Source organism: Pongo pygmaeus, chromosome 2 (assembly GCF_028885625.2).
Source record: "Pongo pygmaeus isolate AG05252 chromosome 2, NHGRI_mPonPyg2-v2.0_pri, whole genome shotgun sequence".
Lineage (NCBI taxonomy): Eukaryota > Metazoa > Chordata > Mammalia > Primates > Hominidae > Pongo > Pongo pygmaeus.
Window position 1 is genome coordinate 181633815 of NC_085930.1, and position 72089 is coordinate 181705903.

The window sequence follows — 72089 nt, forward strand, 5'->3', positions numbered from 1 at the left end:
TAAATTTCCCTATACGCAATGTTTTAAACGTGTCCCAGAGATTATGGTATGTTGTATCTTTGTTCTCGTTGGTTTCAAAGAGCATCTTTATTTCTGCCTTCATTTCGTTATGTACCCAGTATCATTCAGGAGCAGGTTGTTCATTTTCATGTAGTTGAGTGGTTTTGAGTGAGTTTCTTAATCCTGAGTTCTAGTTTGATTGCACTGTTGTCTGAGAGATAATTTCTGTTCTTTTACATTTGCTGAGGAGTGCTTTACTTCCAATTATGTGGTCAATTTTGGAATAAGTGTGGTGTGGTTCTGAGAAGAATGTATATTCTGTTGATTTGGGGTGGAGAATTCTGTAGATGTCTATTAGGTCCATTTGGTGCAGAGCTGAGTTGAATTCCTGGATATCCTTGTTAACTTTCTGTCTCGTTGATCTGTCTAATGTTGACAGTAGGGTGTTAAAGTCTCCATTTTTATTGTGTGGGAGTCTAAGTCTCTTTGTAGGTCTCTAAGGACTTGCTTTATGAATCTGGGTGCTCCTGTATTGGGTGCATATATATTTAGGATAGTTAGCTCTTCTTGTTGAATTGATCCCTTTACCATTATGTAATGGCCTTCTTTGTCTCTTTTGATCTTTGTTGGTTTAAAGTCTGTTTAATCAGAGACTAGGATTGCAACCCCTGCCTTTTTTTGTTTTGCATTTTCTTGGTAGATCTTCCTCCATCCCTTTGTTTTGAGCCTATGTGTGTCACTGCATGTGAGATGGGTTTCCTGAATACAGCACACTGTTGGGTCTTGACTCTTTATTCAATTTGCCAGCCTGTGTCTTTTAATTGGAGCATTTAGCCCATTTACATTTAAGATTAATATTGTTATGTGTGAATTTGATCCTGTCATTATGATGTTAGCTGGTTATTTTGCTGGTTAGTTGATGCAGTTTCTTCCTAGCCTCGATGGTCTTTACAATTTGGCATGTTTTTGCAGTGGCTGGTACCGGTTGCTCCTTTCCATGTTTAGTGCTTCCTTCAGGACCTCTTGTAGGGCAGGCCTGGTGATGACAAAATCTCTTAGCATTTGCTTGTCTGTAAAGGATTTTATTTCTCCTTCACTTATGAACCTTAGTTTGGCTGGATATGAAATTCTGGGTTGAAAATTCTTTTCTTTAAGAATGTTGAATATTGGCCCCCACTCTCTTCTGGCTTGTAGAGTTTCTGCTGAGAGATCAGCTGTTAGTCTGATGAGCTTCCCTTTGTGGGTACCCGGATCTTTCTCTCTGGCTGCCCTTAACATTTTTTCCTTCATTTCAACTTCGGTGAATCTGACAATTATGTGTCTTGGAGTTGCTCTTCTCGAGCAGTATCTTTGTGGCGTTCTCTGTATTTCCTGAATTTGAATGTTGGCCTGGCTTGCTAGATTGGGGAAGTTCTCCTGGATAATATCCTGCAGAGTGTTTTCCAACTTGGTTCCTTTCTCCACGTCACTTTCAGGTACACCAATCAGACGTAGATTTGGTCTTTTCACATAGTCCCATATTTTTTGAAGGCTTTGTTTGTTTCTTTTTATTCTTTTTTCTCTAAACTGCTCTTCTTGCTTCATTTCATTCGTTTGCTCTTCCATCATTGATACCCTTTCTTCCAGTTGATCGAATTGGCTACTGAAGCTTGTGCATGTGTCACGCAGTTCTTGTGCCATGGTTTTCAGCTCCATCAGGTCATTTAAGGACTTCTCTACATTGGTTATTCTAGTTAGCCATTCATCTAATCTTTTTTCAAGGTTTTTAACTTCTTTGCGATGGGTTCAAACTTCCTCCTTTAGCTCAGAGAAGTTTGATCATCTGAAGCCTTCTTCTCTCAACTCGTCAGTCATTCTCCATCCAGCTTTGTTCCTTTCCTGGTGAGGAGCTGCATTCCTTTGGAGGAGTAGAGGCACTCTGATTTTTATAATTTTCAGTTTTTCTGCTCTGTTTTTTCCCCATGTTTGTGGTTTTATCTACCTTTGGTCTTTGATGATGGTGACGTACAGATGGGGTTTTGGTGTGGATGTCCTTTCTGTTTGTTAGTTTTCCTTCTAACAGTCAGGACCCTCAGCTGCAAGTCTGTTGGAGTTTGCCGGAGGTCCATTCCAGACCGTTTTTGCCTGGGTATCAGCAGCGGAGACTGCAGAACAGCGAATATTGGTGAACAGCAAATGTTGCTGCCTGATCATTCCTCTGGAAGTTTCGTCTCAGAGGGGTACCCGGCCTTGTGAGGTGTCAGTCTGCCCCTACTGGGGAGTGCCTCCCAGTTAGGCTACTCAGAGGTCAGGGACCCACTTGAGGAGGCAGTCTGTCTGTTCTCAAATCTCAAACACCATGCTGGGAGAACCACTACTCTCTTCAAAGCTGTCAGACAGGGACATTTAAGTCTGCAGAAGTTTCTGCTGCCTTTTGTTTGGCTATGCCCTGCCCCCAGAGGTGGAGTCTACAGAAGCAGGCAGGCCTCCTTGATTGAGCAGCTGTGGGCTCCACCCAGTTCAAGCTTCCCGACCACTTTGTTTACCAACTCAAGCCTCAGCAGTGGCAGGCACCCCTCCCCCAGCCTCTCTGCCACCTTGCAGTTGGATCTCAGACTGCTGTGCTAGCAATGAGCAAGACTCCCTGGGCATGGGACCCTCTGAGCCAGGTGCGTGATATAATCTCCTGGTGTGCCATTTGCTAAGACTATTGGAAAAGCGCAGTATTAGGGTGGGAGTGATCCGATTTTCCAGGTGCTGTCTGTCACAGATTTGCTTGGCTAGGAAAGGGAATTCCCTGACCCCTTGCACTTACTGGGTGAGGTGATTCTTCGCCCTGCTTCAGCTCACACTCGGTGTGCTGCACCCACTGTCTGACAAGCCCCAGTGAGATGAACCTTGCACCTCAGTTGGAAATGCAGAAATCACCCATCTTCTGCATTGCTCATGCTGGGAGCTGTAGACTGCAGCTTTTCCTATTTGGCCATCTTGGAACCACCCAAAATCATTCTTTTTTTATGGCTGCATAGTATTCCATGGTGTATATGTGCCACATTTTCTTTACACAGTCTATCATTGATGGGTATTTGGATTTGTTCCAAGTGTTTGCTGTTGTAAATAGTACTGCAATAAACATATGTGTGCATGTGTCTTTATAGCAGATAATTTGTAATCCTTTGGATATATACCCAGTAATGTGATTGCTGGTTCAAATGGTATTTCTAGTTCTAGATCCTTGAGGAATCACCACACTGTTTTCCACAATGGTTGTACTAATTTACACTCCCACCAACAGTGTAAAAGCATTCCTATTTCTCCACAGCCTCATCAGCATCTGTTGTTTCCTGACTTTTTAATGATCACCATTCTAACTGGTGTGGGATGGTATCTCATTGTGGTTTTGATTTGCATTTCTCTAATGACCAGTGATGATGAGCTTTTTGCATATGTTTGTTGGCTGCATAAATGTCTTCTTTTGAGAAGTGTCTGTTCATTTCCTTTGCCCACTTTTTAATGGGATTGTTTGGTTGTTTCTTATAAATTTGTTTAGGTTCCTTGTAGATTCTGAATATTAGACCTTTGTCAGATGGATAGATTGCAAAAATTTTCTCCCATTCTGTAGGTTGCCTGTTCACTCTGATGATAGTTTCTTTTGCAGTGAAGAAGCTCTTTAATGAGACCCCATTTGTCAATTTTGGCTTTTGTTGCAGTTGCTTTGGTGTCATGGAGTCTCTACCCATGCCTATGTTCTGAACGGTATTGCCTAGGTTTTCTTCTAGGGTTTTTATGGTTTTGGGTTTTACATTTAAGTCTTTAATCCATCTTGAGTTAATTTTTATATAAGGAGTAAGGAAGAGGTCTAGTTTCTGTTTTCTGCATATGGCTAGCCAGTTTTCTCAGCACCATTTATTAAATAGGGAATTTTTCCCCATTTCTTGTTTTTGTCAGGTTTGTTGAAGATCAAATTGTTGTAGATGTGTGATGTTATTTTTGAGGCCTCTGTTCTGTTCCATTGGTCTATATATCTGTTTTGGTACCAGCACCATGCTGTTTTGGTTACCGTAGCCTTGTAGTATAGTTTGAAGTCAGGTAGTGTGATGCTTCCAGCTTTGTTCTTTTTGCTTAGGATTGTCTTGGCTATACGGGCTTTTTTTTAAATATGAAATTTAAAGTAGTTTTTTCTAATTTTGCATAGAAAGCCAAAGGTATCTTGATGAGAATAGCATTGAATCTATAAATTACTCTGGGCAGTATGGCCATTTTCACAATATTGATTCTTCCTATCCATTAGCATGGATTTTTTTTCCATTTATTTGTGTCCTGTCTTATTTCCTTGAGCAGAAGTTTGTAGTTCTCCTTGAAGAGGTCCTTCACATCCCTTGTAAGTAATATTGTAGGTATTTTATTCTCTTTGTAGCAATTGTAAATGTGAGTTCACTCATGATTTGGCTCTCTGCTTGTCTATTATTGGTGTATACGAATGCTTGTGATTTTTGCATATTGATTTTGTATCCTGAGACTTTGCTGAAGTTGCTTATCAGCTTAAGGAGTTTTGGGGCTGAGAGGATGGGGTTTTCTAAATATACAATCATGCCATCTGCAAACAGAGACAATTTGACTTCCTCTCTTCCTATTTGAATACCCTTTATTTATTTCTCTTGCCTGATTTCCCTGGCCAGAACTTCCAATACTATGTTGAATAGGAGTGGTGAGAGAGGGCATCCTTGTATTGTGCTGGTTTTCAAAGGAATGCTTCCAGATTTTGTCCATTCAGTATGACATTGGCTATGGGTTTTTCACGAATAGATCTTATTATTTTGAGATGTGTTTCATCAATACCTGGTTTATTGAGAGTTTTTAACATGAAGGGATGTTGAATTGTATCAAAGGCCTTTTCTGCATCTATTGAGATAATCATGTGGTTTTTGTCATTGGTTCTGTTTATGTGATGGATTACGTTTATTGATTTGTGTATGTTGAACCAGCCTTGCATCCCAGGGAAGAAGCTGACTTGATCATAGTGGATAAGCTTTTTTGTATGCTTCTGGATTCAGTTTGCCAGTATTTTATTGAGGATTTTCACATCAATGTTCATCAGGGATATTGGCCTGAAATTTTTTTTGTGTATCTCTGCCAGGTTTTGATAGCAGGATGATGCTGACCTCATAAAATGAGTTAGAGAGGAGTCCCTCTTTTTCTATTGTTTGGAAGAGTTTCAGAAGGAATGGTATCAGCTCCTATTTCTACCTCTGGTAGAATAAGGCAGGCCTGGTGGTAACAAAATCCCTCAGCATTTGCTTGTCTGTAAAGGATTTTATTTCTCCTTCACTTATGAAGCTTAGTTTAGCTGGATATGAAATTCTGGGTTGAAAATTGTTTTCTTTAGTAATGTTGAATATTGGCCCCCACTCTCTTCTGGCTTGTAGGGTTTCTGCAGAGAGATCTGCTGTTAGTCTGAGAGTCTTCCCTTTGTAAGTAACCTGACCTTTCTTTCAGGGTGCCTTTAACATGTTTTCCTTCGTTTCAACCTTGGAGAATCTGATGATTATGTGTCTTGGGTTGCTCTTCTCAAGGACTATCTTAGTGGTGTTCTCTGTATTTCCTGAATTTGAATGTTGGCCTGTTTGCTAGGTTGGGGAACTTCACCTGGATAATATCCTGAAGTGTGTTTTCCAACTTGGTTCCATTATCTCTGTCACTTTCAGGTAAACCAATCAATCATACGTTTGGTCTTTTCACATAGTCCCATATTTCTTGGAGGCTTTGTTTGTTCCTTTTCATTCTTTTTTTCTCTAACCTTGCCTTCATAGCTTATTTCAGTAAGGCAGTCTTCAGTCTCTGATATCCTCTCTTCTGCTTGATCCATTCAGCTAATGATACTTGTGTATGCTTCACGAAGTTCTCATGCTGTGTTTTTCAGCTCCATCAGGTCATTTATGTTCTTCTCTAAACTGCTTATTCTAGTTAGCAGTTCCTGTAACCTTTTATTAAGGTTCTTAGCTTCCTTGCATTGGGTTAGAACAGGCTTCTTTAGCTCAGAGGAGTTTGTTTTTACCTACCTTCTGAAGCCTATTTCTGTCAATTCATCAATCTCTTTCTCCTTCCAGTCTTGTGCCCTTGCTGGAGAGCAGTTGTGATCATTTGGAGAAGAGGCATTCTGGTTTTTGGAATTTTCAGCATTTTTGCACTGGTTTTTCCTCATCTTCATGGATTTATCTACCTTTGATTTTTGAGGATGATAACCTTTGGGTGGGTTTTTTGTGTGGGGGTCTTTTTTGTAGATGTTGATGTTGTTGCTTTCTGTTTGTTAATTTTTCTTCTAACAGCCAGGACCCTTTTCTTCAGGTCTGCTGCAGTTTGCTGGGGGTCTACTCCAGACCCTGTTACACCTGATATCACTAGTGGAGGCTACAGAACAGCAAAGATTGCTGCCTGCTCCTTCCTCTGGAATCTTCATCCCAGTGGGGCACTGGCCTGATGCCAGCCAGAGCTGTCCTGTATGAGGTATGTGTCAACCCCTGTTGGGAGGTCTCTCCCAGTCAGGGGGCATGGGGGTCAGAGACCCACTTGAGGAGGCAGTTTATCCCTTAGCAGAGCTGGTGCACTGTGCTTGGAGAATCCTCCTTGTCAGGATCAGCTGCTCTCTTCAGAGCCGGCAGGCAGGAAAGATTAAATCTGCTGAAGCTGTGCCCACAGCAGTCCTTTCCTGCAGGTGCTGTGTCCCAAGGAGATGGGCATTTTTTCTGTAAGCTCCTGACTGGGGCTGCTGCCTTTCCTTCAGAGATGCCCTCCCCAGTTAAGAGGAATCTAGAGAAGCAGTCTGGCCACAGTCACTTTGCTGCCCTGTGGTGAATTCTGCTCAGTCCCAACCTCCCAGCCTCCTTAGCACTGTCAGGGGAAAACCACCTACTAAAGCCTCAGTAATGGCAGACGTCCCTTCCCCCACTCCAAGCTTGATGGTCCCAGGTCAACTTCAGATTGCTGTGCTGGCAGTGAGAATTTCAAGCCAGTGGTTCTTAGCTTGCTGGCCTCTGTGGGAGTGGGACCCACTGAGCAAGACCACTTGGCTCCCTGCCTTCAGCCCCCTTTCCAGGGGAGTGAACAGTTCTGTCTCACTGGGGTTCCAGGTGCCACTGGGGTACAAAAAGAAGAAACTCCTGCAGCTAGCTCAGTGTCTGCCCAAATAGCCACCCAGTTTTGTGCTTGAAACCTAGGGCCCTTGTGGTGTTGGCACAAGAGGGAATCTCCTGATCTGTGGATTGCAAAAACCGTGGGAAAAGTGTAGTAACCTGGCTGGGTAGCAGAGTCCCTCACGCTTCTCTTGGCTCAAGGAGGGCGGTCCCCTGGCTCCATGCACTTCCTAGGTGAAGCAACGCCACACCCTGCTTCTACTCACTCTCCATAGGTTGCACCCACTGCCTAACCAGTCCTAGTGAGATAAACTGGGTACCTCAGTTAGAAATGCAGAAATAACCTGCCTTCTGCATTGGTCTTGCTGGTAGGTGCAGACCAGAGCATTTCCTATTCAGCCATCTTGGCCCCTCACCAATGGATAAGATTTTCTTTTTAAAAGTTAAAATGTAATTTAAAACCCAAATAACAAAACAACTAATATAGTTGTTAACAGTGACTTTCTATGTAATAGCATGTACATCTAGTACACTGGACCAAAAATTGCATTTCTAATATAGCTAAACAAATAAGATGCAAAATAAATCGATTGAAAAACTGTAGACAAAACATACAAGCAAAACAAGGTGGCTTATATTTACTAAATGAAGTAGAAATTTAAGGTAGAAGAAAGTTGAGAAGATACATAAGGAAGGGGGTTAAACCTGTAATGGTTTGTCATTGGTTGTGGCAGGTGATGGCACAGAGGAGTTAGGTGGTGGAGGGTCAATTTCAGGATCTGATAAGATATTCTCCATCATGTTGATGTTGCTATATCCATTTCTCAGGGAATGGGGTTTGATGCTTTTGGATGAAGAAAGTTGCTAAATAGAGCTTTGTTCTTTGCTGATGCTCCTCTTGTTTACTTTCATACACGTCTTTCTCTGGTTCCAAAAAGACATTGGGCCATTTTTGAAAGAAAGGCTTTTATCATATTGCCACCATGGTCAAGGACATTATTTTGCACTGCCATAAATTCTTTGACGTCAGCTGCATTTAGTGGTTTGGTTAGCTACTCTTCGGGTTTTTTTTAATCAATAATCTCTTCGGCAAATTGACATTGCACATCCAGCTGCACGAATTCAGTAGTTCATTATTTATTTATTTATTTATTTATTTATTTATTTATTTATTTATTTTGAGAGGGAATCTCGTTCTGTCTCCCAGGCTGGAGTGCAGTGGTGCGATCTCGGCTCACTGCAACCTCTGCCTCCCGGGTTTAAGCAATTCTCCTGCCTCAGCCTCCCCAGTAGCTGGGACTACAAGAGCATGCCACCACACCTGGCTAATTTTTTGTATTTTTAGTAGAGATGGGGTTTCACCGTATTAGCCAGGATGGTCTCGATCTCCTGACCTCATGATCTGCCTGCCTCAGCCTCCCAAAGTGCTGGGATTACAGGCGTGAGCCACTGCACACAGACAAAATTTGGTAGTTCTTTAGTCTGAGATTTCAAAACCTTCCAAGATATTTTTATGTGTTTCTGCAAAGAGAGCTTCCTTTGGAAGGGTGGATATATTTACTGTGGTGTCGAACATCTATTTATAAAAACTTTTGAGGTTAGTGGCCAGGTGCAGTGGCTCACTCCTGTAATCCCAGCACTTTGGGAGGCCAAGGTGGGTGGATCACCTGAGGTCGAGAGTTCAAGACCAGCCTGACCAACATGGAGAAACCCCATCTCTACTAAAAATACAAAATTAGCTGGACGTGGTGGCACATGCCTATAATCCCAGCTACTTGGGAGGCTGAGGCAGAAGAATCGCTGGAACCCAGTAGGCGGAGGTTGCGGTGAGCCAAGATCGTACCATTGCTCTCCAGCCTGGGCAACAAGATTGAAACTCTGTCCCCCAAAAACAAACAAACAAACAAAAAAACACCTTTTGAAATTAGTTTTGTTTGTGGGCTTGGTTTCTTTCCGTTTGTGACCCTTTGCTGCCTCACATAGTACTACTAACATCCAAGAAGCATATTCCCTAAATTGTCTCCGTTCATACTGTTTGAAATGTCTACATGTAATTCTAACATGAATATCAATGGTATGTGGGATGTAATTTGAGAATTTTCTCAGAATATGTTTTGTTTAAACTACTGAACTGAGGTTTGTAGAGGCAAATTAACTTTTTCACTTCTAAACTTTGCTTGAAAAATATTTTTTCTTTTTTTTCTTTTACTTTTTATTTATTTATTTTTTGAGACAAGGTCTCACTCTGTCACCCAGGCTGGAGTGCAGTGGCGAGATCTTGGTTCACTGCAACCTTCACTTCCTGGGCTCAAGTGATCCTCCCATTTTGGTCTCCCAAGTAGCTGGGACTGCAGGTGTGTGCCACCATGCCTAGCTAATTTTTGTATTTTCTGTAGAGATGGTGTTTTGCTGCCTCTGTCTCCCAAAGTGCTGCGATTACAGGTGTAAGCCACTGGGCCCATTCTATTTTTTTATTTTTTTGTGGATACATGGTAGGTGTATACATTTGTGTATACATTTATGGGGTACATAAGAAATTTTGGTACAGGCGTGCAATAGTCTAATAACTATATCAAGGAAAATTGGGCATTCATCCCCTCAAGCATTCATCCTTTTTGTTACAAATAATCCAACTATCATCTTTTAGTTAGTTTAAAATATACAATTAAATTATTATTGACTATAGTCACCCTGCTGTGCTATCAAATATTAGGTCTTATTCATTCTTTCTAACTATTTTTTTTTTACCCATTAAGCATCCCCACCTCATTCCCAACCCCCGACCCCTGCTGACCCCCACAGCCACTACACTCTTTCCAGCCTCTGGTTAACTGCCACTCTATCCTGTATCCTTGACATTGGTCTGAGCAAAAATTTCTTGGGTAATGCCCTAGTAGCATAGGCAACAAAAGCAAAAATGGTCAAATGTGATCATATTAAGTTAAAAAGCTTCTGCATAACAAATGAAAAACCAACAAAGTGAAGAGACAACCCATATAATGGCAGAAAATATTTGCAAACTACCCATCTGAAATATGTTGTAGTAAGAGATACCTATGTTCCACAAAGTGTTTGAGTTAAAAACCAAAATGCTTTATATCAAGATAGGCTAACTGGAGAATGATTTTGTGGAATATGCATCAGTTATTCACAAATCAATGCTAATAAATGTTCAAACATTTGAATATTTTTTAGATAAATGTGAAATAAACAAAAAGAAATTAATCATATGAATATATGTGTAATCATTAAATAAACTGAACCAGTTATCAAAATTCTACTCTTCTGTAAAAGGAAAAACTCCCTGCCTTATTTTAGGAAGTTAGTGTAATCTTGACACCAAAATGGCATATGAATACAATGAGGAAGAAAAATTTTAAAACAATCTTATTAACAAACATAAATTAAACATAAGTAAAATTCCTAAGTAAAATATTGGCAAACTAAATTCACTACTGTACATAATAAATAACACGATCAATTAGAGTTTGTCTCAAGATTATAAGAATAATTTACCATTAGAAAAAAATCTATTAATGCAGGCACCTATTAACAGGTAAATGGATCAAAAAATCATATAATTATTTCAATATATCTAGACAAAGCATTCAATAACCTATTCATATTGACACTCTTAGGAAGCTAGGGATAGAAAGTAATTTCTTTAACCTGATAAAGTGTTATCTACAGAAAACCTGCTTGCTCCTCAAAATTGTAAAGGCTTCAAAAACAATGATCATCTGAGAAACTGCCATTGTCTAGAGGAGTCTTAAAAAGAAAGGAAGACTAAATGTAACATGGTATCCTGGATAGGATTCCAGAACAGAAAAAAAATTAGGTAAAAATTAAGGAAATCTAAATAAAGTATGGACTTTCCTTAATAATTATGTATTAGTATTGCTTCATTAATTGTGACCAATGTATCATACTAACATAAAAATTAACAATTGGGGAAACTGCATGTAGGATATACAGCAACTCTCTAGACTATCTCTTCACAACTTCTTTGTAAATCCAATCTAGATGAACCCTTGTCTCTTGTAAGTGTTTTACACTTAAACTCTATTTTTGTCTGAGATTAGTATGACCACTCTAGTTCCTTTTTGATTACTATTTGCAATAATATCTTCTTCCATCTTTTCAATTCCAACCTATGTTTGTTCCTAGGTCTAATATGAGTCCCTGAGAGACAGCATGTGGTGGGATCATGGTTTTTTTAATTAATATTTTTAGCCTTTTTACCTATCTATAGCATTTTATTGGGGAATTTGATCCATTTATATTTAAAGTAATTATGGACAGGGAAGGACCGACTTTTGCCGTTTGTTATTTGTTTTCTGTGTCTTATAGCTTCCTTTGTCCCTCATTTCCTCCATTACTACCTTCCCTTGTGTTTAGTTGGCTTTTTATGGTGACACTTTTTTATTACCGTCTCATTTCCTTTCATGTAGATTCTATAAATATTTTCTTTGTGATTACCATAAAGATTATATATAATATCCTAAAGTTATAAAATCTATTTTGAATTAATACCAACTTAACTTCAATTTCATAAAAAACCTTTACTTCTTTAGAGCTCTATCCCTTCCTCCTAACTCCATATTATTGTCCCAAATTAGATGTTTATATATGCACCCACTAACATAGACTTATAATTGTTTTATGCAGTTATGTTTTCAATATTGTAGAAAATACAGAGTTTACAAATAAAATTACAATAATTCTGATTTTTATATTTTATTATGTGTTTCCTTTTACTGAAGATCTTTCTATCTTCATAAAGCTTTGAATAAGAGAATTTGGTAAGGTTTATGGGTACAGATCAATATAATAATAATGGTTAACAATTTTTTTTTTGAGATAGGGTCTCTCTCTGTAGCCCAGGCTGGAGTGCAGTGGTGTGATCACAGCTCACTGTAGCCTTGGTCTCCTGGGTTCAAGTAATTCTCCCACCTCAGCCTCCTGAGTCATGGGAACACAGGCCCATGCCACAAGGCCTGGCTAATTTTTGTATTCTTTGTAGAGATGAGGTTTTGCCATGTTGCCCAGGCTAATATCAAACTCCTGGGCTCAAGTGATCTGCCTGCATTGGCCTCCCAAAGTGCTGGGATGACAAGCATGAGCCACCATGCCTGGCCAATAGTTAAAAATTTTGTTTGCGTGTATTATGTACCAGATATTGTGCTAAGTATGTTAAGTGTAAACTCTATTAATATTCACATCAATCATATGAGAGGACTACTGTAACCACCCCGTTTTACAGAGTTGGAAACTGGACCCAGAATTTACTAATCTGTTCAAGTAAGTGGTGGAACTAGGATTTGAATTCCATCAATCTGGATCCAGAGAGAATGCTCTCAATCACTATGTCGCACTGTTTCTCAAAGTTAATACCTACTCCCTGCATCAGCTACTTTAAAATGTCATTAAAAGACATAGATCCCATTCACGATGTCAAAAATAAGTAAATAAATGCAACCTTATTGGAGGTCATTTTAGATGGTCTAAATAAATGGGAGGATACAGTCGCTCATGTTTGGGAAGTATCAAACTAAGTATCTAAAACATGGAAGCTATCCCCAGATTAATCCAGCAATTCAATGCAATTCTATCAAAATCTCTAAAAGGTTGTGTGTGTGTGTGTGTGTGTGTGTGTGTGTGTGTGTGTGTCTGCATGTACACAACTTCTAGGTGGTTCCTAAATTAACAGGGAAAAGAGCTAAGAATAGCTCAGATTATTTTGAACCACAGGACTAAAGAAAGGGAACATACATCCCTGATATCAAGATTTATAGTAAAGCAACTATACTTTGGTTAAAACCAGATGGTATGATGGACCAATGAGTGGATAAATAAAACGTGTTATACACATAAAATAGAATATTATTCAACCTTAAAAAGGAAGGAAATTCTGGCACATGCTGAAGACATTATACTAAGTGAAATAAGCCAGTCACAAAAGGGCAAATATTGCATAACATATGAGATACTTAAATGAGTTAAATTTATAGACAAATTAAGGAGAATGGTAGTTACTGGGGGGTAATGGGTTATACACATAAAATAGAATATTATTCAACCTTAAAAAGGAAGGAAATTCTGGCACATTCTACAACATGGAAGAACCTTGAAGACATTATAGTAAGTGAAATAAGCCAGTCACAAAAGGGCAAATATTGCATAATACATGACATACTTAAGCGAGTTAAGTTTATAGACAAATTAAGGAGAATGGTAGTTACCAGGGAGTAATGGGATGTTACTGTTTAATATGTGCAGCATTTCATTTTGGGATCATGAAAACTTTCTGGTTATGAATAGTAGTGATGGTTGCACAACAACATCAGTGTACTTAATGCCACTGAATTGTACACTCAAAAAGGATTAAAATGATAAATTCTATGTATCTTTTACCATAATTTTTAAATAAAAACATGGCATAGAGCAGGAATGGACAACTAGATCAATAGTAAAAAATACCCACAGAAACAGAACCATGAGAGCTTGGTGTATGATAGAAGAGACATTAAAATCAGCAGGGAAAATGAGGGACTAATCAATAAACAGTGTTGGACAACTGGCTATTTATATGGTAAAACATAAAATTAGGCTGGGCACGGTGGCTCACGCCTGTAATCCCCGCACTTTGGAAGGTCGAGGTGGGTGGATCACAAGGTCAGGAGTTCAAGACCAGCCTGGCCAAGACGGTGAAACCTCGTCTCTACTAAAAATACAAAAAAAATTAGCTGGGTGTGGTGGCATGCGACTGTAATCCCAGCTACTGGGGAGCTGAGGCAGAGAATTTCTTTAACCTGGGAGGTGGAGGTTGCAGTGAGCCAAGATTGTGCCACTGCACTCCAGCCTGGGCAACAGAGCAAGACCCCATCTCAAAAAAAAAAAAATTAGATTCCTATCTCACCTCATACACAAATTAAATTACAGTTGAATGACATTATCAAACCATGAAGGCTAAACTTTAATTTTTTTAGAAAAAATATATGGTGATATCTGTATGATAGTGCAAAAGATTTCTTGAACAAGGTATGGAAGGTAAGGTAGTTTCCTACAGCTGCTGGAACAAAATGTCACAACATTTTGTGCTTTTCTGTTGCTTTCAACAACAGAAATGTACTCTCTTATAGTTCTGGGGCCCAGAAGTCTGAAATCAAGGTGTCAGCAAGGTCGTGCTTCCTCTGAGATTGTGTAGAATCAATCCTTCCTTGTTTCTTCTGAGCTTCTGATGATGGCTGTCAATCCTTGGTCATGCTTTGGCTCCCAGAGGCATCACTCCATTCTGTGTCTGTAATCACCAGTGTTCTCCCCGTGTGTCTTTGAAACCAAATAACCAAATTCCCTTCTTTTTTTTTTGAGACAGAGTCTCTCTGTCACCCAGGCTGGAGTTGCAGTGGCGCGATCTTGGCTCGCTGCAAGTTCCGCCTCCCGGGTTCACGCTATTCTCCTGCCTCAGCCTCCCAAGTAGCTGGGACTACAGGCACCCATCACCTCGCCTGGCTAATTTTTTTGTATTTTTAGTAGAGATGGGGTTTCACCATGTTAGCCAGGATGGTCTCAATCTCCTGACCTCGTGATCCACCCACCTCGGCCTCCCAAAGTGCTGGGATTAAAGGCGTGAGCCACCGCGCCCGGCCCCAAATTTCTCTCTTCTTACAAAAATGCCAGTGGGCCAGGTGCAGTGGCTCATGCCTGTAATCCCAGCACTTTGGGAGGCCAAGGGGGGTGGATCACCTGGGTCAGGAGTTCAAGACCAGCCTGGCCAACATGGCAAAAACCCATCTCTACTAAAAATACAAAAATTAGCCGGGAATGGTGGTGCACACCTGTAATTCCCAGCTACTTAGGAGGCTGAGGCAGGAAAATCGCTTGAACCTGGGAGGCGGAGTTTGCAGTGAACTGAGATTAAGCCATTGCACTCCAGCCTGGGTGACAGAGAGACTCAGTCTCAAAAAAAAAATAAAAAAAAAGAATACTAATCATATTGTATTAAGGGCCCATCCTTTTCCAGTATGACCTTATCTTAACTAGTTACATTCACAATGGCCCTATGTCCAAATAAGGTTATATTCTGAGGTACTGGTGAGTAGGACTTCAACATATCTTTCCCGAGGACACAGCACAACTCAACCCAGAACAAAAATATTAGCCATAAATAAAAGAACTGATACATTTGATCATATTAAATTAAAAGTGAGAAATTTCTTTCTTCTGTAATATGTGTCAGATAAAAGATATTATGAAAAAAAGATTAGAAGTCTTTTCCCCCATTTTTAGTAATCTTGATATTATGAAACAAGTGAGTACTAAAACAAAAACAACAATAAATGTGAGCACTACAGCAAACATGACATACTGCAACATAAAATTTTATTGAAAAAAAACCACATACGTACTGAAGTTTTTTTTGTTTTTTTTTGTTTTTTTTTTGAAACCAAGTCTTGCTCTGTCGCCAGGCTGGAGTGCAATGGCGTGATCGTGATCTCAACACACTGCAACCTCTGCCTCCTGGGTTCAAATGATTCTCCTGCCTCAGCCTCTCAAGTAGCTGAGACTACAGGCATGTGCCAACACACCCAGCTAATTTTTGTACTTTTAGTAGAGATGGGGTTTCACTATGTTGGTCACTATGGTCTTGATCTCTTGACCTCGTCATCTACCCACCTTGGGTTCCCAAAATGTTGGGATTACAGGCGTGAGCCACTGCACCAGGCCAACCATGATCTTTTAGTGGTGCCTCTTTTCTCTTTTGACTTAAGAATGTTGTCCCTTAAGGAAACCTGGAGGCTACTACTGTGATACACTACTTGAGAGATGGATTGTTGCTCTTTCTTCTACAGTCTTTGCAAGGAGTAGATTATAAAGACAGAAGATGTTAACCATTGCATTAATGTTTGGAAGCTGAGAGTCTTCTAGATTTCTGCTAGCAAACTGATATGAGGTAGAGTCCTGAAAGATCTTTCAGCAATTTCATTTTCTTGGGATAAGTGAGTCACTTTCAGAACAGTGTGTGTTGTAGAATTTTTTGGTTGTGGCTGCTCTACTCAGATTGCGTAGAGGTTTTTTTGTTTTCTGTTTTTTGTTTGTTTGTTTTGGTCAGATTTTTTGAAACATCTTCATAGTGTATCATCCTGAAAACTGAATAGTCACTTTGAGGTTACTCCTTTTTCTTTCCAGGTCAGTTAGCCAACTAAAAAGGCTCCGAAAAAACTGGCTTCATGGTCCATGTCTATCAAGTGCTCATTTGTTACAGAAACAAAAATTCTGTCATTTTCCTTAAGCTCAAATATTCCCCCTTGATAGATGGAATAGAGTCCATATTCTGCATCTTTAGACCAACAACTATTTCTAGCGCTTTTCATCAGCAATATAGGATCAGGATAACTTGTGTATTTGTAAATATATTGGACCATTTGTTTGTCGTTCTTTGTGTTTTCTTTTATTTCCTCCTGAAATCGAAAGTATGTTTGGGAATAGATGTAGTAAAACCCTTTCTCATGGATGACCAGTTCGCCATTCCTCAAGTGCAAGTTGCTCAGGAATGAATGCCCACTCCTTGATGATTCCCAGGAGTTTATTTTGCGGCCCAGAGCCTTTTCATTCTTGGAGTCTGTAGGAAATTTAGAGAGAAAGAGCATTAACAGAAGGGAATTTGTAGCAAAGCAAGGAGTTTTTTGCAGCTGTGGCCAGCCTATATTTTTGTTGGGATTGCCAGGGATTTCAATCTAATATCAAACTTCTTCCTCCTTTAATCTTAATGTGGATTATAAATTCTAGTGACATAGAAATTAGGAGGCTCCTGTATCATTGTGACATTGGGAACTGTTGGGAGTCCTTTGTCTTTTTATACCTTGTCAGCTGCTTATGCCACATGTGTCACACTTAGAATGGTAGCACAAGGGATGGCCCAGTCAGATAGCAATGGTTTCTCCTGGGCAGAACTTCTGCCCTGAATCTGTTCCTCCCTTCTTGTGCTGGTGAACTTAAGTGGACAGTCCAGAAGGAAACAGAAATAAACGTATCTATTTCTTTAGGCCTAGATCTCAGAAGTTCTTGCCATTCCTTTTGGACTCTTTGGGTCCCTCCTTGATCTTTCTCAGCTCTCCAGAGTCAAAGACACGTCCAAGCAGATGGCGTCTCTAGTCAAAAATAGTAGAGGCACAAAGTTGGCAAAGGAGCCTAGATTTAAAGATTCTCAGATCCTTGAATCTTTCACACTCAAAGGTTTTGAATGAAAAATGAACCTTCCAAAATGATATTCCTTTACGCTTTTAGCCTATCTCCACAATTGGTGCAAAATTGGGCTTTTCCAGAGTGTAAACCGATTATATTTATTGATGAGTAGCAAGCAGTAACATCATAATAATCCCCTCACTTGTAGGCAGAACATGCCAATCATTTATAAAACGTGAGTCCAAGAATGTCAAGAAGGCAACTACCCAGAAGAAACTAAACCAACCAACCAACCCCAAACCCCCAAACAAACTTTTTATCTATTAACTGATGTCTGAAATATTTTCAGACAAATTTAAGGGAAAAAGCCTCTGATAAAAATAAAGGTGAGTATTTCTTGAGTACATACAATAGACCAGACATTTTGCATCATTTTGTGAGTTAAGATTTGTCTCAACTTTGCATATGAAGAAACTGAAGCTTGACTAGGTTAAGTAATTTGCTCAAAACATGCATCTAGGTGAAGAGGAGCTGTGATTCCAACCTAGATATTTACACTATAAGACCCATGCACAGAGGCCTGGCGCGGTGGCTCACGCCTGTAATTCCAGCACTTTGGGAGGCCGGGGGGTGCAGATCAGCTGAGGTCAAGAGTTTGAGACCAGCCTGGCGTAGTGGTGCATGCTTGTAATCCCAGCTACCCGGGAAGCTGAGGCAGGAGAATCGCTTGAACCTGGGAGGCAAAGGTTGCAGTGAGCCGAGATGGCGCCATTGCACTCCAGCCTGGGCGACAAAAGTGAAACTCCGTCTCAAAAAAAAAAAAAAAAAACAAAACCCATGCACAGTATTACATAGCAACATATCGACACATGTTCTGCCTAGATATAAATTAGATGTAACATATATGGTTAAACTATATGAAACTGACATTTGTGTAAGTAAAATATGGTCAAATATTGGCAATCTCCTATGGTTTAATTTAATATAAATGCCACTAGGAGCACCTAGTGATTCATAGGGATAGTAAATGATTTAGAACCTTTAAAGAGAAGGGAGATTTGATGGCGAGCAAAGAAGAGAAGTGCAAAGGGTTGGAAGAAGTAATCATAAGAGAGAAAGGCTGGGTGCAGTGGCTCACACCTGTAATCCCAGCACTTTGGGAGGCCAAGGCAGGCGGATCACCTGAGGTCGGGAGTTCGAGACCAGCCTGACCAACATGGAGAAATCCCGCCTCTACTAAAAATACAAAATTAGCCAGGCGTGGTGGTGCATGCCTGTAATCCCAGCTACCTGGGAGGCTGAGGCAGGAGAATTGCTTGAACCCTGGAGGCGGAGGTTGCAGTGAGCCGAGATGGCGCCATTGCACTCCAGCCTGGGCAACAAAAGCGAAACTCTGTCTTAAAAAAAAAAGAAAGAAAGAAAGAAAGAGCGAGAAATTACTCTAAAGAAGGAAAAAAAATTGGGATCCTGACAACTGCGAAGACAAAATTCTCCCACTTTGTAATTTTCCTGAGGCCAGTTATGTCACGGCAATAATTGAGCTATTTGTCTGTAATCTTACATCTGAAAACAGTCAATCTGAGATCTGATTAATACTGAGCATTTTGTAGATAGCCATATAAACATTTCAGGTAAAATTCTTCAAAAAATAAGTTAATTGGCACAATCCTTCCATTATTTTCCCTTAAGTCACTTATTTGTTGTTTCTCTTACTTGGAGAAGACAATGTGTTGCTTCTTCCTCTGGTCCCAGTTATGTGAGCTGCTACTCTCTGAGGACCTCTTTCTCTCACTAGGGGAGAAACATTTTGTTGCTTTTCTAAAAGAGAAATGATAAAGAATCATCAACACTTGCCAAACTAGTTCTTCAATACATTGCTGTTCATAGGTGTTGTCAATCAGCTATTGTAAGCATACCGGGCTTCCAAAGTTGATTCTATGAGTTTTCATAAAAATAACATTTTGATATTATGATCAACCTACCTCAGCTTATAATCAACTTGAAAAGTACTTTACACAGAAAGAATAAGCAGTAACATGGATTATAATTTATTAGTGTCTCACAGGTAAGGTCCAAAGAAAAACGAAGTGAAGATACAACAAAGTAAAGATTCTATCCCTTTTCCAAAAATATAAATAAAGAAATAACTGTAGATGTGTAATAATCCTGCTGAGTTAAATTGTGCAAATAACCACGTATTGGCAAATTTCCACCTTGAATTACATACAAAAATAAACAGAGTGGTACCAATTTTTGTCATCTCAATTTTCCTTTCTCTATGCTAACTACTGCAGATTCTAAAGCAGTAGCAATGATAACAATTGCTCTTAGATTCTGCAAACTGATATCCAACAGTCATCTTGCAACCACCCTTCCACTCCAAAAAAAAAGAATAGGAATTGACATTCTGGTCATGATATTGAGTATACGAGCATGTAAGTTGCGAATTCACTAGATCATAATAAACAAATAACATTTATTGATCACCATCCAAAGTATTTTGGAGCAGCCTTAAAAAAACAGAAATGTAGGCCGGGCGCGGTGGCTCAAGCCTGTAATCCCTACGGACCGGTGATCCGTAGGTGGGTGGATCACCAGGTCAGGAGATCGAGACCATCCTGGCTAACACGGTGAAACCCCGTCTCTACTAAAAATACAAAAAAATTAGCTGGGCGTGGTGGCAGGCGCCTATAGTCCCAACTACTCAGAAGGCTGAGGCAGGAGAATGGCGTGAACCCGGGAGGCAGAGCTTGCAGTGAGCAGAGATCGCACCACTGCACTCCAGCCTGGGCAACAGAGCAAGACTCCATCAAAAAAAAAAAAAAGAAATGTAACAAATGACTTTCTCTTAAAAAAATCAGTTCAAATTTCCCAAGTGTGCTTACATTGGTTGTAAGATAAATTATATTCTTTCATCAAACAGACAGTGCTAGGGTAAGGCACTACACCCCAGAGGGCTACAAATATTAATCACTGATTTCACTGACCATGTCCTCAAGGGACTTACAGACTTCTACAGAAAATATGAATTAGAAAGTGACAATTTGGAGACCAAGATGGGTGGATCACTTAGCCTGACGGTTTGAGATTAGCCTGGGCAACACAGTGAAACCTTGTCTCTATAAAAAATAGAAAAACCAGCCAGGTGTGTTGGCCTGTGCCTGTAGTCCTACTATTCGGGAAGCTGAGGTGGGAGGGTTGCTTGAGGACAGGAAGTTGAGGCTGCAGTGAGCCATGATCGCACCACTGCACTCCAGCCTGGGCAACAGATTTGTTAAGGTCATTTCAAGGATATGGATAGGAAAGCCTAGATTTGAAAGCAAATTTTTAAAAGAGGAAATTTCCAACTGGTTATAGCAAACACCTCCCAAAAAAGAAACTTGCAAATATGTATATCAAGGTACCATGGATATATCTTGGTATACAGAGTAGTGTTTCACCTTACAAGGATGAATAAAAAAGAATTTTATTCTTCCAACACTGAAAACAATACACGCATCTATCTGCTGTAGACCATTAATCTGGTATGCCTCATCTGAATAGGTGGAGTGTTCAACATTCTCACTACTGCTTTCACCTTTGGAGAAATGATAAGAAAGAAGGCTTAGATCCCAGGACCGGGTCCTGTCCTTTATATTTAAGAAAACATATTTAATAAAGGAAAATGGGGGTGCCAAGTGATGAAGAGGTTTATTGCATTGGAAAAGAATAACAGATTTAAAAAATAACTGAAAGGAATTCAGTTATTCACATGAACAAGGTACATGTGATAAAAATAACAGAGTGCAGGGAATTTACTTAGAAAGGTGTCCAGGGAAGCCCTCTCTGAAGAGGTGACAATTACGTGAGCTGTAAAGTATGATGGAGTGCCAGATGGAAGGCTAAAGAAGCCAGCCTGGGCAACAGTAGTGAACAAAGAGGTGGGTCGAGAGAAGGCTGCTGACCATGAACAAGAGGGTGGTATGGCATGGAGACCACAGGATGAGGATCGTGGGTGGGCAGAAAGATTGCTGGGAAAGGGATGATAGAGGAGGAGGCTTTTGTAAAGAAAGACCTGGAGTCCAGTGGTGGCCTGAAACAAAGAAGGGTAACTTTAAGGGACTTCATTTATTTCTCTCAATTTCCCAGAAACGATTTAAGATGGCTTGTTTGTAACACATTAGAAGGTAGAAACTAATAAGTGAAGAAATTAAGGTGAAAGGAAAATTCACGGGGAAGAATAAAATTAAGCTGAAATAAAGTTCTGACCATAGATGGGCCACAGATTTGGTTCTGAGCTTCCTAGCTGCCAATGTAAAGAGAGAAGTAGAATCAACAAGTGGCTTGAGATACAGAGCAGCAGATCAGAGGATGGATGAGTGGATGAGAACACAGAGAAGGAGAATGGAGAACTATTCACAACCTGTCATGAAGATGACAGTAAAAAATTAAAATAGCAACAAAAAAGATACTACCTTGAACTGTAGAAATGGTTTCCTCAGAGGTTCTCAAAATCATCTGCAAATATTATTGAATAAAGCTTGTTAATTTCCCTAAAAATGTAAACTGACTATAGAATGCCTATGGCTCATCTTGCTGATGTCTAACAGGAAATTTCTACATGCATTATCAATCTAGGAAGCTTTAAGTTGGTCAAGCATAGGGTCTGTAAAGGGTGGGGTGGGAGCTGGGATAAATATTGAGATAGCTGTCCCCGCACAGCAATCAAGGGATGGTCCTCTGCCTGGGAAAGTTCTGTTGCTGGATGAAGTCTTGGAAAGGCCACACCTGGAGCAGTGCAGAAGGAAGAAGCCATCTGCCATGTGAGGTCAGCCAAATGTGGCTGATGGGTGTGGCAGCCATGTCATGTCACTTTCTGTGTGGGGGGTGTATGTATGTGCACATTCATGTGTGTGTGTGTATAAGTGCACTGGGTAACAGAGCCCAGGGGCTTAAAATTATTGGACAGACCTAAGCCTCAAGACGCAGGGCACACTTCTTCTCTCTCAGGATGCCCACAGACATACATAGCCTATTGACGTATAACCTGACAACACCGTGTCATTCTTTCACTTCTGAGAATGTGGCTGAGCCATTCTCAACATAAAGATATTTTACCATCTTCCCATATCTTTGCTAAATATCTAGTAACCTCCCCCTGCCTTTGTACTAACCAGTGGGGAAAACCAGTAAGAAAGAGTGAAAACCAAACCTTTCTATTAAATGGGAAGACCCTGACTTGGCTCATCCATGGCTTCTGAATTCAGCTCTGTCCCTCCTGCCACCTTCTCCCATCACTGCCCTCATTCCCAGTCACTGTAGTTAACGTTGCAACTGTCAGAAACTTGCCTTCTCTGTACTTCCAGCCCAAAGCAGAAGCTCTCTGCTTCTCCCTCCACCGCAAGCCCTGATGCCGGATAATGGGGGCAAGGAGTGGTGGCGGTGGACTGACTGTAATCAGTTCCCTGGGCACTGACATACGGGAAGGGGAAGTGAGAGGAAACCACAGCATTCTCTCTTATCTCTGTCTCTCATTTCTCTCTGTGTGTCTATCTTTCCCACTCTTACTCTCTCTTTCTCTTATTCTGCAACAGAAAGGAAGGAAAGAAGGGGAAGCAGCAGGAAAAAGAAAAGGGTCTTTCCTACAATGTGGGAGGCAAAATAAAAAGAGTGACTAGAAGCATGGCCAGATGCCCTGTATTCAAATGCTTCAGTTACTGGCTCTGTGAGACTGCTCAAGTTATTTAACTGATCTAAACTTCAATTTATTAATCTATTTTAAAAATATATTTAAGAGGATAATAACGATTTATTATTCAGAGCAGTCGAGAGGATTAAATGAGATAATGTATGAAATGGGCATAGGATATTTACTGGAATAAGTCTGTTCAACTAATGTGCCTGAAAAGAAAAAGAGAATCATTTTTCCCACATTCTCACCTATTCCCTCTGTGTTCTCTCCCAGCTTCCCGCTATTCTAGTTGGTAGCAGGATGTGAGAATGGGAGGGAGAATGGCAGGAACAGCAGGAAAGAGAAATGTCCTCACTATTTCCCTCATCTCACCACTCCCTGTCCACAGCACCCAGCCCTCTCCTCAGTCTCCTAGTTCTCAGTCTCTCTCCCCTGCTGGACAATCGCACCTCCACCCTCCCCAAGCCCCTATCCCGGGAACTTGGGAGTTTCATTTCTCAGCTTCCTCAGGACCCTTCTCCAGCCCAGGCTTTTCCTAGTCTCCCGGTCCTTGCCCCCTGAACACTTGCTGTCATTTGCAGTGGTGGAATCATAGCTGCTTCCGTACATGTTTCTAGGACTCCTAGAAGGAAGTCTAGTTTCATTTCCCATAGAAATCGCATCTTATGTGTGTCAGGGCTCTACTGTGAAAACAGCTCAGGATTATCAGCTTGATCCCTAACCACCAACATAACAGTATTTATATGGAGAAACAGATGCAGAGCACCAAACAATGGACTTATAAACATGTGTAAAACACATTCTCCTCCTACCCTGGGAATTCCCCCAGTTAATGTCTTTAAACAATGGTGGTGTATGTGGTACTTCATAGTTTACAGAGTATTTTTATAGCTGTGTTCTCATCTGATATTTTTACATAGGCAGAAGCAACTTTTTTTTTATTTTTTTTTGGTTTTTGAGATAGAGTCTTGCTCTGTTGCCCAGGCTAGAGTGCAGTGGCACGATCTCAGCTCACTGCAACCTCTGCCTCTGAGGTTCAAGTAGTTCTCCTGTCTCAGCCTCCCAAGTAGCTGGGAGTACAGGAGCACACCACCACACTTTGCTAATTTTTGTATTTTTAGTAGAGACGGGATTTCACCATGTTGGCCAGGCTGGTCTTCAACTCCTGACCTCAGGTGATCTGCCTGCCTCAGCCTCCCAAAGTGCTGGGATTACAGGCGTGAGCCACTACACCCGGCCGCAAATATTATTAAATGCCATCTTACAAAGAAGGAAGAACCTAAGAGAAGAAACTTGATTTGATCTGTCACTCTGCCACATTTAGTAAAATAAACTGTTAACTAACATGTCTCTGCTGGAGGTCCTGTTTAAGCAACTTCCATAAACAGATACTTTTTGTAATTTGTTATTTATTGGCTGTAAATTAAGAAAAAACCACCTTCAATTTCTCAAAGTATCTCTTTCTTCCCTTCCCTTCCCTTCCTTTCCTCTTTCTTCCTCTTACTTTCCTCTTTCTTTATCTCTATATGCATACAAAAATAAATATTTAATTCCAGACATCAGCAATGTGGGAAGAATATAAAACATCATAATTTGATCTTATCTTTTGAATGAAAAACAATCCCACACATTCTTTATGACTTTGTGACCTTCTCTTCATTACCCTGTGTGTGCCTCAGTTTCCATAATGTGAGATCAAAAGGTTAGACTAGATGTGGAGGCTGTCTGGGGCGGAGGAATGAACTCTAGACCAGGAGTCAGCCAGGCCCTGCCCTTTGCTGCTATGCCCCATTTTCCTAGTTCTATGAATTTGGGGAAAATTACTTAAATACTCTGAGCCTGTTTTCTTATTTGTAAAATGAAGAGTCTAGACTTGATTATCTTAAAGATTCCTTTGCTTTAAGGAATTCTTCTGGCCTTCTCTGCCTGCTGGTGAGGTCACCTGGTGAGGTTACCTACCTTTCTAACGAGCTGACGGAGTTGCCACTTGACTTGCCAGCAGGGGCTGTTCATACTGTCTTCGTCATTAGGGTCCCAAGAGCTGTCATCTTCTTTTAAGAAACAAGCAATGCCACTTTTGGAGTACTTGTCCTGCATCTGGGTTGAGATGGAATATAACACAATATTTTGCATAAGTGCTTTTTATTTTTGTTCATTTGGAAGTTGAGACAACAGAAACTGATAGCAGACTTAGAGAAGTTTTGGCATATTGAGTAAGTTCCTGTTTGAAATAAAAGTAAGCATGCTCTCCTTTGTCCTTAAAAAAAAAAAAGAATAAAAGTAAGCAGCTGGATATGGTGGAAAGGATGCAGGTGTGGGTCAGGCATCTGGAGTCACAGTGTCCCTCCCTGCCTCCCTTACTAAACAGCTGTGCTTTTCTTGACAAGTTGCTTCCATTCTCCTGTGTCTGTTCATAGTTTTGAGCCGGTTCACTACGGTGATTCTGAGGTCTCTTCCAGTTCTGCCATGGTATGTATCCCATTTTGAAGCTGGAAACCTACCTAGATACAAGGTCGGTAGTGGAGTCAGTTCACATTTTAGGATCCTAAATAAAAAACAGCCAAGTCATTTGGGAAGGGGTCATGTTCTGTTTCTAGATCTGAGTTGTGGCTAGCTAAGTAGATTCTAGTTACTGGTCTGATTTCTACTCCTCCGGCTGGCAGAATCTGGACCATGTTGCCGCTAGAAATCTGAATGCTGTCTCATTAAATGTTTACACTAACTAGGGATTTATTGGTAGAGACTTTAAACACTCTTTGAAGGTTTTCTCCCTGTTTCTGATTGAAAGTAAACAATTGCAATAGCCAGATCATTATCAACGAACTCCTCATCCTCATCAACAAATCCTTGCTTGATGTTATAAACACACACACACACCCACACACACCCCACCCCAAACCACCCAGAACTCCTCAGGCTGATAATCGTTTAATTGAGAAAAACAGGAAACAGAAGGTCCAAACAAAGCCAGAAGGATTTTGTTTGTTTGTTTGTTTTGCTCATTTCTTCTCTTCTGTTTTGTTTTGTTTTGTTTTGTTTTAACAAGTGGGATGGAAGAGAGGTTATTTCCCTGAAAAAATCTGCTGAATTGGCCAGGCGCTGTGGCTCATGTCTGTAATCCCAGCACTCTGGGAAGCCAAGGCGGGTGAATCACAAAGTCAGGAGATCGAGACCATCCTGGCTAACACAGTGAAACCCCGTCTCTACTAAAAAAATACAAAAAATTAGCTGGGCGTGGTGGCGGGCACCTGTAGTCCCAGCTACTCGGGAGGCTGAGCCAGGAGAATGGCGTAAACCCAGGAGGCGGAGCTTGCAGTGAGCTGAGATCCTGCCATTGCACTCCAGCTTGGGCAACAGAGCGAGACTCCGTCTCAAAAAAAAAAAAAAAAAAAAAAAATCTGCTGAATTGACTCTACCTGGGGAAATAAATGAGAAAATGACAATTTTAATCTGTTATTTGAACTAAGGTACTGCAAAGCCTGAAGGGAGGATCAAATTGAATGATGATTCACTCCTTCCTATAGAAAGACAGTATCATTTTAAATCAAAATATCTTAACTGTTTATGAGAGGTCCCAGCTAGAATCACACAGTTCTGTACTCAGCCATGTAACCCTTGGACATTTGGCCAAGGTCCCTCAAATGCAAAGGTGCAAACTTGAGTTAATAAATTTCTTCCACACACCCTGACATAGATCATTCATTTACTTTTAAACAAATGTTTATTTTCTTTCTTCCTCTTTTAAATTACAAGAGAAAAACATTCCCATAGTGTCTGTAGTTGGAGGTGAAGCTGGGGCCACCTGAGTTGAGATGTGACTGGCCATGGACTTAGGTACATTTCCTTGCCCCTGCCTGCCCCACCTGTAGACATCTAGTTGCACCTCCAATTGACTTGGGAGATGCAAAACCTTTCCAAGGAAGGCACTCAGTCACATATGATTCAGAAATATGAGAGCATGTCTAGCAAACTGTGGGAAAGGATCAAGAAGGAAGAGACGAGAGACTGGGATCAGCCACAGGGCCCGAGGGTGGTTCCAGGAAGAGCAAACTTTCCCTGGACACTGTCCCAGTTCACTCAGTATGAGTTGGCTCTGGCCAAGCTTCGGTTTGATTACACTGAACAAGCAGGCTCACAAGTCTCTGTAACTTGTTGGGGCAAAAAGCTGTGCATGACACAGAAAGGAGGGAGCAGTATGCCTTTTTACTTCACATCAGCTGTAAGCTATCTCAGCAGGAAATGGCTGAATATGGGAGGCTCCAGCTGTGGGAGGCAAGGTGCAGAGTTGAAAGCTGCCTGTGATCAGGCAGTAATGGCAGCAGGCAACAACTTATCAACTGAGGTGGAGTTGGACATGGATGGTGGTGATGGAGCTTGTGCCACAGGGACTAGCCCAGGTTAACACCAATTGCTGGCTAGAGCCTGTGATCCCTTCTGAGTATTTTCCAGAAATACTTTCAGGAGGAGGTGGGGGGAACCTGGAAAATTGAGTAAGGTCCTGGGTATAAGTGGATGGGAGGTTAACAAGCTAATGTAGCCACATTATTACCCAGGAGTTTATAAAGCCTGGATACATTCAGGATACACAGGCAAGCAGGGAAGCATGGAAAAGTAAAGAACACTTTTCTAAAAGAAAAAAAAAACCCTCCAAAAACTAAATAAGTAAATCACAAAAACAAAACAAAACAAAAAACAAAATAACCACTAATAGCAGCTATATTTTCACCTCCTAGTTAACCTTTGGATGATCTCTCTTGTTTACAGGGGTGAGATCAGACTGTGTGTGTGCATAATTTTGAGTATGGTTGTTTTCTCATAAGACTATATAAAAATGCTGTGTTCTTTAAATCTATATGAAAATTATACATGGATAGCATGGATATTTTTATGACATTCCCTGTAGAAAATTTGTAAAATATAGAAAAATAAAAAGGAAAAAAAAATCCATAATCATACCATCTAGAGATCACATTGTCATTTTGGTGTTTCTCTTTCTAGAACTTTTTATGCATAAATATTGATTTCTGAACAATAGAAATCCAGAGAGGAAGCCCCAGTCACTCTCTCCACCCTCACATGTTTCTTGCATCATGAATTTTGGTAGTTTCTTCTATAGAACTTGGCCAATACTGGTGACTAGACACATGGTGAGTTGACGTGGGGTGCTGTGGTTATTCCAAGAATGATAATTAATACGATATGTCTCCCCCACCTCCTCCCATCCTCTCCACTTCAAAGTGTGAGTTTCCTGCAGCATATCATAGGCTGAGGCTATATTCTCTAACTAACCACACCTGGGCACTGGGGGCAGAAGGTAGCGTGTGGGGGTTATTTTCATTTGCGTGCCTCTGAAAAGAAAGCTCTTGCACTGGGTGCCTGTTCTTCAGCTCCAGAAGCCCTTGGTTCTGAAAAGTGGATTTCCATGGTGACTGCTCTTGGTGCTGTTACAAACATGGTGGTTGTCTAGGCCAGGGTCAACCAGTCCTTGATGGGGCTTGAGGTCGGCAGGGTAGACTCAGCAAGGTAGACTTCAAGATGGCAGCACTGACCCTGTCTGCTGCCGAGACATTAGTCTCTGGCAATCATTTTCTGCAAACTGCAAATAGCATAAAGGATCATTTATGGAGATCCGTGGAGAGGAAGTCCTTCTCCTTTTTCCTCCCCATCTATGATGCCACAGTGATAGGCCATTCCTTTATCATAAAACATTCTCAGAGGGACACAAACTTCAGGGGCTAAGCCCATATTTGTTGTTCATGTTTGCTGGTCTACAGGCTATTTGTGAAGGTCCAATCCAATGTTATAAAGCCTTCCTTAACCCTTACACCCTATAATCCTTGCAGACTGTATCTTCTGCAAATTTTCACCAGCCAAAGTAGAGCCTGTATTCAATTTTAAGAAATTAATACTTATGTTGAATATACTTTTCCAAAGTCTACACAGAAGATTCAAATTTTTTTACCTTTGGAAAATTTCTGATGAAGAAAGTGACAACTTCAGGAGACTTTTCAGCAGTAATTACAACGCTACAATAAAAATAGCATTGTATTGTATTGAAAAAATGTATTGTAAAAAAAAAGTAGGTGCTTCAAATTATTGAGTACCTCCTTCATGCCTGGGTTCAAAATCAGGCTTTATCTTTTACTAGTTTCATAATCTTGAACAAATCTCTTAACTTCGCCTGAGCTTTAGTTTGTTCATCTATAATATGGGGTAATTATACTTACGTAATAGAATTGTTATGAGAATTGAAACTGGACAATACTTTTCAAAGTTCCTGGTACACAGTAATTGCTCGATATCTGTAATTCTCCTAGCTTTCTAGCACTCTCAATGAATTCTTCTGCATGCCTAATGTACATGTATTCATATGTCAATATGAATTTTCCTAATTAGGAAAAATGTGTGCAAGTGGGAAGATCTTAAGCCTTATATGAAATTTCCATTTTTATAGTAGAATTGAAAAAGAAATTTGATTATATATACAGACAATTGCATGAGTCAGTTGAGTAAAGAACTGGTTGATTCAATCTTAAAATTAGTCCAACTTGTAATGTAAGCAAATTGATGGAGCTACTTGTGTGTGGAGTAACAGCTTTACTCTGTTTATGCGGCAAAGTTAAGAAAGGTTAGGAAATTCTGGCTCCAAATTGGTGAACATAGCAGTATTCCAGTCTCTCGTGTAGACTTAAAGCTAAAGGTATGATTATAGTTTCATTAATATTTTTTTCTTACAAAAGAAAATCTTTTCTAAATGTGTCCTACAATAAACCTGACTTTACTAGTCACCTAATAGTAGCCATAATTTTCATAATTACTTGCAAATAAAACAAGATTCTGCCTCATCCATTTCCAAAAGAAAAATTTCCGACTGATTGAGATAACCAAACTTACATTCCACAGGATATGCAAACTGCATTTCCCTAGCAAATAGTTACTACTGTATGTCTTTTGCAAAATTTATACTTTTCTGAGATCCTTAGCCTTTCATTTCCTAGTCAGCTGGCAGAGATGGTGCTGCAGGATGCGCTGTGCATGCACAGTGTACATCACAAGGTGCAGATAGGTTAACCCTGTGGACATCCCGCTGTGGAGGGAAGAGCCTACAGACCTGGGAGCTAGCCGCCCCACGGCTGCCTCCAAAGCCTTGTCTGAACTTGAGTACATTATTTCTTGTCTCCTCATCTGTAGAAAGGTGGTTGTGGTGGTAGGGGGAGGATCTGAAGTTCCTTGTAACTCATAATTCTCTACTATTTAATATACAATGAGTTAAAATATATATTAGAAGTCAAAAACTGAGTTGGTTTATTTTCAGCAATTTTACAGTCATAGTTCCAGGGGTTTTCATCGAGAAAATCATAAATTAAAATAGCACTAAGTGTTTGTTTGTTTTGTCTGTCAAAGATACCTCAATTTGTACATGGACCATCCACAGGCAGAGATTGGCAGTTTGCTTTTCAATTGTTTTATCATGAACAGCTGTGTCTATCTGATAACTTCTTTATTACAGACTTTACCCATGACATGCCTGTGCCCCAGGAATAGGCAGAGTGCCAGTCCTTTGTATTCTCACTTATTTTCAACACAGGAATGCCACGTAACTAAAAGCAAAACATTTCAAAGATGTGAAAGTTCACCAGGACTAGCTACATCTGGAATACAAAATGGGAGTGTTCAGTGACTTAGAGCCTGGCTTTGGGTTGAGCCTGACTCTACCCTTGTTGCCTGCATATTCGTGGTGCCTATCACATTTGCGAAGGCTGTTCATTCATGCAATAAGTATGTAGTGAACCACAAGTATTAGTATTAGTGGCTACTTGGGTACCACATGCTAGACCCAGAGGTATACTGATGAGCACAAGCAGACACAGCTCTGATACAGCTACCCTCACCCTCAAGAATTCATGAGTCAAGAACTGTAACTCCAATCTGGAACAACAAAGCAGGGAAGATGGCTACAGTAACCAAAACAGCATGTTACTGGTATCAAAACAGATACATAGACCAATGGAACAGAACAGAGGCCTCAGAAATAACACCACACATCTACAACCACCTGATCTTTGACAAACCTGACAAAAACAAGCAATGGGGAAAGGATTCCCTATTTAATAAATGGTGCTGGGAAAACTGGCTAGCCATATGCAGAAAACAGAAACTGGGCCCCTTCCTTACAGCTTCTACAAAAATTAACTCAAGATGGATTAAAGACTTAAACATAAAACCTAAAACCATAAAAACCCCAGAAGAAAACCTAGGCAATACCATTCAAGATGGCATGGGCAAAAACTTCATGACTAAAACACCAAAAGCAATTGCAACAAAAGTCAAAATTGACAAATGGGATCTAATTAAACTAAAGAGCTTCTGCACAGCAGAAGAAACTATCATCAGAGTGAACAGGCAACCTACAGAATGGGAGAAAATTTTTGCAATCTATCCATCTGACAAAGGTCTAATATGCAGAATCTACAAGGAATTTGTTTCTTGTAAAACAAATTGACAAGAAAAAAACCACATCAAAAAGTGGGCAAAAGATATGAATAGATACTTCTCAAAAGAAGACATTTATGTGGCCAACAAACATGAAAAAAAAGCTCATCATCACTGGTCATTAGAGAAATGCAAATCAAAACCACAATGAGATGCCATCTCACTCCAGTTAGAATGGTGGTCATTAAAAAGTCAGGAAACAACAGATGCTGGAAGGATGTGGAGAAATAGGAATGCTTTTACACTGTTGGTGGGAGTATAAATTAGTTCAACCAGTGTGGAAGACAGTGTGGCAATTCCTCAAGGATCTATAACCAGAAATACCATTTGGCTCAGCAATCCCATTACTGGATATATACCCAAAGGATTATAAATCATTCTACTATAAAGACACATGCACACATATGTTTATTCCAGCACCATTTACAATAGCAAAGACTTGGAACCAACCCAAATGCTCATCAGTGATAGACTGGATAAAGAAAATGTGGCACATATACACCATGAAATACTATGCAGCCATAAAAAAGAATGAGTTCATGTCCTTTGCAGAGACATGGATGAAGCTGGAAGCCATCATTCTCAGCAAATTAACACAGGAACAGAAAACCAAACACTGCATGTTCTCACTCATAAGTGGGAGTTGAACAATGAGAACGCATGGACACAGGGAGGGGAACACACACACTGGGGCCTGTCAGGGGTGGGAGGCTAGGGGAGGGAGAGCATTAGAACAAATACCTAATGCCTGTGGGGCTTACAACCTAGATGATGGGTTGATGGGTGCAGCAAACCACCATGGCACATGTATACCTACGTAACAAACCTGCACATTCTGGGCATGTATCCCAGAACTTAAAGTAAAATAAAAAAATTAAAAAATAAAGAAATCTGTTGGCCAGAATTCACAAAGAGCAACAGACCTCATGTGAGTTATGAATCTGAACTTCATCCTGCTGTGCTATTAGATAAAGACTCTAAGAGCTACATTACAGATTTTTTCGACAGGAAGTATCACAGTAACAAGGCCCTATTTAAAGGCTGTTGCTACGGCTGTGGAACAGATTTACCCATTTGTGTTTGAAAGCAGGAAAGAAATTTTATCATTCACCACTTAATTGGTTAGAATCTCTTACTGTGCACCTTTTAAAACCTGCTGCACATTGGACTCAAAAGGAAAACTGGACCAACGGTAATTGAGTAAATAAGACTCTTTTATTTATTCATGGCTACAGTGGAAGCTCCAGTCCCTTTGGACTTTATTCCAAACCTTGCTATAATATAAAAAAGGAAGTTTACAAGGCATGTCATTGCTGCTTTTACAAAAGGACATTCTATTTATTTTCGCAGGAATTCTCATGTCCCCATAAGCAGAGCTGTCACAGTGTGCACTACCTTAGGCTGTTTTATTGTTGTCGTTGTTATTTTTTTCCATTTTGAGCTAATGTGTTTTATTTGTGAATAGTCTTTTACATTTTTGTATGCTGAATATGGGCAACAAAGAACCTATAAAAGTTACCTTTTTCAATTGAATGTGCACAAATAAAAGTTTGGAAAAGGAAAACAAAAGAACTATAAAGCATTTAGCAGAAAGCTTTCATGAAGAGTTGCAATGGCTAATATTATAAAATACACATACTTTTAAAAACAAAAAATCCCTCAGGGGTTTTGTTGCCCACATCTGCTAGTAACTAGTGGAGCTAGTAACTTAGTGTAAACTAAGTTAACTGCACTTAGTTTACACAATTTCTTGAATTTACAGTTTTGCAAAGACCTCAGTGGTTATGTGATTTAGCAGTTAGAGTGTACCCACAGAGAAAGGAAGCAGGAAAGTCTTCAGAGAGGGGCAAGCTGACATGCAAAGAAGCAGGTAACCAGACAGTTGCTAAGCGCCTTGAAGACTGAGTGCACTGCACTGCACTGACCTGCTTCAGCTCGTTGGTAAAGTACACGTAAGTTACAGCCACACAGAGAGACTGCAGGAGCACTGTGAAGATCACGATCAGCACGCAGGTCTGCCCCAGGCTGGGTCCCCCCTGGACCTCCATCATAGCCATGATCCTGTCAGAGTCTGACTGCTGTAAGTCAGCCAGGCTGCCGGTCACCGAAGCCCTTCCTTCTCTGTTCTTTTATAGTCAGTGAGGAAACGAAAGCGAATGAGTTGTTTTTCTGTGTTCTGTGGCCTTGGCCCCACCCACATCTATTGAACCTGCAACTGTCCCTCCCCTTTCCTACTGCCCAGGGACAACACTTGTCTCAAAGTAGTTGGAAAGGAAGGAAACTGAAAGAAGCTCCTCTCCTTGCCCTCGGTATCCATGCACCCCTTCTCTGCACTCACCTCAAGCCCATTTCTCTCTTCTCTTTCTTGCTCTCCTTTTTATAATGTCCTCAGCCAAAGAGAGGAGGGATTTTCTTTGCTTTTCCCTAACATATCCTCATTCTACCACAGAGCTCTAAGCCTCATGGCCTGGCTGTCATAGGCACAAGGCCTGTTTTCTAAATTATAAGATAATTTTTATGACCTGAAACTTCCATATCTGGTTTTTCTCATGCTACCGTGAGGGTGGGAAGAGGGCACGGTGGGAATGGATAAAGGAAAATAGAAATACTGTCTCATAGCAGTGGTCTTTCTACAGAACTCCATCTTGAATGTCAGAATCTAAATATCGACTTCTTCCTCTTTGCAAACCTTCAGACACAAATTCTATTCTCCTTCTCAGATCTCCATCCCTACCAAGACAATATGCCTGTGTGTTAGGCTGGACAGGTAGGAAGTAGTTGACACACTCAGAAAGGCAAAGGAAAAAAACATGTGGATGTTTTCCAAAATATTAACCCCATCACAATGTCTCGCTGTCACTATCCTTTTACAGATTAGAAAAAGAAGTTACAGGGAGTTAATTACCCTCAGATTCAGGACCCAGCCCCAGATCTCCCCACTATCAGATGTCATAAGCTGGCCCAGCTGTATGTTGTCTCTTTATCTTATTCAGCATTTTTCTTTTTCTTTCTTTCTTTTCTTTCTTTCTTTCTTTCTTTCTTTTCTTTCTTTCTTTCTTTCTTTCTTTCTCTTTCTTTCTCTCTCTTTCTTTCTCTTTCTTTCTCTCTTTCTTTCTTTCTTCTCTTTTTCTTTCCTTCTTCTTTCTTTCTTTCTTCTTTTTTATTTATTTATTTATTTTTTGACAGAACTCACTTTATTGCCCGGGCTGGAGTGCAGTGGTGCAATGGCATGATCTAGGCCCACTACAACCTCCACCTCCCAGATTCAAGCAATTCTCCTGCCTCAGCCTCCCAAGTAGCTGGGATTACAGGTGCATGCCACCATGCCCAGCTAATTTTTTTGTATTTTTAGTAGAGATGGGGTTTTACCATGTTGGCAAGGCTGGTCTCGAACTCCTGACCTCAAGTGATCCTCTTGCTTCAACCTCCCAACGTGCTGGGATTACAGGTATGAGCCACTGCACCGGGCCATTGTTTAGTTATTCCATTCTTGACCCACTGAGTCAGAGTTTCTGGACTTAGGAACCTACATTTTTCAGCAAGTACTCCAAGAGATCCTTTGAAACCTAAAGTTTGAGACCCTCGATCAACAGTTACATTCCTGAGTTCATTCAGGCACTGCTGGTCACCATCACTTCCTGCCCTTGCCTTCTAGCTGTAAATGAGTCTACATTTAAGAAAATATTTTCAAATTTTAAATTTGCCTCTGTCAAATTGCTAAATTTTTAAATGCAAATTCCTTTCGGACACAGACAAACTGGCAAGGTAGCATTTTTCCTACTAAAAGTTTTAGACATTATGTGAACCTAACACTATTTGAACACACTTACACTCTAAGTCCTGGACTGAATGAGTTTTTTAAATCAGGTGAAAGATGAGTAGGATAACCGTAATGCACAAGACACACAGCCGGGCAGGGCAGAAACAAGAAACAAGAGATGGCAAAGAAACACAGGGGGAGAAGACCAAAGAAAACCAACTTAACACCTTTGTTATAATCCAGAAATAGAAACATTATGGCTATGATGTATGTGAAAGGCATGAAACGAAGGAATGGGAAACGTGCAGGAAGTCAACATCTCTATCTTATAAGCACGTAAGAAAGTCTAGAGTGTGGAAATGAGGAGGCTTATCTCGGGGTCAGGTCAAGAGATGGGGTGATTTGAGGAGTTACAAGAGTTGGCTGGGCGTGGTGGCTGATGCCTGTAATCCCAGCACTTTGGGAGGCCGAGGCCGGCGGATCACAAGGTCAAGAGATCAAGACCATCCTGGCTAACATGGTGAAACTCCGTCTTTACTAAAAATACAAAAAATTAGCAGGGCATGGTGGCGGGCACCTGTAGTCCCAGCTACTTGGGAGGCTGAGGCAGGAGAATGGTGTGAACCCAGGAGGCAGAGCTTGCAGTGACCAGAGATCGCGCCACTGAACTCCAGCCTGGGTGACAGAGTGAGACTCCATCTCAAAAAAAAAATCTTTGAGCCTCCTAATGTATTAAATATGAAGATATTATATATACGTATTTTATATAGAGAAATCTTAATCTTTCTGTTATAACAATGTTTAATATAAATAATATAGAGCTAAAGCCATTATTATTATTATTATTACTAGCATGGATCTGCTGACTGGCATCCATACATTAACCATACCCTTTAATCAGCAATTCAGTTTCTTTAAACTGGAGTGAGAACTTGTTATTTTATTTTATTTATTTATTTTGAGACAGAGTCTCACTCTGTTACCCAGGCTGGAGTGCAGTGGTACAATCTCGGCTCACTGCAACCTCCGCCTCCTGGGTTCTAGTGGTTCTCCTGCCTCAGCCTCCCGAGTAGCTGGGACTACAGGTGCCCGCCACCACACCTGGCTAATTTTTTTTTTTTTTTGTATTTTTAGTAGAGTCAGGGTTTCACCACGTTGGCCAGGCTGGTTTCGAACTCCTGACCTCAGGTGATCCACCTGCCTTGGCCTCCCAAAGTGCTGGGATTACAGGCGTGAGCCACCATGCCCGGCTGAGAACCTTTTAAAAATACTTTTTTTTTTTTTTGAGACAGAGTCTCACTTTGTTGCCCAGGCTGGAGTGCAGTGGTGGGATCTCGGCTTACTGCAACTTCCGCCTCCTAGGTTCAAGAGATTCTGGTGTCTCAGCCTCCTGAGTAGCTGGGATTACAGCTGTGCATCACCATGCCTGGCTAAGTTTTTGTAGTTTTAGTAGAGACAGGGTTTCACCATGTTGGTCAGGCTGGTCTTGAACTCCTGACCTCAAGTGATCCACCCTCCTCAGCCTCCCAAAGTGCTGAGATTACAGGAATGATTACACACCGCACCTGGCCTGTTGTATAATTTTTAAGTAATTTTTAATTAAGTCCTTACAAAGCATTAAATTCAGCATTCCAAGAAACAACTCATATTTTATTGGCTTCCATGATATTTATATGAACTATGTAATTACAACTGGCATAATCAGTTCTGAGAATAATTTAATTCTTGTTAGATATATAGATGGAAACAGAAGAATAGCCTAAGTTCTTCATTCCCTCTGTGGAACATACTGACTGAAGGTTAGAGAACTTCCAGTGTATCTTGTTATCTTGTTAGATTCCTTTTTTTTTTTTTTTTTGAGACGGAGTCTGGCTCTGTTCCCCAGGCTGGAGTGCAATGGCGCAATCTCAGCTCACTGCAACCTCCGCCTCCTGGGTCCAAGCGACTCTCCTGCCTCAGCCTCCCGAGTAGCTGGGATTACAGGCGCGTGCCACCACACCCAGCTAATGTTTTGTATTTTTACTAGAGATGGGGTTTTACCGTGTTAGCCAGGATGACCTCAATCTTCTGACCTCGTGATCTGCCCACCTCAGCCTCCCAAAGTGCTGGGATTACCGGTGTGAGCCACCACGCCTGGCCTCTTGTTTGTTTCTATACCTATTTGTTTATTTTATGGCTACCCCATTTATAAGAATGTAGGTTGCATGAGAGTGAAACTTTGCCACATGCTTTGCTGCCAATGCCTTGCACACTGTGAGCAAGATCTATGCTGGTTGGATGAATGAGCATTTCATAGTCTCCAGAATCTTAAGGTTCTTTACCTCAGGAGCAGCAGTGTGTTCTGCAGAATAGTCACAGACACGGAATTGTTCATTCTTCCCCACCAAGCCTTACCAGAAATCTATTACTTGCTTCCTAGTGCATGACATCCCATAACTAAGTGCCAAACATTTCATTCTGTGAATAAAGATGTCAGTTAAAATGTAAATGTTAAAGTTACTTTAACTAACCACACTGGGAGGCTTGGGTTGTTTTCCTAATCAGACCAACGGACAAAGGAGGTGAAGAGAAGACCGTACATTCCTCAAGCAAAGATGCGGGAAAAGGTTTCAGGAATATAAGGCTGGGTATTTCTTTAAAAGATCTATACTTCCAGCACTTAATTTTGCCAATAGTTGATCCTTGTTTGCTTTGAACACGAAGGAAAAAACAGAAGCTGTTGCTGCCACTGGTGCCCTGTGAAGATTTTTAAAGATTTTAAAACTTTTCTTCTCAAGTAAGGATTTAATTATAAGAGCTGTTAGGCTGGGCGCGTGCGGTGGCTCACGGACATGGTGGTGCATGCCTGTAATTCCAGCTACTCGGGAGGCTGAGGCAGGACAATCGCTTCAGGCTCGGAGGAGGAGGTTGCAGTGAGCTGAGATCATGCACTGCACCTCAGCCTGGGCAAGAGCAAGACATGTAGACTCAAAAAAGTAAAAAATAAAATTAAAATAAAAATGAAGTCTTGTCAGAAGAGGTCTTGGACACACTGCCTTCGAGTGAAGAAATGAATTCTATTATTACTATTTAAAAAAATTTTTTTTGAGATGGAATGTCGCTTTGTCACCCAGGCTGGAGTGCAGTGGCACGATCTCTGCTCACTGCAACCTCCGCCTCCCGGGTTCAAGCAATTCTCCTGCCTCAGCCTCCCAAGTAGCTGGGACCATAGGCACATGCCACCACGCCTGGCTAATTTTTGTATTTTTAGTAGAGACGGGGTTTTGCCACGTTGGCCAGGCTGGTCTCGAACTCCTGACCTCAGGTGATCTACCAGTCTCGGCCTCCCAAAGTGTTGAGATTACAGGCATGAGCCACTGCGCCCAGCCGAATCCTATTATTTTTATAATCAGGCAATAGTAGAATCATAAAATGACTGGAGTGTTAGACATCTTAAAGACCCCCAGGAAAATTCTATTGCTTGGTTGATAAGGAAACTAAAGCACCAAAAGTTAAGTGAGTTAGTCATGGTTGTTGAACTACAAAATGGCAGAATGACTAGAATTCACATCTATTCTAAACTTTGGCTATTTTATCCACACTATATTGGTGCAAAAACAATTCTGTATTCCTCAAATCATTTACTCCTCCTCCCTCCATCATACTAGATATGAAATTGGATATGTGTTTGGACACTTCTGCCCAAGCAGCCACACTCCACCACTCAATAGCTGCTCATTCAGGTTAGTAATCTCATAGGTGTTGGGACAACTGAGCTTCCAGGATGAAGAGGGCAAACTGCTGCCAGGTGAGTCCTCTTAAGCAATACAAAGTACCTGTCCACTTTTTACAAACTCTTTGGAGATAACAGCTTTTTTTTTTTTTTTTTTTTTGAGACAGAGTTTCACCCTGTCTCCCAGGCTGGAATGCAATGATGTGATCTCAGCTCACTGCAATCTCCGCCTCCTGGGTTCAAGCGATTCTCCTGCCTCAGTCTCCCGAGTAGCTGAGATTATAGGCACCTGCCACCACATCTGGCTAATTTTTGTATTTTTAGTGTAGACGGGGTTTCGCCATGTTAGCCAGGCTGGTCTCAAACTCCTGATCTTAGGTGACCCACCCGCCTCAGCCTCCCAAAGTGCTGGGATTACAGGCATGAGCCACTGCACCCGGCATCTTCTGAGAAGACTTCAATAGCTATTAAAACAATTATATCAGGCCATGTGGAGGTTGCAGTGAGCCGAGATCATGCCACTGCACTCCAGCCTAGGTGACAGAACAAGACTCCGTCTCAAAAAAAAACAAAAACAAAAACAAAAACAAAAAAACAAAAAAAACAGCAATTATACCAACAGTAGTCAGTACCTAAGTGTCTCTTTCTTTATGTTGGAGGATAGGGGTGGGGTATAGGTTAATATGGTAGATCTTATTATTTTCCCCAATTCTTCATCCATCTCTCTATTCATACCTTTTGCCATGTGACTTTACAGTTCATATCAGTATATAAGGAGTATATATCCCCTCTTCACCCATGTAGGACTTGGTAATGTGATTTGACCATTGGAATATCGGTAAACCTAACATGAGAAGGCTTAGATTAAAATTTCATGGTTGGTCTTGTCCAACTCTGTTATTTCCATGAGAAGACAAACCCTGGGTAGTCCAAGGAGGATGAGAGATACATGGAGCTGAGCTAGACCCAGTCCACATTTTGGAGCCAAGGTCAGCTCAAAACAGCCTAGATCAGCTGATTCCCAGGCAACCCATGGACAAGTGAGCAAGAATAAATAATTGTTTTAATCCACTGAGTTGTTGGCTTCAAAGTATTACTGTGGTGATAGAAAACTGATAGAGCTTAGGACTGGGGATTATTTAAATACATTCAGCTACAATTAACAGAGAACTCTACTCAAGATAGCTTCAACCAAATTTCAAGTAGTGTTTTAGTGTCAAGCAACTAACACCAATTTGGACAAATGGAAACAGAAAAATGACTTTATCAAAAGGATATGGGGTTGTTTGAATCTTGGCGGGGGCTGAGGTTGCTATAAACATAGATTTGGAGCTGTCAAATCCGGAATCACCAAAACCTATCCACACAGTCACTCTGGTAGCAATATAATTGCTTCCACCACAGGATATGCACATCACAGCTGCAACACTGGTGCCACCTACACTAGACATCAGATGCTGCTCCTAGAAGCAGTGACGCTGCTTTTCTGGAAATTGAATACACACACAGTCACTCTGATAGCAATATAACTGCTTCCACTGCAGGATACACACATCACAGCTGCAACACTGGTGCCACCAACACTAGATGTCAGATGCTGCTCCTAGAACAGGTGATGCTGCTGTTTCTGGAAACTGAATACACACACAGTCACTTTGGTAGCACTATAACTGTTTCCACCAGTGGATACACACGTCACAGCTGCAACACCGGTGCTACCTACACTAGCCATCAGATGCTGCTCCTAGAACTAGTGACACTGCTGTTTGTGGAAACTGAATACAGTAGTCAGTGGACAAAACCCCCAGAACAGAATCTGCTCAGTGCCTTCTTCTGCTTCATAATTCATGAGCTTCATAATTCATCACTAGCTTCTGTTTCATGTGTGTTTATGTACCTGATTGGCAGAGTCTAGGTCATGTCACACCCTAGCTTCAAGGGAGGATGAGAAGGTGAGTATCTAACATTTTCAGTTTATCAGATGAGAAGTGAGCTCTGCCTTGCAAGTTGGGAAAATTTCAACACTGGAAGGAAGTTGCATGCTGGTTAGTCAAAGCAAAAGCTAAATGCCACAGCCATAAGGGATGTTATCAGCTCAAACCACAAGGGACCTTTTCGGCTCACTGATAACTGTCAGGGTAACAGTCTGTTGCTACACAGCAGGCATACAAACCTGGCAGTCCTAGAGCAAAAGTTCCCTCATGCACTTTTCCAGTTAACCCCCTCAAGGTAATTACTTTTTGGCTTTTTTTCCTCCATAATATAACATTTTTGAGATTTATCCCTATTTTGCATGCATCAGTAGTTTGTTCTCTTTTATTAGTAAGCAGTATTCCATAATTTCTTTGTCCCTTCTATTGATGAGCTTTAGGGTTGTTTTCAGTTTTTGATAATTATGAATAAAGTAATGTTGAATGTTTTTGTAAAGTTTTTATGCACAAAAGCTTTTTATAAAGTAAGTGTTGAAGAATAGAATTTCTGGTCACAGTGTAGATGTTTAACTTTTTAAAAAACTGTTGGCCAGGTGTGGTGGCTCACGCCTGTAATCCCAGCACTTTGGGAAGCCGAGGTGGGCATATCACCCGAGGTCAGGAATTTGAGACCAGTCTGGCCAACATGGTGAAACCCTGTCTCTACTAAAAATACAAAAAAATTAGCTGGGCGTGGTGGTGCTTGCCTGTAGTCCCAGCTACATGGGAGGCTGAATTGCTTGAACCCTGGAGGTGGAAGTTACAGTGAGCCAAGGTCTCATCACTGCACTCCAGCCTGGGCAACAGAACTAGACTCCATCTCAATTAAAAAAAAAAATAAAAGGCCAGGTGCGGTGGCTCATGCCTGTAATCCCAGCACTTTGGGAGGCTGAGGTGGGCGGATCATGAAGTCAGGAGATCGAGACCATCCTGGCTAACATGGTGAAACCACGTCTCCTTAAAAATACAAAAAATTAGCTGGGCGTGGTGGCGAGCATCTGTAGTCCCAGCTACTCGGGAGGCTGAGGCGGGAGAATCGCTTGAAACCGGAAGGTGGAGGTTGCAGTGAGCCGAGATCATGCCACTGCACTCCAGCCTGGGCTACAAGCTGGGCGACAGAGTGAGACTCCGTCTCAAAAACAAACAAACAAACAAAAACCTGCCAACAGTTTTTCAAAGAGGTTGTAACACTTTACGCTCTAATAAATAATCTGTGTATTTCGATTGCCCACACATCCTCATCAACACTTGATATTGGCAGTTTAAAAAAAATCATAGCCACTTGCGATCTTGGCTCACTGCAACCTCCGCCTCCCAAGTTTAAGCGATTCTCCTGCCTCAGCCTCCTGAGTAGCTAGGATTGCAGGCACACAACACCATGCTTGGCTAATTTTTGTATTTTTAGTAGAGACAGGGTTTCACCATGTTGGCTAGGCTGGTCTCAAACTCCTGACCTCAAGTGATTCGCCCGCTTTGGCCTGCCAAAGTGCTGAGATTACAGGTGTGAGCCACTGCACCTGGTCATGTTCTGCAAATTTTAAAGACAAATTCAATCAAATTAAAGAAGTAATAGTTTTTACTTCATGTAAAATGTTCCTGCACATTTTACATGAAGTTGACATGTAAAATGTCAACTTTAAAGTGGAGAAGAGAAGATCTGAAATAATGAAGACTCTTAATTTAGCGAAAGAAATTGGATAGAAGTCAAGATTTTGGACATGAAAGAGGGTGACAATGGAGATATGTATATTCTCCAAATTCAGCACTGTCTCTAAAGGAATTGCAAATAAAAGACTGGAAACAAGCCAAAACATTGAAATTGTAAGTACTTATTCCTATGCTGGTTGTAAATTGATAATTTTCACTCTGATATTGTTTGAAATGTATATGTTCAATATTTCCATCCATGGTGAAAAGGAATATCTTCCAAGAGTGGTGGGTAAGGGGAGAGGAGATGTATTCTGATCTTGAAATCATGCGACAATGTTTCCAAAACATATATTGCTTTAACATATGTCTTCTAAGCAAATATTATAAAATACTTAATTGGGGACATGAGAGGCTCCATCTCAAAAAAAAAAAACGTAATTGGGGACATGAAATTTCCATTAATAAATATAGGAGACTTCTTTTTGAACAACAACAACAAAAAATCATACCCATTGTAGTGGATGTGAAGTGGTGGCTCATTATGGTTTTATTTTATTTCCCTAATGACTAATGATTATTGTGTGATTTGTTTATTCATGTATTTTTGTCATTGGGCTTTTCAAATTTTTATTGTTGATTTATAAGAGTTTAAAAATATATGTAAGCAGTAAGTCTTCACTTGCGTCATTCGTAAGTTCTTGCAAACTGCAACTTTAAGTGAGTCAACGTACCGTATACCAAAACTAATTTTACTATAAGCTAATTGACATAAACGAGGCAAATTGCTGTGGTGTACGGTATGTTGTTTCACTTAAGGTTACAGTTTACAAGAACCTGTTGACAACATTAATGAAGACTTAATTGTATTGTATAGTTAATTTTCTGTCTTGATTGTCTGATATTGTCAGTGGGGTGTTAAAGTCTCCCACTATTATTATGTGGGAGTCTAAGTCTCTTTGAAGGTATCCAAGAACTTGTTTTATGAATCTGGGTGCTCCTGTGGTGGGTGCATATATATTTAAGATAGGTGTTCTTGTTGAATTGAACCCTTTACCATTATGTAATGCCCTTCTTTGTCTTTTTTGATCTTTGTTGGTTTTAGTCTATTTTGTCTGAAACTAGGATTGCAACGCCAGCGTTTTTCTCTTTTCCATTTGCTTGGCTCTGTGCCTGCCAAGGCTCTGACTGCAGTGGTGGTCTGGCACGGTGCGGGGCACAGCAGAGTGCACTCCTGTTGCAACAGTGGCAGGGCAGGTTGCATACACAAAGGTGTACTGGTGGGGCAAGGAAGGCAAAACCCACTCATACACGCACAAACTGGCAAAGTGATGTGGGGTTTTGCCATTGGCCTGGGGGAAGCTGCAGTCTGGGAAGGGAGTGGGCAGGCTGGTGCATGGCCATGAGGGCCACCCTGCTGGAGCTCTCCACCAATCAGACATGATCCACCAGCTATGATGTGGGCCCCTGGGGCACCCAAGTCTGCCTTGCAAGCAGGTGTAGCCAGGCTGGGGCACTAGAACAGGCCAGCAGACCAAGGGGTCCTCGGGTCAAACCCACCCCGTCTGATGGGCAAGACCGTCCTTCAGAATTCAGGTCCAACAGTTCCACTAGGGCTAAAGTCTCCTATGGGAGCAAGTCAAGCCCAGGGAGATGGGCTTCTCTGGCCATCCTCCGCTACAGATGCTCCTGTACCAAATTCTCTTGGCTCCACTTCAGCTCGTGTGCTGCGCCTACCACTTCTCTAAGCATCTCTCCTGCCAACTTGAGTGTCTCTGATGGCCGAGGGGTCTCCTCCTGTCAGGATTCCAGAGGCCTATGGCAAGAGCACATTGTTTTTTGCCAGTTCAACTCATGCATTCCCCTGAAGTCGTTGGGGGCCAGGAATGAGTCCTAGTGTGTAGCAGCCCCATGTGGGATTCCCAGCTTCCTCCCTTTTCAGCCCAGCTTCTGTGTCTTCCCTCCACCCACTCAGTGCCTTCCCTCTGTTCACTCAGTGCCTTCCTTCTGAAGATTTGTCAGGAGTGCACCAATCATCTTGGTACTCGGTAACAGCTGTTCAACCTCGTTGCATCTGTCAGCCATCTTGCCCTCTACCTCTATTTATTGTCTTTAAAATTTCTTTCTGCAATGTTTTGTTGATTTCAGTGTAGAAATCTTGCATATCTTTTGTTAAATTTATTTCTACATATTTTGTGCTGTTATACATGTTATTCTTTATTTAATTTCAAGTCTCAACAGTTTGAATAAGGAAATATAACTAATATTTAACATTGACATATCCTGTGGCTTTGCCAAACTTATTAGTTCTAGTATGTTTTTAAAAAAATTATTCCTTAAGATTTTATATATTAATCATCAATTCTTTTTTGTTTGCAAATAAAGACACTTCTACTTATTTCTTTTCAGTCTTATACCTTACTATTTTGTTTTCTTGCCTTATTGCAATGAGTTAAGTCCTCCGTAGTACCTTGAGCAGGAGTGATGAAAGTGGATATTCTTGCTTTATTACCATTCTTCTTGGCAAAATATTCATGTTTTCACCAGTAAGTATGGATTAACTATAAGTTTTTCTTAAATGCTTTTTAATCAGGTTGAGGAAACGTTCTTGTTTACTTTGTTTGCTGAGTTTGCTTTTTTTTAAAACATCTATTGAAATTACAATGTAATTTTCTTCTTTTATTATTGTGATGAATTATATTTAATTTTGAATGTAATGCCAACCTTGATTCCTGGAGTAAACTTTACTTGGTCATGATATATTAACCTTTAAAATATATTGCTGGATTTGATTTGCCAGTATTTTAATGATTTTACACCTATGTGTATGAGAAATATTGAACTATCATTTTCTGTTCTTTCCTTTTCTTTTTGTAACATTTGTAACATGTTCTTATATTGGATTTATGTTGGCCTTATAAAATGAATTGAGAAATGGCCCTTTCTCTTTCATTTAATGTAATAATTTATGTAAAACTGATATTTTTTCTCTAAATATTTTACCAAATTCATTTGGAAAACCCATCTGGGCTTGAAGTTTTCTACAAGGAAAACATTTAAATCATGCATTCAAAGTTTTAATAAATATGGGATTTTTTTAAATTTTCTCTTTCTTCTTGTGTCAGTTTCAGGAAGTTGTGTTTTTTAAGGAATTTGTCCATTTTATCCAAATTGTGAAATGTAATGGTAAAAGTTGTTCATAATATCCGCTTACTCTTTTGGTGTCTGTAAAGACAGAAATAACACACTATCTTTTATTCCTATCGTTGGTATTTGCAGTTTTTCTTTTTTTTTTTCTTGGCCAAGCTTCCTAGGAGTTCTTCAATTTTATAAATCTTTTCAAAAGACAAACCTTTGGTTTTGCTAAAGTCTATATTATTTGTCCACTTTCTCTTTCATTTATTTCTTCTCTTTATGGTATCCTTTCTTCTATTTACTTTAATTTGCTTTTCTTTCTCTATTTAAGTTAGAAGCTCAGATCATTGATTTTAACCTTGCTTCCTTTTTAAAATAGGTCTGTAAGCCTGCAAATTTTTCCTTAGGAACTGCATTCTGTAAACTTTGACTTTTTGGTCATCATTATCATTCAATTTTAAATATCCCCTAATTTTCCTTTGTAACTTCTTCTTAGACAAAAGTATTTAGAGTATGTAGTTTAATTTCTAAGTATTTGCAGATCTTCTAGACATCTTATTGATATTTATTTTTTAATTTAATTCTATTGTGGACAGATAATGTACTTATACGATTTTAATCTTTTGAAATGAGTCAGGCTGGGCATGGTGGCTCATGCCTGTAATCCTAGCACTTTGGGAGGCCAAGGCGGGTGGATCACCTGAGGTCAGGAGTTCGAAACCAGCCTGGCCAACATGGCAAAACCCTGTCTCCACTAAAAATATGAAAATTAGCCAGGCATGGTGGTGAGCACCTGTAATCCCAGCTACTCGGGAGGCTGACGCATGAGAATTGCTTGAACCCGGGAGGTGGAGTTTGCAATGAGCATAGATCACACCACTGCACTCCAGCCTGGGAGACAGAGCAAGACTCTATGTCAAAAAAATTAAAAAAAGAAGAGAAATGAGTCAAGATATGGCTTAACATATAACCTGTCTTAGTGGTGATTTCATTTGCACTTGAAAAGAAGAATTCAGTGATTGGTGTGGCATTATATAAATATCAACGAGGTCAAGTTGCTTGACAGTAAAGTTCAAAATTTCTATAACTTGCTGATTATTTGTCTACTTCTATTTATTTCTGAGAAAGAAGTGTTAAAATCTCACTTATAATGGTAGGTTTTTCTGATTTTTATTTCATTTCTGATAGTTTTACTTCTGGTATTTTTGAATCTCTTCTATTAGATATTATGTCTTTTTAATGAATTATTGAATTAAAATTATGTTACTTCATATATAATGTAAGAATTTGCGGGCCGGGCGCGGTGGCTCATGCCTGTAATCCCAGCACTTTGGAGGCCAAGGCGGGCGGATCACGAGGTCAGGAGATCGAGACCATCCTGGCTAACACAGTGAAACCCCGTCTCTACTAAAAATACAAAAAATTAGCCGGGCGTGGTGGCGGGTGCCTGTAGTCCCAGCTAGTCTGGAGGCTGAGGCAGGTGAATGGCGTGAACCAGGGAGGCGGAGCTTGCAGTGAGCCGAGATCACGCCACTGCACTCCAGCCTGGGTGAAAAAGCGAGACTGTCTCAAAAAAAAAGAATTTGCGGCAGTATAATACTATTTCTCACTTCTTTATGCCATTGTTGACACGTATTTTACTTTTGCTTAGCTTATTACATACACCATAATATATTGTTATTGTTCTTATTTTAATAAGTATATTGTTTTTACAAAATATTAAAGAAATAAAGAAAAATATTGTTTAAATATTCTTATATGTAATGATAAAAATATGTTTACCATTCCTGGTTCTCTTAATTATTTCTTCTGGCTCTGAATTTTCTTATAGTATCTTTTCTCTTCAGCCTGAGAATTTCCTTAAGTAATTCTTGTAGTGGTGTTCTGCTGACAACTTCCCTAGGCTTGTTTTTCTGAATATTTGTTAATTTTGCTTTCATTTTTAAAGGATAATTTCACTACATATAGAATTCCAGGTTGGCAGGTGTCTTTTCATTGATAACTTGAAGCACAGCCTTTCATCATTTTCAGATCTCTATTGCTTCTGACAAAAAGTTGGTTGTAATTCTCATCATTGTTTTTCCACAAATCATGTCTTTTTTCTCTTTAAAAAATTCCTGTATCTTCTGTTTTCAGAGTTTTATTATGATGTTCCTAAGTGTGTGTGTGTGTGTGTGTGTGTGTGTGTGTTTTAATCTATCCATTTTGGAGTTTATTTAGCTCCTTGGATCACTGGAATTATGTTTTATATAGAATTTGGTAAAATTTCAACCAATACATCTTCAAATTAATTTTCTACCCCATTGTCTCTGTTCTCATTCCAGAACTTTAATTATATGTATTTTAAATTACAGATGCTCCTTGACTTACAAATTGGGTTATGTCCTGATAAACCCATTGTAAGTTGAAAATATTGTAAGTTGAAAATGCATTTGCTACACCTAACAAATATCATAGCTTAATCTAACCTACCTTAAACATGTTCAGAACATTTACATTAGCCTACAGTTGGGAAAAATCATAACATGAAGCCTATTTTATAGTAAAATGTTGAATATCTCATGTAACACATATTGCTAGTTTGGGAAAAGATCAAAACTGAAAGCTTGAAATACATCAAAACTGTGATAATTTCACACCATCATAAAGTTGAAAAATCATTAGGTGTAACTAATCATTGTAATTTGGAGACTATACTTGATACTATGTAACAGGTCATTGATGTCTCATTCTTTCCGCACCCGCAGCCCCACCAATTTTCTTCTCTCTAGTCCAGTATGTGTATTTTTTTTCCTGTCTTGTCGTCAATGCTACAAAATCTTTCTTCTGCATTATTTAATTTTCCATAATTTCCATTTGATGAATGTGTTATTTCAATATTGTTTGTTTCACTTTTAGGGTTTCCATCTGGTTCTTTTTCAGAATTTCACGCCTTTCCTGAGGTTCCCCATTCCTTCACTATTTATAACCATTTTTTCCTACTGACTTAAAAAATATGTTTGTAATTGTTTTAAAGTTCTTGTCTACTAATTCCAATATCTATGTCACTAATGGCTCTTTAGTTATTAACTTTATTATAAATTTAATATGGGTCTTATTTTCCTGTTTCTTCCCATTCTAGTAATTTTTGGTTATATACCAGACAGCACAAATGATACATTATATAAACTGTGGATTATGGAATCTTCCTCTGAAGATGATTGAGTTTTTTCCTGGCAGGTGGTTAAATTACAGGTGGATCACCTTGATCCCATGGAAACTTAGTTTTAGGCTTTGCTATAGCAAGTCTGTTTTGTTTTCCCTTAGTTCTAGGGAATAGCTATTAGTCCTGGGCTTTGGTATTTACTTTTAAGACCTGGCCCTCCTGGGGTTTTAGTAAAGACCAAGGAATTTACTGAGTCTTCTAACTTGGTAAGATTTGAACTCCAAACTCAGTCTCCCCGGGTACTGAGTAGTTGCTAAAATCCTTGCTCATCTCTTCAGGTTTTCAGAGTTGCTTTCCACTGGTCTCCCTGGAGTCTTGCTCTGTGCATGGATAGTTTAGGATTCAGCCAAGCTTTTGAGGGAAATTTGTATTCAGGTTTCAGAGCTCACTTCTTTGTGGCTCCCTTCTTTCTGGGATTTTCTCTTCAACTTTAAGCTGCTGCTATAATAATCCCCAAATCTATTCTCAGACTCCTCAGTCCAATAAAACTGCTGTTTTTCTTTTTTCTTTTCTTTTACATTTTATGAATCTTTTTTTCTCCAACTTTTGTTTTAAGTTCTGGGGTACATGTGCAGGCTATGCAGGTTTGTTACACAGGTAAACAAAACAGCTGTTTTCTGCTTGAACTCTATTCCCCTGCATTTTGCACACTGGAGAGTTCCCTCATGGGAAAGCCAGTTAGATATCATATCTTACCCAGTGTGTTTTCCTTATTTTAAGGCTTGTGTGTCTTCTAGTTTCTGCTTGCCTCTCGTTGCTCATCAGTGCCTTTAAACAGTTGTTTTTAGAAAATATTTTCCCCCAAATTTAGAATTGTTATGAGCAGAGAAGTAGTTCAATACTATCTACTCAGCCATTATCAAAAGTCACAAGTCCAACCTTACCTTACTCTTTTTTTTTTTTTTGAGACGGAGTCTCGCTCTGTCTCCCAGGCTGGAGTGCAGTGGGGCAATCTCGGCTCACTGCAAGCTCCGCCTCCTGGATCACGCCATTGTCCTGCCTCAGCCTCCCGAGTAGCTGGGACTACAGGCGCCCACCACCCCGCCCGCTAATTTTTTGTATTTTTAGTAGAGACAGGGTTTCGTCGTGTTAGCCAGGATGGTCTCGATCTCCTGACCTCATGATCTGCCCGCCTCGGTCTCCCAAAGTGCTGGGATTACAGGCATGAGCCACCGTGCCCAGCCCAACCCTACCTTACTCTTAAGATTGAGGAAAAAATTCCTCAGACATGTCTAGAAAATTCTCCTAATGGCTCATGTGCTAGACTTGGGTCACAGGGGTGGATCCCTCATGGCATGGTGCTGTCCTTGCAATAGTGAGTGAGTTCTCCTGAGATCTGGTTGTTTAAACGTGTGTGGCACCCACCCCCCCACCCTACTCTCTCTCTTGCTCTCACTCTGGCCATGTGATGTGTCTGCTCCCACTTCACCTTCTGCCATAAGTAAAAGCTCCCTGAGGCCTCCCTAGAAGCCAAGCAGATGCCAGCAACATGCTTCCTGTACCGCCTGCAGAACTGTGAGCCAATTCAACCTCTTTTCTTTATAAATTACCCAGTCTCAAGTAATTCTTTATAACAATTGGAGAACAGTCCACTATAGTAATGCATGTCAGAAGGAGATCTTAGTAGCTGTATGCTCTTGGCCAGGCCAGTTGACTTCTCTGATCCCAAGTTTCTCTTCCATCTAGTAGGGATTCTAACAGCCCAGGTGGCTTTCTGAGTAGGCCTGAAGATGCAGATGAAGCAGGAGTAAAGTTTCCTTCCCTTTCTCCAGGCCTTCTGCAATCAGCACTTGAGCCCAGAGGGCTGTTAGATTCAGCCCGGAAATGGTAAAGAAGGACCAGGATGTTTACCTGCTGGGAGGAGGGAGAAAGTTAACAGGTGTAGTGGGACTGTAAACTAGTTCAACCCTTGTGGAAGTCAGTGGGGCGATTCCTCAGGGATCTAGAACTAGAAATTCCATTCGACCCAGCCATCCCATTACTGGGTATATACCCAAAGGACTATAAATCATGCTGCTATAAAGACACATGCACACGTATGTTTATTGCGGCACTATTCACAATAGCAAAGACTTGGAACCAACCCAGATGTCCAACAATGATAGACTGGATTAAGAAAATGTGGCACATATACACCATGGAATACTATGCAGCCATAAAAAATGATGAGTTCATGTCCTTTGTAGGGACATGGATGAAACTGGAAATCATCATTCTCAGTAAACTATCGCAAGAACAAAAAACCAAACACCTCATGTTCTCACTCATAGGTGGGAATTGAACAATGAGAACACATGGACACGGGAAGGGGAACATCACACTTCGGGGACTGTTGTGGAGTGGGGGGAGGGGGGAGGGATAGCATTGGGAGATATACCTAATGCTAGATGACGAGTTAGTGGGTGCAGCGCACCAGCATGGCACATGTATACATATGTAACTAACCTGCACATTGCGCACATGTACCATAAAACCTAAAGTATAATAATAATTAAAAAAAAAAAAGAAAGTTAACAGGTGTAACTTGTTTGGGCAAACACTTTCCTATCATTCTTTCCACACCAGTAGAGTACACAACTGTTCTTCTTTCAACCACTTTGCTCCTTGTTCCTTTGTTTTCAAATAACCTATGACAGTATTGCATTTACATTTTATTATAAGTTGGACTCCCCCACAGGACTGCCCCCCTAATAGGCAGAGGGCCATCTTATTGTCTTTGATTACCAATGCTAGGAGTTTCTGGCACTTAATAAGCAATAGGTGTACAGGAGGGAGGTAAGCATGAGAGGATGCTGACAGGGCTTCCTGGAGGAGGTAGTTTTGGACTACAGGCCCTGACACTGAAGAGCAAGCCTGAAATGTCTGAGTCAGGGAATGGCAGTGGTACCAGAGAGGGTGAGGAGTTTCATCCCATTTGGCAGTTCAGCCTACAACAGTTCCTGGCGACCAAAACTGCTCGCCTGGACATGTCAGAGGCAAATCTAGGGGAGGATCTAATGCTAGTAGGGTGGTTTTTACGGTGAGTGATGTGCATATCAGTGTGAGAAAGGAAGTCTGGGGCTAGCCTGGCTTCTTGATAAGTAAATCGCTGCCCTGAATCGTTTTTGTCTTTCTTATGCTGTCACAAGAAGGGCAGAACATAGTCTTAGAGGCTGTCAGACAGGGAGAAACACTGGTAGGCAGACAGAGAACTTTTGTTTTTGCATTTATTTCAGTAATTCAGTATCTCAGTATTAAGAGGGTGCTTAGTAAATATTTGTAAAATTTGTAAATTCACAAATGCCTCTTCCAAGTTTCTGTAAGTTTTGCAACCTTTCTTCCTTCCTTGGGAAAGAAGACTCAATTCTGGGTCTCCTATGGGGGCCTCCTGTCCCCATTCCCTCTTGTCTTTACAGGACATTCATAGGTAGAATTTTAACTAAAAAGGCAACCAAAATGACAAGTTCTGTTTGACTTTCAAACTAACAAAGATACAGAGGTTAAAAGGTAGAATCCGTTGTGGGAGGAGTCCTACACACAGTGAGTTTAGGCTCGTTTCCAGGCAATTATTGTTTGAAACTCAATTGTTTGAAAGAAGAAAACTAACTTAATTAATCTACAAGCAAGCAGATTAATTTTCCTTCTTCCCTACTAAAGTAAACATCTCTTCCTGTAGTACAAAGCAGCACCCTTGAAACTGCCTTTGCGAAATTATGACTGAGACAGTGAAAGAGATCTAACTTAACTGACTCCATCTTGCTTCTAACCTCCAAGCTGTCCTTGTTCATTCCTGGGCATAGGCTGAACTAACTTTGGGAGAAACTTAGTTTATAGTTTAAACAAAGACAGTCACAGCCCTTCCCCAAAGCACTTTCCCAAAAGACCTCCTTCCAGAGCCAGGGGACTGCTCTAGATTGCCTTTGTAGGACTAACATTAGCCACAAGATTAGAAATTATAGTCTAGGAGGCTACAAGATCCTGACCTTCCCTAAATTGCTCCTAAGATCAGTGCTTGAGATATTTTACAGACCCTGAACTTGATGGACCAGCTGGCCCCACCCAGATCAATAAACTAGCTCATCTGATCTTGTGGCCCCCACTCAGGAACTGACTGAGCACAAGAAGACAGCTCCAACTCCCTATGATTTCATCTCTGACCAATCAGCACTCCTGGCTCACTGGCTTCCCCCCACCCACCAAGTTATCCTTAAAAGCTCTGCTCCCTGAATGCTCAGGGAGACTGATTAGAGAAATAATAAAACTCCGGTCTCCAGCACAGCCAGTTCTGCGTGAATCCCTCTTTCTCTATTGCAATTTCCCTGTCTTCATGAATTGGCTCTGTCTAGGCAGCGGGCAAAGTGAACCCTCTGGGTGGCTACATCCTTGGGCTGCAGGATATTTTCCCTATGAAGAAACATGAGAAAAAATAATTTTGAAGGGTTGTTGTATCTAGACACTTTGTTGGTTGGTGCCTCAAAAGCTTTAGTCACTCCTGTTGAATACAGAGGAAAATAGGGCATCCCTTCCTTCCCAAACACCTACTGCTTACTAAGCCAGGAAATAAGAAGACAAGATCTGTTTTCACCTCTATTGTCTAACTAATGAAGGTCACTATGTCTGATGGGAACTAAAGCAAATCATTCTGACAGTTACACTTGGGGAAATTCAGGCTAATATTTTTTGTTTTTCCCTTGAATTATCTGGGTTGCTGTTTTTTTTTCCTTCGGGTATAGTAGGCATTGTATTGTTTCCCAGAGGTTTCTTCCTCTTTTTTTTTTTTTTTTTTTGTTTCCTTTTCTGCACACTATCTCGATATTTCTCGCAAAGTAGCTCTACTGTTCTATGCAGGAGTCATTTTCTCTGTCATCAGGTCAGTCTCTGCTACTTGCCTACTAGAATCACCTAGCAAGAGATGACACAAATAACTTACATGGAAAGATGGGAAGGGAAGTGACCAGAAAATAATGACTATGCATTGAAAATTCTTTATTTTCAAAAGTGAATTTAACTAACAGATCCTAACAATTCTCTACTTAGAAGAAATTCAACAACTCTAGTTTTGTATCTCAAAGACTTCTGATGTATGAAGTCAGGTTGACAGCACCTAAATCTTGTCCAATATCTGCATGACTGGCAGTCAAACTGTGTTTTTTTAATAGTAGGGTCTTATAGCCGGTGAAGAAGTTAACACAGTGTTTTACAGCTTAGAAGAGAATGGCCTGTGTGATGCCTTAGCTATTAGTCTAGGCTGGTAACCAGGTTCCTCCCTGGGTTAGTGACCTATTGAGCCATCAATTCTTGGAAGGCGTATGGGGTAGTGATAAAATTCACGGGCTTTGGATCAAGAGGGGCTGGATCTGATTCTGGGCTCTGTGGTTACTTTCTCTGTGACTTCTTTCTGCTACCATTATTCTTATCTGTGAAGTGGGAATAATACTAATATTTATGTCATAGAGTTGTATGGGCTGGGCGTGGTGGCTCGTTCCTGTAATCCCAGCTCTTTGGGAAGCCGAGGCAGGCAGATCATGAGGTCAGGTGTTCGAGACCAGCCTGGCCAATATGGTGAAACCCTGTCTCTACTAAAAATACAAAAATTAGCTGGGCATGGTGGCACACACCTGTAGCCCCAGTTGATTTGGGAGGCTGAGGCAGAAGAATTGCTTGAACCCAGGAGGCAGAGGTTGCAGTGAGCCAAGATCGTGCCACTACCTTCCAGCCTGGGCGACAGAGCCAAACTCTGTCTCAAAAAAAAAAAAAAAGACTTGTATGGAGGTTCAGTAAGACAATGCAAGAAACTGGGTTAAGGCAATACCTGACACTAACGAGGGCTCAGCACTAGTTAGGTGCTTTTAGTAGTGCCAACTTATCCATTAAGCACAGTAGGCAAAGTGCCTGAGGCCCATGAAACTTTATGAGTTGATAAAAAAGTTTTAATTTTAATTTTTTTAAAAATCAGATAAAAAATGAATATAATAATGAGTGTATAATAAGTAATCCAACCTGGGTTATATTTTTTTTTACCAATGCAGTCCTAAAATATAATTGTTAACATATTTTATGGAAGAAGGGACTCTGACAAAAGGGCCTGGGGCCCATGAAGCTCATAATTGTGGATCTCACTGTTAGCAGTCATGACTGTGGTAATATTAATTGCAGAGTCCTCAACAACAATAGTAGAGTGAAAAAAACAAAATGTCAAGATTGTAACTGAGTCATTTACTGATCTAGTTGTAGTTAATCTCTTGATAAAAGAAGTTGGAGTAGGTTTGTGTAATAGTTGAGTATGATGTTTATTACTTTTCAGCCATCCCTTTAATAATAGATGAATGAGTACCTTTAAAAAGAACCATGTTGTTTTTCAATACTACTGGACTATAACGAACATATCATCAATGCAGAAAATACAGTAATTGTAAAATCAAATAGTTTTAGGTTTAGCAGTGAAATAACTCTAGGTATGGTTAATTTTTTTTTCTTTTGGCAGTATCAACGTTGTGTTGATACTGAAGAATGCATTTTCTGGAAAGACAGGGATAATCAGTTTTCTCCCAGGTTCAATGGGAGAAAAATCATACTCAATATGAAGTGTATATTGAGAAGTTAAACATGCCAAGTTTTTACCATATTTTATTTTCACTAATACATATGTAAATCTTAATTTATTTTTAAAAGACACAAAATGCTTATATTTTATCCACATTATTCTTAGAATTGATCATGTCCACTTTAACAAATTTCATTTTAGTAAAAATTGGATTTTATAAAACTACACATTTTATAAAACAAAAATAATTCTTGCTAAACCAGCAATAAAGAAACATATTTGTTTAGAAAGTATATTTCCAACTGAACGAATTAGCTTGTCTCTCCATTGACCAAAGACAGGGTTAGAGGTGCTGTTAAGATCCTTTCTTTTTTTTTTTTTTTTTTGAGATGGAGTTTTGCTCTTGTCCCCCAGGCTGGAGTGCAATGGCACAATCTCAGCTCACTGCAACCTCTGCCTCACAGGTTCAAACGATTCTCCTGCCTCAGCCTCCCCAGTAGTTGGGATTACAGGCACACGCCACCATACCCAGCTTGTTTTTGTATTTTTAGTAGAGACAAGGTTTCACCGTGTTGGCCAGGCTGGTCTTGAACTTCTGACCTTAAGTAATCCGCCTGTCTCCGCCTTCCAAAGTGCTGGGATTACAAACATGTGTGAGCCACTGTGCCTGGCCAGGATCCTTTCTAAACTTGTTGAATTTTGGCCAGGTGTGGTGACTCACTCCTCTAATTCCAGCACTTTGGGAGGCAGAGGCGGGCGGATCACCTGAGGTTAGGAATTCCAGACCAGCCTGGCCAACATGGTGAAATCCTGTCTCTACTAAAAGTACAAAAATTAGGCTGGATGTGGTGGTGCACACATGTAATCCCAGCTACTTAGGGGGCTGAAGCAGCAGAATCATTTGAACCGGGGAGGCGGGGGTTGCAGTGAGCTAAGACCACGCCACTACACTTCAGCCTGGGTGACAAAGCAAGACTCTGTCTCAAAAAAATATAGAAATAAAAATAAATAAATTTACTGAGTTTAATTTTAGAGCTTGGCTAAATGACAAAGGAAGAGGATAAAGGAAAGGAACAAACAAAGACCAGGCCATAGCTTTAATCTCTGTGATCAGACAGCAGTGTTGTGGCAGGGTGTTGGAGAGGGGAGGAACTCGGTATTAATAATATTTGTAATTTGCAATTTCTCCCCAAAATGTCTTTGGTTGATTATTTCATTTAAGGTAACATTTTGACTTCAAAATAGTTTACATCAACAGTATTTGTCAGTCTAGATTTAATCAACAGTTTTAAATAATTGGCTGGATTCTCAACCTTGGATCTTTTCCTAGAAAAATGTTTCCTTCCACATACTGAACCTGATTTTGAAAAAAAGATATGGGAGATTATTTCTCCAGATAAGAAAGTCCTCTGGGAATCAAGTGTTTTTCCATAATATTATGTGAAATAACTAGGTAAGACATCTGAGTAGAATATAAGGAGTAAGAGTTACAGAATATAAGAAGGCAGAGTTCCTTGCTGGGCTAGAACTGTGCTGACAGCTCTCTGGTATAATTTATTAGCTCCTTTTAGTAACAAACAAATTATCACTGGAAGCATAGCTGTGTGCTACATATTATAAATCACTAATACTTTTGGATGCTCACTAAGTGCCAGGCACTCTTCTAAGCCTTGCGTGAGTATTATAACTTTTTATGTCACAGCAGCCCTATGAAGTCACATTACTCTCATTTTTATTGATGAAGAAAAGTAATGTAATTGTCCTATGACATTAAACTACAAATTGGTGGCCTGAGAGTTTCAAGCATGTGACCCTAGAACCCATAATACTCGAGGTGGGTCCATGGTCCTTCAATCTCCACTGCACCTGGGAGCCTGTCATAAATACAGGTTCTCAGGGCCCCCAGATCTCCTGGGTCAGCATCTGCATTTTATTTTATGTATTTATGTATGTATTTATTTTATTATTATTATTATTATTATTATTATTATTATTTTGAGACTGAGTCTCGCTCTGTCACCCAGGCTGAAGTGCAGTGGTGCGATCTCAGCTCATTGCAACCTCCGCCTCCTGGGTTCAAGCGATTCTCCTGCCTCAGCCTCCCGAGTAGCTGGGACTACACATGTGTGCCACCACGCCAGGCTAATTTTTGTATTTTTAGTACAGACAGGGTTTCACCATGTTGGCCAGGCTGGTCTCGAATTCCTGACCTCAGGTGATCCGCCCGCCTCGGCCTCCCAAAGTGCTGGGATTACAGGCATGAGCCACTGCGTGTGGTCAGCATTTGCATTTTAATAAGATTTCAGGGGATTCACCTGCACAGTAAAGGTTGAGAAGCTCTGGTGCACTCTCTCCCTTTCTGATTGCATGAACCTGGGCAAGGCATTTTAACTTCTCTATACCTCAGGTTTCTTGTCTCTGTAAAACAGGGATAATAATGTAAAACAGGGATAATAATGCAGACTTAGAGATCTGTTGTGATGATAACATGAAACTACGTTGTGAAGAATGTGGTACTTAGAGAGTACTTGATGGCTGCCCAATGTAATGGTGCTTACACATCACCCAGACTTCAGAAATATTCAATGATAGTATCCAGAGAACTTGAAAACATTCCTACCCCGAAGACACTTTCCACTGCTGAACAGTTGAGTGACTTAATGTTTGCAGAGACTCCTTCTTTTTTAACATTTGAAAATTCAGTAGCAACTTCTGGCTCCAAGTGTAATGCCTTTCTACTACATTGAGTTTCTTATTGTGTTCCTTTTAAAATTGTTTTTTTCCCATAGTATTTTGTTTATTACTGAAGGAAAAAAAATCAGCGGAAAGTTCAGTGTGGCTTCAATAAGGCCAGATACTTAGCCTTTAACATTCCTACTACACTCCAAAAGTCATCACTACAAATTACTCGTTGAATCTATCCTGAGGAAAAACAAAATTAGAAAAAATAATTTAAACATTCTTCCAAACCACACATTTATGAGTATTACCATATTTCAAATGCTTGAAAGGCATTAATTCTCCATTAATGGAAAAGCATTTTGCTATTGGCAACATAACAACTCAGCTTTAAAATTTGAAAGCTCTACTGTTTTGGATTCACAGTTGAGCAGTATTTTTGTCCTTATAATAATGACTGCAAAGTGCTCTATACTCACCTTCTTTCAAGTAAATCTACAGAAAATCCCATTGTTTCCAATGTTTGTAACACAAAATTATTTTTGTACTTATAAAATGCATCATGCCTATAGAATATAAAACATATATATGTATAATTAAGTGATAATTATAAAGCCATGAAACTAACACCTAGGTTGTAATTAGAACCTTGGTCTATTACAAGACCTTGGTCTAGTACAAGGTCTATTACCTTTGTCCAGTCATTTGGACACTCCCTGTGTGCCCGTTGCCCCCAGAGTGAATTGCTATCTTGACTTTTATTGTGATACTTAATTTCTTGCTTTTTAAAAAATAGTTTTACCAACTGAATTCTGTGTAAATAGAATCATATGATAAATATTCTTTTATGACTTGCTTCTTTCACTCAACTTTATTATTTGTACAATTCATTCATGTTGATGTATAACGCTGTAGTTTGTTATAATTTTCACTGCTCTTCTATGCTCCATTGTAGAAGTATTCCACTATTCATCCACTCAACTGTTAATGGACTTTTAGGAAGTTTCTCAGTTTTTGAATAGTCGGAATTGTCATGAACATTCTTATCTATGTCTCCTGATGCACATAAACATTTACCTGGGTTGTAGATTTTGTTCATGTCATTTTACTGGGAAAAGTTTCCACAAGCTAGCACCAATTTTTCGTCTTTCCAGCAGTGAAAGAGTTCCTGTGGCACTGCATACTCACTTAGTATTGTAGGAGTGTTTTGCCAGCTGGTAGTGTGTAAGAGGATGTCACTGTCGCTTTAATTTGCATTTCCTTATAATGGGGCTTTAATTTGCATTTCCTTATAATATTCAACCTAATTATATTTTTAATATGTAATTGTTTTTTGATATGTAATTAATTAGGGTTCCATCTTCCTGGCAGTAACTGTTAAAAAATTTTTTTAAATGCTTTTTTCTATCGTATTGTTTTGCTGTTACCAAATGTGGAAATTCTTTTTTTGTTGTTGTCGTTTGTTTTTTTGAGACAGAGTCTTGCTCTGTTGCCCAGGCTGGAGTGCAGTGGCGTGATCTCAGCTCACTGGAACCTCTGCCTCACAGGTTCAAGCAATTCTCCTGCCTCAGCCTCCCGAGTAGCTGGGATTATAGGCACATGCCACCATGCCTGGCCAATTTGTGGAAATTCTTCATGTAGTCTAGATACTTGTCCTTTGCTGCTTATATGCTTTGTAAATAATCTGGCGCTTTGTGGATTTTCTTTGCACTCATTTAGTGGTTTGTTTTAATAAGCAGAAATTTTTTATTTTAGTATAATAAAATGTATTAGCTGGGCGCAGTGGCTCATGCCTGTAATCTCAGCACTTTGGGAGGCCAAGGCAGGCGGAGCACGAGGTCAGGAGATCAAGACCATCCTGGCTAACACAGTGAAACCCCCTCTGTACTAAAAATACAAAAAATTAGCCGGGCGTGGTGGCGGGCACCTGTAGTCCCAGCTACTTGGGAGGCTGAGGCAGGAGAATGGGGTGAACCCGGGAGTCGGAGCTTGCAGTGAGCTGAGGTCGTGCCACTGCACTCCAGCCTGGGTGACAGAGCGAGACTCTGTCTCAAAAATAAATAAATAAATAAATAAATAAATAAATAAATAAATGAAAAGCCTTCTTGCCGCCTTCTTCAAGAAAATCTTGGATATTCTTGTCCTTTTGCTTTCTTACCTTCAAAATTAAGAGTTGTTACTACATAAGTCTATGGTTCTCTGCAGCTCTAAAAGATTTATTCTATTCTATAGCAGAGCATGTTGTATAATCACGTGGTTGCTTTTCTTGATGATTCCATTGGGTCTAACAATTATTTTACCAAATTATATTAATACTTGGAAATAATTCTTCATGGTTCTAGGGTTATTACATTAATACTTTTCTCTCTTTTTAGGATTTTTTGCTTTTCGCCTTTACCACCATTTTAGGGTAATGGCATTGTTGCTATATGAGTATTTTGTTTTTGCTTTTTATTTATTTATTTATTTATTTTGAGACAGAGTTTTGCTTTTTTTGCCCAGGCTGGAGTGCAATGGTGTGATATCAGCTCACCGCAACCTCCGCCTCCTGGGCAATTCTCCTGCCTCAGCCTCCCAAGTAGCTGGGACCTCAGGCACATGCCACCAAGCCTGGTTAATTTTGTAATTTTAGTGGAGACGGGGTTTCACCATGTTACTCAGGCTGGTCTCAAACTCCTGACCTCAGGTAATGCACCCACCTCGGCCTCCCAAAGTGCTGGGATTACAGGCATGAGCCATCATGCCTGGCCGATATAGAAATATTTTTAAAGTATCACATGTGCCCAGCAGTTGTCTGGGGTTTAAAGGAGATGGAAAGAAGCATAAGCCAATGTTTATGATCTGGAAGAACACGTTTGAGCTGGGGAGACAAAACAATGAGTCAGTTCTACCTCTGGCTACCTGTGGATTTAGTAGGCTAATTGCCAGGACTTCGGTTTTGTTTTGTTTTCATATTTGAAAACGAAGGGCTTATATGAGATTAGTGCAAGGTCCCTTTAGTTCTAATATTTTATGCATTGCTGACTTAGTCTGTTGGGGTTTCTACAACAAAATATCTCAAACTGAGTGGTTTATAAACCACAGAAATTTACTTCTCACAGTTCCAGGGCCTGGAAAGTTTAAGATCAAGACAGACTTGGTGTCTGTGAGGGCTAGCTTTCCTGGTTCAAAGACAGCATCTTCTTGCTGTGTCTTTGCATGGTGGAAGAGGTGACAAGAGGTGAATGAGCTCCCTTGGGCCTATTTTATAAGGGCACTAATCCCATTCACAGGAGCTTGTCCATCATGATCCAGTCACCCTCCAAAAGATCCCACCTCTTATTACCATCAGCTGGAAGGTTGGGACTTCAATGTAGGAATTGAGGGGTCAGGGTAGGGCAGACCATAGCAAATGGCCACACAACAGGTCTTTCTAGTCCCTGACCATGAGAAGGCACTCAAAACACAGAGAATCTACAAGGTGATTTATTCATGTCATAGTAACAAAGGAAGAAAAAACTTGGAAGGAAAGATTTTCTTTTTTGAAGAAATATTTTGATGGGTGAAAGAGGAAGTCCCACAACATAGCTGCAAAGAGGAAATATAAGTTTGTGTTTCATTTTTCTCCAGTTGAAATCAGTTTCTATTGTGAAGTTTCATTTTTCTATTTCTTGTTTAGGTAGTAGAACCTGGACTCTTGCCATAGTAATCTGTTTTCTATTTTGTATAACATCTGAATGTTAGATTTGGTTACAAAATAACTGTGTGAAAATAATGAGGGACCAGTGATCTTTGGGAACTTTTTTTTTTTTTTTAAGATGGAGTCTCTCTCTCTTGCCCAGGCTGGAGTGCAGTGGCCTGATCTTGGCTCACTGCAACCTCCACTTCCTGGGTTCAAGTGATTCTCCTGCCTCAGCCTCCCGAGTAGCTGGAATTATAGGTGCCTGCCATCACACCTGGCTAATTTTTCTATTTTTAGGAGAGACGAGGTTTCTCCATGTTGGCCAGGCTGATCTTGAACTCCCGACCTCAGGTGGTCTGCCTGCCCCGGCCTCCCAAAGTGCTGGGATTACAGGCGTGAGCCACTGCTCCCCTCCCTTTGGGCACATTTTGACTCTCAGTGAAAAATAATGAAAGGGAACTTGCTTCCAGAGGTGAAGGCTACAGGCCAAATGTTGCCTTGCCCTAAAGAGGTGATATAACTTTCCTAGGATCACCTGACTAGTTAGACATAAAACTATGATAGAATTCTGGTTTCCAGACTCTGAATTGGCTATTCTCACATACAGAAGTGTATAGATGTAGCATTTGAGGGAAGGCTCTGTGGGAGAGGAGATCTACTCTCTCCTAAATGATGAAATGATTTTATTTATTTATTTATTTATTTATTATTTATTTATTTAGAGACAGAGTCTGTCATCAGGCTAGAGTGCAGTGGCGTAATCTCGGCTCACTGCAACCTCTGCTTCCTGGGTTCAAGCAATTCTCCTGCCTCAGCCTCCCGAGTAGCTGGGATTACAGGCATGTGCCACCATGCCCAGCTAATTTTTTGTATTTTTAGTAGAGATAGGGTTTCATCATGTTAGCCAGGATGATCTCCATCTCCTGACCTCGTGATCCGCCCACCTCGGTCTCCCAAAGTGCTGGGATTACAGTCGTGAGCCACCGCACCCGGCTGATTAAATGATTTTAAAGTGATGATTCCAAATGCAGATAGCATTATCCTAGGATTGGGAAGAGGAAGAACTTGCCTTTCAGGATGCCATAGAAGTAAATACGCAAAGGTACAACACGTGAAAGCATTGTCTTAAGACTGTCTGGACTTCAAGGCTAATAAATATTTTCAGGAGATAGATCTTATGCCCGTATGTCAAAAAATATGTTTGATTTATATTAATACCTGTTATAGACTAAATTATGTTTCTCCTCAATTCCTATGTTGAAGCCCTAACCCCCAGTATCTCAGAATGTGACTGTATTTGGAGATAGGGTCTTTAAAGAGGTAATTAAGGTCAGATAAAGTCATAAGGATGGGCCCTAATCCAATATGACTAGCATTCTTATAAGAAGAGGAAGAGACACCAAGGGCACGTACAGAAAACAGGCCATGAGAGGACAGAGCAAGAAGCCGGCTATCTGCAAGCTAGGAAGAGAGGCCTCACCAGAAACCAACCCTGCCAGCACCTTGATCTCGGACTTCCAGCCTTCAGAACTGTGAGAAAATACATTTTTATTATTGAAGCCTGTTATGGCAGTCTGTTAGGGCAGCCCTAGCAAACTAATACAGTACCTCTTGAATCTCTTTTTCTGAAACTGTCTCATTATTTTTCTGGATGTTTTATTGTCTACACTCAATAAAAATATTCTGTCTGAAGGCTCTTGTGCCTACTGAGCAAAGCACGATTTCCTTAACCTGAGCACTTTTGGCTCCAGCTTCTGGCTTTCCTGAGATTGACCCCCTCAGCCAAACTCTTCCTTCGAGGGCAGAGCCTCTTACCCTTTCCCCTCTGTGCCCCACTAGGATTCCTCTCAGGAGTGCAGTGAATACAGGAAAAGTGGGGTAACCCAGACTGTATCCTCCCTGAGATACAGGAGGATAATTATTTTCAAGTTTTGACACATAACCTGTTATTAACTAAACAAATGTCAAGAGTATTTTGGCTAGAACATCATGCAGTCAAGGTAAAAAGTAAATGTTGATTTGGAAAATATAAGCAAGGCACATACTTGTTTTCTTAGAATTAAATTAATGATTATTATTCTTTTTTTCTTCCTTTCTGTCTTTTTTAATGCAGAGAGCTCTGGATTATCATTAGGGGCATTTGCCTGAAGTTATCTTGTTTAAATGTTTACACAGCTCAACTGCTTCAGATAATATTTGTGATGAGTAAGCATGGTCTAATTTCACTAAATCAGCAGTTTATAAAATGCATCTCAGGGTTTTTCTGTGTGTATTTGTGTGTGTGTGTGTGTGTAAAGAAAAAGGGTTCTCCAGAAGGCAGAGGTTGCAGTGAGCTGAGATCATGTCACTGCACTCCATCCTGGGCAACAGAGCCAGACTCCGTTTCAAAAAAAAAAAGAAAAAAAAGAAAAAGGATTCTGTGGTGAAGAAAATTAAGCAGTTCTTTGCCTCTTCACTCAACCCAAGGCACTTATTTTTATTTATTACTTTTCTTGTTTTTGAGACAGAGTTTCACTCTTGTTGCCCAGGCTGGAGTGCAATGGCACAATCTCAGCTCACTGCAACCTCTGCATCCGGATTCAAGCTATTCTCCTGCCTCAGCCTCCCAAGTAGCTGAGATTACAGGCATATGCCACCATGCCTGGCTAATTTTGTATTTTTAGTAGAGACCGGGTTTCTTTATGTTGGTCAGGCTGGTCTCGAACTCCCGACCTCAGGTGATCTGCTCGCCTCAGCCTCCCAAAGTGCTGGGATTACAGGTGTGAGCCACCGCGCCCGGCCTTCTTGTTATGTTTTATGGCATATACTATGTGCCTGGCACTGTGCTAAGTGCTTTTTATGCATTCTATCATTTAATTCTTGCATTATGGTGGTGAGGCACGTGCTAATCTATTTTATGTATCAGAAACTTAGAAAGAGAAAAGTTAAATGATGGTCCTAATTCATGGCTTATGGTTGAGCTAGGATTTGAACACAGGTCTCCCAGAGGCATTTAACCATTAGCAGCGCTGCCTCACAGTCTTTAATGGCTAATATGCATGGTGAATTTTCAAGAGTAAGATGTTTAATTCAGCATTTCTCAAACCATTTAACACAATTTTACTTTTTTTTTTTCTGAGTCCTAGATTATTTTGAGACACTTGCCTTTCACAAATCGCACCCTGGGAATACTTAGAAACTGGAGAAAAATGGCCCAAATATATCAGTTTTAATTGGTGAAAAGGATCTTTTTATAGGAGTACAATTAAAATGCCACCAGAGACATCAAACTCCTTGAAATTAAGAAGAAAATATTTTTATATAAAATATTTAATAGTGACTGTTTGGGATCCCCTAGAAGCAGACTCTGAGATGGGGATTCCTGTGCAAGTGATTTATTGAGGGGGTCGCTCTAAGGAGCAGGGAGAAAGCTAAGCAAGGATGAGGCCTCAGCTGGAGCCTAGCTTCAGCCCCGTCCCCTGGGCAGCTCTGGAGCATGAATTGCACCTTATTGTTTATTGCACACTGGGGCTGGCTTTTGCACTACTAGGTTAGTCAGTCATTCCTGCTCCTGTGTATGGCAAGGTGGGGGGTGGAGGGAGGGCGTAAATTCTTGAGGTAGTTCTTGCTGCTCAAAGACAGTTCTCTGGAGAAGGAGCAGCCACACAACAGCTGGGTCATGACTCAGACCTGCTCAGTAGAAGGCATCTGTGTGAGGCATCAGTAGCACCCACTGTATCCTCCTCGTATACTGGTCAGATCTATTTGCTTCTTAGACTAAGTTCACTCTATCTAGGCATATATTCTTCAGGGTTCCTGTTAGACCCAGTTTCTGGGGACGTTTACAAGAAAAGATTTGGCGGGATGAATTATAGTCCCTGCCGCTGAAGTTGGTCCTGGTGTGGGAACTGATGCTCAATCCTCTTCCTCTCCCCAGCTTCATTTTCCTCCTCTTCTTCCGCTTGTTTTAGATTACTATGTGTATTTATGCTGGTCTACTTAACTTGCTGAGTTCAGTCACCCAGGCCTTCATCCGTGAAGTGGTCTGAGCCACTGGTTACCATGACCTAAACAGGCTGTGGTTGCTGTATTTGCCCATCTACAGCTAAAACTGAGTATGGGAGTGCTAATATATGCCCCAGTGGATCACCTGAGAGCCTAATATTTTCCTCTCTACCCAATTACATAGTATCAGATCTACCTTCTCATGATCATCAGATGCAGTTAGTCCTAATAGTACGCTGACTCTTTTTGTGCCTGTTGGTGTATTGGCACAAGCAACTTAAAATCACCAGGGGACAGCTGTAGCTTTAAATATAATGATGTCTTACTGTGTGCACAGTATAATTGACACCCTTCTGGGAACCAGAATATTCAGATCCACAGTGACTAAAGTTGCAGGGATAGGAAGTATAAATTCCCCAAAGGGTCATTGAAAGTGATGTTAAGTGGGGCTTCTCCTACCTCTGCCTGTTGTTTCCCAGACTCTGTACTCTACCTATTGAGTTCAGCATCATACACTGGCCATTGGTTTGAGGCAGTACTGCACCTTGAAGTCTAGTGCCCATCATCATGTGGTGTTACCTCCAAGCTGGTGCCACAGCTGCAACTTCAAGAAATTATTCTATCACTCTGGTAGTGGTCAGCATCTTGTGGATGGTGCAGTATGTTATAGGGTTAGTGGATCTCTCTGCCATGTTTCCACCAACTCATCTCCTGGGCTATAGCAAGGGTCCTTTGGTCTGAGGCAATATTATATGTGATCCCAGTTTGGTAGATGAGCCTTTGGGTGGTGGGCTGACTGAGATACTATAGGCAAGAAATGCAAATCATTACCCAGTCAGGAAGAAACACTGCCCTTTCTAGAGTTAAAGGGATCTGATCTAATCAACTTATGAACAAGTGGCTGGTGGGCCTGTTTGAGGAACGGTGCCATGCCAAGGGCTCAGCATTCATCTCTGTGCTGACAGGCTGGACATTCAGCAGCAGTGGGCCTTGACAAAAGAGAGCCCATGCAATTGAGCACATGCATAGCCTCCCTCTCTATCACCATGGCTACTCCATTCTGAGCCCATTGCACTAGCACTGGGGTGGCTGAGGCCATTGCTGGTGGACATTTGCAGGCTGAGCCCTCCTATCCACATGCTTATTTAGTGCCCCTTATGTGAGGGATGCTCTCTGGGGGGGCATTAACACATGACAGAAAAATCCTCATCCCCCCTCAGATCCATCCACATGCGTCTTCCCCGGACCTCTTTAACCTTGACTTTACAATCTTGCTTCTTCCAGGTTCCGTGTAACCAGCTAAGCCACTTGATATTCCCAGGCAGTCAGTGCATATCCTTAATTCACACCACCTTTGTTTTCACACAAAGTTCATGATCATGTGCAGTACTGGAGCTCTGCCCATCAGGAGGATGTTCTCTCTCCAGTATCTTTCTAATACTCTGATGATCCAGACACCATACCTTGGCCTGTGTTTTTAAAACTGTGTTAAATCACACAATATTATTTTACAAAAGTAAAAGCTATGGTCTTTGTTTCATCATCAACACTGTTCATAATGAATATTTGACATTTTGGTTGCCCACCGTCCAAACACCCTTCTTAATTGAAGGGATTTCCAACATTAGTGAGAGGTCAGTCTTCAACTCCTGCTACAGAAGCCAATAAAGATGGATACTACATTACCTCTGCCCCTAATAGCTAGAGTGGCTGAGCAGATACCCCTACCAGTTCTGGACTCTTAAGATAGAATCAGTCAGCTATCAGTCACTGTAGCTGCAACCACAGAAGCAAGATCTCAGTGCCCAGGGCTGGAAGAGTTCTTCAGTACAGCAACAGTGAGAACAGAGTTGGCTGGCAGTAGGTAAGCGTGGTGACAGCAGTAATGATGATGTTCTGCTAGGCCATTCCTGTGACAAGGGCTCAGTTCTTGTATCTGTTAGTCAGTTCTTGCATTGCTACAAAGAAATACCTGAAGCTGGGTAATTTATAAAGAAAAGAGGTTTAATTGGCTCATGGTTCTGCACTCTGCTCATGAAGCAGAGTGCCAGAATCCACCTCTAGTGAGGGCCTCAGGAAGCTTACAATCATGGCAGAAGGTGAAGAGGGAACCAGCAAATCACAGGGCGAGAGCAGGAGCAAGAGAGAGAAGGGGGATGTGCCACATTCTTTTAAACAACCAGATCTCACCTGAACTCAGAGCAAGAACTCACTCATCGCTAAGGGGATGGTGCTAAGCCATTCGTGAGGGATCCACCCCCATGATACCATACCTCCCACCAGGCCCCACCTCCAGCACTGGGGTTATGTTTCAGCATGAGATTTGAAGGAGACAAACATCCAAACCATATCAGCCCTCCTGGGCCTCCATTGTATCCTGCTGAGTCTGGATCTCTGCTTTTCCTTCCAATCCTGTCAGCAGCCCAAGTCTCTTGAAATAATTCCTTCTCTTATTAAGTTATCTGGAGTCAGTTTCCACTTTTGCAACCCAGAACTCAGCCTAATATATACCCTTTTGTCAGCATTAATCAAAAATGTGGCATGGTACATAGCACAAGGTAACAGACGCAGAAAGATATAAACCCCTAGAAAGACCAATACCAGGCTAACAGAGAGTAAGCCGAGCGTCAAACGAATCCATGTGACAAGCATTCACATAACCTGAGCGGTTAGGTAAGGTCCCCACTGAGAGGGAGAGAGGGACTTGAACTATGTCCCAGGTAGCTGATTTCCACAGTTACTGAGGTTACTAAACAACCCTGGCAACTTATTTACCTCCATTATCTTTTGTTTGTGAGCTCCATGGACCAAGTCCATCTAGGGTGAACTACTAGATCTCATTCTGTCAGTCTCCTGCCTTTCTTTCTCCTGCTATGAAACAGTTTGAAAAAGAGAAATAATCGTATCTGTACATTCAGCAGTCCAGTCAAAATGTTCTTGTTTTCTTCTTTTCCAGAATAATATTTTCTTTATCAGACAGGACAATTTACTTCCAAAACATTATGAAATCCATTTTTCCTTCTTTCTTCCTCCTCATTCTTTCCCTCTGTCTCTCTCATTCTTCCTTCCTTCTTTCCTCCCTCCTTTCATTCTTCTTTTTTTCCTTTCACAACAACTCTCATTTTATAAAAGTTAATATGTCTTCATTTTAGGGGAATCAGAACAGGCGGAAAAATGTAAAACCAAAAGCAATAATTATCAACAATCACACTGCCCACAGATTTTTTTTGTATTTGGATTTTTTTGGTATACTTCCTTTAAGACTTTTTTCTATTCATTCAAGTCTGTATTAATAAACTTGTGATTAGGAATTGATAATGTGAGAAAATATTTATGTGTATACAATATATGTATTATATATATGTATTATATATCCTGCTTTACCTACAATTTAACCTAAATGAAATTTAAGAATTTCATTTTCCATTTTATAAAAGAAAACTCGAGACAGCATTTTTATGACCACATCATATTCTATCATACAATATGACTTTTTAATCCATTCCTGCAACAACACCTGGATTGCTTCCAAATGATACTACAATCAATGTATTGTGAATGTTTCACTTGTTCACAAATCTTTTCCTCCATATCTAATTGCTCTTTTACTTTAGTGGAACTACTAAGTTAAAAGATAAAAAAATTTTAAGTTTATTAAAGCATATTGTCAAGTTGTTTTCAGAAAGGTTTTACTAATTCACACTCTCACTAACACTTGCATAAGAGAACAAATCTTACAAGTGTAGTTTTGAAACATCTTTGCTGATTTGAAAATTATTATTTCAGTGTTATTTTATGAAACTTTAAGTTGTAAATTCTGCTCCTGCTTTGATCATCAGAGCTGTCACTTATCTGTTATTTCATATTTCCAAATGCACAGCTTGGTAGGGAAGAGGTACAGAGATTTTTTAAACATATTTTTATTTTTAAAAATCTATTATATTACTCATTCTAGGAAAAGAGAAGGATCATGTTGGCTGTAATTTCTTAATATGACTTAATAACCCCAATATTGTATAATAACTCAATAATGTGCATGTTGTCCATTTAATGTACACGCAAATTATCAGCATATGTTTTCTATCAGGTTGTAAATCTCCTATTACAAGCTTTTCTTTCAAAGTTAGGTAGCTTAACCTGAGACTAAAGGTAACAGGCCGGGCGCGGTGGCTCACGTCTATAATCCCAGCACTTTGGGAGGCCAAGGTGGGCTGATCACTTGAGGTCAGGAGTTTGAGGCTGGCCTGACGAATATGGTGAAACCCCATCTCTACTAAAAATACAAAAATTAGCCGGGCATGGTGGCAGGCACCTGTAATCCCAGCTTGGGAGGCTGAGGCAGGAGAATCGCATGAACCCGGGAGGCAGAGTTTGCAATGAGCCAAGATTGCGCCACTGCACTGCAGCATGGGCGACAGAGTGAGACTCCATCTCAAAAAATAAATAAATAAATAGATAACATTTTTCCTTTACACCCAATCAATTGTTACCTGTAGAAGAGTGACTGTCAGAGTTCCCTAATGTATACGTATATACACACTCATCTACGTGCACACATGTACCCACACCATGTCTCCCTCTCCTTTACTACATCACCACTCTACGTGGTGATTGGATTTAAGCAATATTTATCCTCAAATCTACATTAAATAAGGATTTATGAGGGCTCTGGGCACATAAAAATATTATTTGATAAAGTATAAAATGGAAGACTGTGCTGAAAGATAACCAATAGTCACATGTTTTCATGGTAATTAATACAAAGTTTAACTGAACAGAATAAATGAGTCTTTAAAAAAAAAAAAGCAGCAGAGAAGATACCAAAGAGATTATAAATCAGCATTATCGAGAAGGAAAGTTGGCATTGTGTATCAAAAGCCATAAAAATATTCATCCACCTTGGCCCAGCAATTCCACTGCCAGGAATGTATCCTAAGAAAATAATCACAGTTTTGCAAAGAGATTTATGGGGAAAATGTTCAGTGCATCAATGTTTATAAAATAAAATTTGGAAATAACCTAAGAATCTAGTAATAGGAAAATATCAGGGTGAAACACTGAAATTCGTGATACTCAGCTACTTTAAACTAGAAAAATAGCTATTAAAAGTAGTTCAACCTAAATATATACACTAAATATGTTAAATTTAATTTAGGGGCCAGATACATCAATAAAGTGACATGATGTTTGGTATGTGGTATTGATAGAAGAATATCTAATGATACGAAAAAATCAAAATATAGTAATTAGATTTTTTTTTTTTTTTAAGACGGAGTCTTTCTCTGTCGCCTAGGCTGGAGTGCAGTGGCACAATCTCGGCTCACTGCAGGCTCCGCCTCCTGGGTTCACGCCATTCTCCTGCCTCAGTCTCCCAAGTAACTGGGACTACAGGCGCCAGCCACCACACCCGGCTAATTTTTTGTATTTTTAGTAAAGACGAGGTTTCACCCTGTTAGCCAGGATGGTCTCGATCTCTTGACCTCGTGATCTGCCCGCCTTGGCCTCCCAAAGTGCTGGGATTACAGGCTTGAGCCACTGTGCCCAGCCAGTAATTAGATTTTTAAGAAATCATATAACAAAACAGTGAATAGAACATGTCCTTTTAATGACTTGGTGGATACGAGTTAATATCTACATATTGACATGATTAACATGCATTATCCCTGGCTGTGGGACTGTAGATTACTTTATATTCATCTTTGTGCCTTTCTTTGTTTTACGAATAGAGATGGCAATTGTGTATTATTTTTGCAATCATAAAAATAAACTAAATACTACATACACACACCTCAGTAAGGAGAATTGGGTCGGGCGTGGTGGCTCATGCCTGTAATCCCAGCACTTTGGAAGTTCAAGATGGGCAGATCACCTGAGCCCAGGAGTTCAAGAGCAGCCTCACCAATATGATGAAGCTCCGTCTCTACTAAAAATACAAAAATTAGCTGAGTATGGTGGCATGCACCTGTAATCCCAGCTACTTGTGAGGTTGAGACAGGAGAATCACTTGAACCCAGAAGGCAGAGGTTGCAGTGAGCCAAGATTGTGCCATTGCACTCCAGCCTGGGCAACAAGAGTGAAACTCCTTCTCAAAAAAAAAAAAAAAAAGAGAGAGAGAGAGAGAATTGGCAGAGTATTCCTGCAGCATTATAGCTCTGGAGAAAAGAAGACTTTGCTTCCTCTCACGACCTTCTACAACTCTTGTCATGGGTCCATTTTTATTTGCAATTGGGCAGATAATCATGGACGTAAAGCAATTTATTGTGCACCCTTAAATAAAGTTTAAACAGTTGACTGGGAGGTATGCCTTTAGCAAAGAGCATTCCTTGTGTTTCCCAGATGGCCAAAATGCCTTTCA

At 40.5% G+C, this 72089-nt stretch overlaps 1 protein-coding gene across 1 annotated transcript; it reads right to left on the reverse strand.

Moving 5' to 3' along the window:
• Positions 1 to 15469: 15469 nt before the first annotated feature.
• Positions 15470 to 33663, reverse strand: TNFSF10 (TNF superfamily member 10). Its single transcript, XM_054482888.2, has 5 exons — positions 33384 to 33663; positions 24925 to 25062; positions 21749 to 21791; positions 19008 to 19112; positions 15470 to 16731 (listed from the first exon to the last, which is right to left on the reverse strand). Exons 1-5 carry the CDS (start codon positions 33513 to 33515, stop codon positions 16304 to 16306), a joined length of 846 nt encoding a protein of 281 aa, XP_054338863.1. The 5' UTR covers positions 33516 to 33663; the 3' UTR covers positions 15470 to 16303.
• Between the last annotated feature and the right edge of the window lie 38426 nt (positions 33664 to 72089).

Excerpts from the sequence above, each read along its gene's own strand:
- TNFSF10 (XM_054482888.2), bottom strand. The coding sequence starts at position 33,515 with ATGGCTATGATGGAGGTCCAGGGGGGACCCAGCCTGGGGCAGACCTGC. Across the intron at positions 25,063-33,383 it reads TTACCAACGAGCTGAAGCAG|ATGCAGGACAAGTACTCCAA; the intron begins GTCAGTGCAGTG and ends ATCTCAACCCAG. Across the intron at positions 21,792-24,924 it reads TCCGTCAGCTCGTTAGAAAG|ATGATTTTGAGAACCTCTGA; the intron begins GTAGGTAACCTC and ends TAATATTTGCAG.